The 60,948-nt window shown below is 45.6% G+C and overlaps 1 long non-coding RNA gene and 1 other non-coding gene across 2 annotated transcripts; one reads left to right on the forward strand and one right to left on the reverse strand.

Moving 5' to 3' along the window:
• Window positions 1-33,444: 33,444 nt before the first annotated feature.
• Window positions 33,445-42,209, reverse strand: LOC129526602 (uncharacterized). The gene is made up of 3 exons (XR_008671277.2): window positions 42,140-42,209; window positions 34,761-34,823; window positions 33,445-33,915 (listed from the first exon to the last, which is right to left on the reverse strand). It is a non-coding gene; the product is annotated as an uncharacterized lncRNA (long non-coding RNA).
• A 2,095-nt stretch (window positions 42,210-44,304) lies between these two features.
• On the forward strand, window positions 44,305-44,410 carry LOC115930766 (U6 spliceosomal RNA). The gene has a single exon (XR_004067363.1). It is a non-coding gene; the product is annotated as a U6 spliceosomal RNA (small nuclear RNA).
• Window positions 44,411-60,948: the final 16,538 nt, after the last annotated feature.

Consider the following 60,948-nt stretch of genomic DNA (forward strand, 5'->3'; position numbering starts at 1 on the left):
GATGGAGTCTCGTTCTGTCACCCAGGCTGGCATGCAGTGGCACAATTTCAGCTCACTGCAACCTCCGCCTCCTGGGTTCCAGCGATTCTCCTGCCTCAGCCTCCCGAGTAGCTGGGGTTACAGGCGTGCACCACCATGCCTGGCTAATTTTAGTAGAGATGGGTTTTCACCATGTTGGCCAGGTTGGTCTCGAACTCCTGACCTCAAGTGATCTGGCTGCCTTGGCCTCCCAAAGTGCTGAGATAACAGATGTGAGCCACCACGCCCAGCCACATTTTATTTTCAAACACAGTTTTTGAATAGAATGATTTCATCGGTCCATTAATGTGATAAAACCAATTTGTTTGTCTCTAAATACTTCTATGTAATTTCAATTATGTTTAGGGTCTCCTACTCCCATGGCAGAGCGGTAAGTCTGTAGAGTTTAAAATCCTGCTCAAGAAGGCTATTTGGAGGGGCCATGGGATGTCCCGGAGACTGTGTGAAGTCCGTGGGCAGCAGGAAAAAGGGGAAAATGCATTGCCCACCTCAAGACGTTTGCAACTGCAGGGCTGCAGCGGGAGTTGCCAAAGAACACGAGGCCGACGTTGGGGAAAGGTTGTCAAATTCCATCAGACTCAGAGAGCTTAGAGCCACTTTACTACAGTACCAATCAAGTGCAAATTTTCCTCCTCTTTCTCCCTGCTTTCCTTCCTCATGCTCCATCCCAGATGGGCCAGAAACCAGAAACAGAAGTGAGCAAACCAGGGAGGAAAAAGGAGGGAGAGAAGGACACTGTCTGCTGTCCCCAAGGGAGGTGATCTTCCTGCAGGTGGCTGTGGCAAGAGCAGGGGCAGAAGGCTCATCTGTGAGTCAAGACTTAAGTGTGGATTGGACTGGAGATTTGATTTTCTGAGTGGAGACCATGTTGGCAAACAAAGCTACCTTCAGGTGAGGCGCAGCGGCTCACGCCCGTATTCCCGGCACTTTGGGAGGCTGAGGTAGATCAGCCTGAGGTCAGGATTTCAAGACCAGCCTGGCCAACATGGTGAAACCCTGTCTACTGAAAATACAAAAATTACCCCAGCATGGTGGCCGGTGCCTGTAATCGCAGGTACTCGGGAGGCTGAGACAGGAGAATTGCTTGAACCCGGGAGGTGGAGGTTGCAGTGAGCCTAGATTGTGCCACTGCACTTCAGCCTGGGCGACAGAGGGAGACTCTGTCTCAAAAAAAAAAAAAAAAAGAAAAGTTACTCTAGGACTTTTTAAAACCAAAGAGTAAACCAAAATCAAAGGGCTAATTAACAGGAATGAAGTACTGATCCATGCTACAATGTGGATGGACCTTAATAATAATATTGTCCTAAGTGAAAGAGGCCAGACACAAGGCCACATAGTGTATGGGTTCATTGATATGAAACATCGGAAGAAGTTAATTCATAGGGACAGAAAGCAGACTTATGGTTGCCAGGGCCTGGGGGACGGGGTAAGGGGACCACTAGTGGGTACATGGTTTCCTTCCAGGATGATGTAAATGTCTTGGAACTAGACAGAGCTGGTGGTTGTATATCACTGGGAATGTCCTAACTGTCCCTGCATTGTACCCTTGCAATCGTCAATGTTTAATTTTATGTCATGTAAATTTTTTCCGAATTAAAAAAAACAAAACCAAAGGCTGCCCCAAATGTTCATCCAAGTATAGGAGAAGATGCTCCCTATAGGCAAGATTAAAGGACAGTGCCAGACAAAAAGTTGTAAGGAGAGTACCCCATACACTCTGCATCTAGCATACATTACTACATAGAGCTACATGCATAAAACCACATAAACTGTACTCTCTGGAGATTTAAAGAATTTCCAAGGGCAAATCTGGACTCTACTGGAATTTCACCTAATATGCTGACTTCAGAAAAGTAACTTTATATCCTCTGAGCTGCAGTGAGGCATTAGGCAGGCGGTGGCAAGACAGAAACTCCGAGAGTGTGTCTCCCTGTGAGCTAGGTCTCATTAGTAGGAGAGTTCTAGACTGGGGTAAAGTTCTGCAAAACTGTTGCTGCGGACCCTGGGCCACTTTGGACCCAGAACCAGCCAGACCTCCCTGAAGTTCCTCCTGAGGCCCAGCTCTTTGCTTTGTACTGAGTTCTCCTTCCTGTGAATCCTGGCCATAAATCCCCAAATTCCTACAGGGGTTCTGTGCCTAGCAACCAAAGTCGCTGGACGGCATAGTCTAAGAAGCCTGCTGACTTGGAAGAAAGCCCTTGCTCCAGAAGAGAAGTGACTGGCAGCTGGCAGGCATCCTGGGTATCTGCACTGGCTGTTGTATGCCCAAGAGAAGATATGCAGACTGTTTTAAAAACTGGCAGGCAGATGCTAAGTTTTAAACTTACAAATGTGCATCAAAATAGGAAAGGATTAAACCAGAGAAGCAGGGAAATAATTAGGATCCAAACTCTACTACTAACTTAGATGAAGAAATCACCTCTTCATGCCTCAGTTTTCCCTTCTGTAAAGTGGGAATCCTTTTGATTTCACCACATGGTTAGTGATGTAACATGTATAAAATGTGAAAAATGATCTATCATGTATCATTTATAAAATGATATACATATGGAATGGCATTGAAAAGTACAAAGTGTAAATATAAAATGCAAGAGTTTTACCCAGGTAGATTTATGCAGGAGCTTATTCAGAAATACACCTACCTTGGTCAGGCATGGTGGCTCATGCCTGTAATTCCAGCACTCTGGGAGGCTGAAGCAGGTGGATCACCTGAAGTCAGGAGTTCAAGACCAGCCTGGCCAACATGGTGAAAATCCCATCTCTACTAAAAATACAAAAATTAGCTGGGATGGTGGCGCATGCCTGTAATCCCAGCTACTCAGTTGGCTGAGGCCGGAGACTCACTTGAACCCGGGAGTTGGAGGTTGCAGTGAGCCAAGACTGCACACTGCACTCCAGCCTGGGTGACAGAGCGAGACTCCATGTCAAAAAAACCCCACAAAACAACAACAACACCAACAACAAAAAGCCTACCTGGTGGCAAGACAGGGCTGTCAGTGTTTTGGGATAAGGGGGCCAGCAGATGGATCTATAGTTAGGCTTGATTAATTTACACAGGACTTGCACATCTGTCTGGGATGCATACAGATCCCATGTTCTGAATTTGTCAAGACCAAATTAGCTAGAATGGTAAGCCTCAATGAGAAAAATTAATCATCAACCCCTCATTATGGTTGCTTTTGCTTTTCAGCATTAATAAACACTGGGATTACAAATAATACAACATATGCAATTTTTAAGTTGGGTATTAATTAGTGCAAAGAACAAGTCTGGGAGTATTTCTTCTTTCTTTACCAAGCTAGGAAGGTGAAGGATTTCTATGGCAGTTTGCTGATTTCGAATTGAGAGTTTGACCTTTATGTTCCATTCTGTACCACTCAAGATGACATTCAATTCAACTCAGTAGTGTTAAAGCAAACTAAATACGGCCTGAGAATGACTCAGTACTTCTATATTTGTGAATGAACTGTAACCTAGCTTAATAGTCATACATAATTGAAAACCTAACTTAATAGTATGCATCTGTAACAATAGCCAAGTGTTAGCCAATCCCAGCGGCCATACTTCAACCACTCATAGACTGCTGAGTGTTCAAACTGCCTTCATATAAGGCAAATGCTGAGCTGTAACCAGTCTTGCTGTTTCTGTACCTCACTTCCAATTCTTGTATGTCACTTTACCTTTTTTGTCTATAAATTTGTTCTGACCCCAAGGCAACCCTGGAGTCTCTGTGAATCTGCTGTGATTCTGGGGGCTGCCCGATTCATGAATGATTCATTGCTCAATTACACTCCTTTAAATTTAATTCAGCTATCAGTAGATAATGAGTTTCTATTTTGCACCCAGCCCTGGGGATCTCGCACTGGGAACAGCGAGGTGAATGAGACAGTTTACCTAAACTTCAGGTTGCATGCAGGCTCTTGGAGATAATCCCAGACTTAGCCCTGGAGTTTGAAGAAGGTGGATAATCCAGACCTGCAACAGACATACTTACCATGCTCCACCATGTATTCCGGCCAAGGATTTTCATGGAGTTAGCACTAACAGAGGTAGACACCCAAGCTGGAAACTGTTTCTTTGAGTAGCTACAAAACTCCTTGTGTCCCTTAAGGATATCCCGAATTGAGAGTCTGGTATTTAAACTGACAGTCACTCATCTCATTGAAGGGCAGACATCTGAAATTAGAATGCAGAAAGATCAGGAAAGCAGAAGATGACATTTTGCATGCTTTCAGGAGTCCAGGCGGTGCGTTTTAAGTCGCTACACTCATCTGCATGATAGTTAAAGGAGTTTTGTTTGTTTTTTAAACAACCACCCAAACTCCAAACCAATTTTCAGCCTGAGTACTCCCCATGAGTTTGCTCCAAATACTAAACAGATGGGCTCTGAGTTGAGTTTTCCTGAAGCTATGCCTTGTCCAGCTCAGAAATACAATAAGCAAGACTCACCCAAAAGTCTAAGAACATTGATTAAAAAAAATTTCCCCCAAGGACCACAAAATACCTGCCCTGATTTGCCTGCAAATTGCGGTGTTCTTCAGGGGCTTCCAGTTTCCTCTTGGCTAAATAAGAGACCAGCCAAACCCACAGATTCTCAGGTGTTTGTTTCCCAAACAGTTCTGGTCAGCACAGGCTGAAAAAGGCTGAGGATTCAATTTTGCTATTTGGTGAAGGAAACGAGGGAATATCCTCTTATGTTGTGTCAAGTACTAAGAGGGATCAAATTTTAGAGTTGGATGACACCTTAGACGCGGTCCAATGACCCCTCTTTATTTTTTATTGTGGTAAAATATACATAACATACAACTTAGCATTTTAGCCATTTTAACTGCACAGTTCAGCGGCATTAAGTACATTCACATGGTTGTGCAATCATCACCACCCTCCATCTCCAGAACTCTCTTCATCTTCCCAAACTAAAACTCTGTACCCATTAAACACTCACTCCCAACTCCTTCTGCCAGCCCCTAGTAACCACCTTTCTTTCCTTCTTTCCTTCTTTCTTTCTTTCCCTCTTTCTTTCTTTTCTCTTTCTTTCTCTTTCTTTTTCTTTCTTCTCTTTCTCTTTCTTTCTCCTTTCTTTCTTTCTCTCTTTCTTTCCTCTTTTCCTTTCTTTCGTTCCTTCCCTCCCTTTCTTTCTTTCTTTCCTCTTTCTTTTTCTTTTTCTTTCTTCTCTTTCTCTTTCTTTCTCCTCTTTCTTTCTCTCTCTTTCTTTCTTTCCTCTTTTCCTTTCTTTCTTTCCCTCCCTCCCTACCTTTTCTTTCTTTCTTTCTTTTCTCTCTCTTTCCTTCTTTCTTTCTTCAGACAGGGTCTCATTCTGTTGCCCAGTCTGGAGTGCACTGGTGCAATCATGGCTCACTGTAGCCTTGACCTCCTGGGCTAAAGCAACTCTCACACCTCAGCCTCCTGAGTAGCTGGGACTACAGGCGTGCACTACCATGCCCAGCTAATTTTTACAGTTTTTGTAGACACGAAGTCTTGCTATGTTGCCCAGGCTGGTCTCAAACTCCTGGGCTCAAGTGATCCTCTTGCCTCAGCCTCTCAAATTGCTGGTATTATAGGCATAAGCCACCAGGCCTGGCCCATTCTACTTTCTGTCTCTATGAATTAGACTACTACTCACTTATATAGGTACGTTACATAAGTGAAATCATATAGTATTTCTCCTTTTGCGACTGGCTTATTTCAGTCAGCATAATGTCCTCAAGGTTCATCCATGTTGTAGCATGTGTTAGAATTTCCTTCTTTTTTTTTTTTTTTTTTTTTTTTTTTTGACAGAGTCTCACTCTGTCACCCAGGCTGGAGTGCAATGGCACAATCTTGGCTCACTGCAACCTCTACCTCCTGGTTTCAAGCAATTCTCCTGTCTCAGCCTCCCAGGTAGAATACAGGCACACACCACCATGCCTGGCTAATTTTTGTATTTTTAGTAGAGATGGGGTTTCACCATATTGGTCAGGCTGGTCTCGACTCCTGACCTCAGGTGATCCACCCACTTTGGCACCCCAAAGTGTTGAGATTACAGGTGTGAGCCACTGCGCCCAACCAAATTTCCTTCCTTTTCTTTTTTGATTATACTTCATGTTCTAGGGTACATGTGCACAATATGCAGGTTTGTTACATATGTATACATGTGCCATGTTGAGTGTGCTGCACCCATTAACTCATCATTTACATTAGGTATATCTCCTAATGCTATCCCTCCCCCCTCCCCCTACCCCACAACAGGCCCTGGTGTGTGATGTTCCCCACCCTGTATCCAAGTGTTCTCATTGTTCAACTCCCACCTATGACTGAGAACATGTGGTGTTTTGTTTTCTGTCCTTGCGATAGTTTGCTCAGAATAATGGTTTCCAGCTTCATCCATATCCCTACAAAGGACATGAACTCATCCTTTTTTATGGCTGCATAGTATTCCATGGTATATATGTGCCATATTTTCTTAATCCAGTCTATCACTGATGGACATTTGGGTTGGTTCCAAGTCTTTGCTATTGTGAACAGTGCCGTAATATACATACATGTGCATGTGTCTTTATAGCAACATGATTTATAATCCTTTGGGTATATACCCAGCAATGGGATGGCTGGGTCAAATTGTATTTCTAGTTCTAGATCCTTGAGGAATTGCCACACTGTCTTCCAGAATGGTTGAACTAGTTTACAGTCCCACCAACAGTGTAAAAGTGTTCCTATTTCTCCACAACCTCTCCAGCACCGTTGTTTCCTGACTTTTTAATGATCGCCATTCTAACTGGTGTGAGATGGTATCTCATTGTGGTTTTGATTTGCATTTCTCTGATGGCCAGTGATGGTGAGCATTTTTTCATGTGTCTGCTGGCTGCATAAAAGTCTTCTTTTGAGAAGTGTCTATTCATATCCTTTGCCCACTTTTTGATGGGGTTGTTTGATTTTTTCTTGTACATTTGTTTAAGTTCTTTGTAGATTCTGGATATTAGCCCTTTGTCAGATGGGTAGATCATAAAAATTTTCTCCCATTCTGTATGTTGCCTGTTCACTCTAATGGTAGCTTCTTTTGCTGTGCAGAAGCTCTTTAGTTTAATTAGATCCCATCTGTCAATTTTGACTTTTGTTGCCATTGCTTTTGGTGTTTTAGTTATGAAGTCCTTGCCCATGCCTATGTCCTGAATGGTGTTGCCTAGGTTTTCTTCTAGGGTTTTTATGGATTTACCTCTAACATTTAAGTCTTTAATCCATCTTGAATTAATTTTTGTATAAGGTGTAAGGAAAGGATCCAGTTTCAGCTTTCTACATATGGCTAGCCAGTTTTCCCAGCACCATTTATTAAATAGGGAATCCTGTCCCCATTTTTTTGTTTTTGTCAGGTTTGTCAAAGATCAGATGGTTGTAGATATGTGGCATTATTTCTGGGGGCTCTGTTCTGTTCCATTGGTCTATATCTCTGTTTTGGTACCAGTACCATACTGTTTTGGTTACTGTAGCCTTGTAGTATAGTTTGAAGTCAGGTAGCGTGATGCCTCTAGCTTTGTTCTTTTTGCTTAGGATTGTCTTGGCAATGCGGGCTCTTTTTTGGTTCCATATGAACTTTAAAGTAGTTTTTTCCAATTTGGTGAAGAAACTCATTGGTAGCTTGATGGGGATGGCATTGAATCTATAAATTACCTTGGGCAGTATGGCCATTTTCACGATATTGATTCTTCCTATCCATGAGCATGGAATGTTCTTCCATTTGTTTGTGTCCTCTTTTATTTCATTGAGCAGTGGTTTATAGTTCTCCTTGAAGAGGTCCTTCACATCCCTTGTAAGTTGGATTCCTAGGTATTTTATTCTTTTTGAAGCAATTGTGAATGGGAGTTCACTCAAGATTTGGCTCTCTGTTTGTCTGTTATTGGTGTATAGGAATGCTTGTGATTTTTGCACACTGATTTTGTATCCTTAGACTTTGCTGAAGTTGCTTATCAGCTTAAGGAGATTTTGGGCTGAGATGATGGGGTTTTCTAGATATACAATCATGTAATCTGCAAACAGGGACAACTTGGCTTCCTCTTTTCCTAATTGAATACCCTTTATTTCTTTCTCCTGCCCAATTGCCCTGGCGAGAACTTCCAACATTACGTTGAATAGGAGTGGTGAGCAAGCACATCCCTGTCTTGTGCTAGTTTTCAAAGGGAATGCTTCCAGTTTTTGCCCATTCGGTATGATATTGGCTGTGGGTTTGTCATAAATACCTCTTATTATTTTGAGATATGTCCCATCAATACATAGTTTATTGACAGTTTTTAGCACGAAGGGCTGTTGAATTTTGTTGAAGGCCTTTTCTGCATCTGTTGAGATAATCATGTGGTTTTTGTCTTTGGTTCTGTTTATATGCTGGATTACGTTTATTGATTTGCATGTGTTGAACCAGCCTTGCATCCCAGGGATGAAGCCAACTTGATCATGGTGGATAAGCCTTTTGATATGCTGCTGGATTCAGTTTGCCAGTATTTTACTGAGGATTTTTGCATCGATGTTCATCAGGGATATTGGTCTAAAATTCTCTTTTTTTGTTGTGTGTCTGCCAGGCTTTGGTATCAGGATGATGCTGACCTCATAAAAAGAGTTAGGGAGGATTCCGTCTTTTTCTATTGATTGGAATAGTTTCAGAAGCAATGGTACTAGTTCCTGTTTGTACCTCTGGTAGAATTTGGCTGTGAATCTGTCTGGTCCTGGACTTTTTTTGTTGGTAGGCTATTAATTATTGCCTCAATTTCAGAGCCTGTTACTGGTCTATTCAGGGATTCAACTTCTTCCTGGTTTAGTCTTGGGCAGGTGTATGTGTCCAGGAATTTATCCATTTCTTCTAGATTTTCTAGTTTATTTGCATAGAGGTGTTTATAGTATTCTCTGATGGTCGTTTGTATCTCTGTGGGATCAGTGGTGATATCCCCTTTATCATTTTTTATTGCACCTATTTGATTCTTCTCCCTTTTCTCCTTTATTAGTCTTGCTAGTGTTCTATCAATTTTGTTTATATTTTCAAAAAGCCAGCTCCTGGATTCATTGATTTTTTGAAGGGTTTTTTTTGTGTCTCTATTTCCTTCAGTTCTGCTCTGATCTTAGTTATTTCTTGCCTTCTGCTAGCTTTTGAATGTGTTTGGTCTTGCTTCTCTAGTTCTTTTAATTGTGATGTTAGGGTGTCAATTTTAGATCTTTCCTGCTTTCTCTTGTGGGCATTTAGTGCTATAAATTTCCCTCTACACACTGATTTAAATGTGTCCCAGAGATTCTGGTATGTTGTGTCTTTGTTCTCATTGGTTTCAAAGAACATCTTTATTTCTACCTTCATTTCGCTATGTACCCAGTAGTGATTCAGGAGCAGTTTGTTCAGTTTCCATATAGTCGAGTGGTTTTGAGTGAATTTCTTAATCCTGAGTTCTAGTTTGATTGCACTGTGGTCTGAGAGACAGTTTGTTATAATTTCTGTTCTTTCACATTTGCTGAGGAGTGCTTTACTTCCAACTATATGGTCAATTTTGGAATAAGTGTGATGTGGTGCTGAGAAGAATATATATTCTGTTGATTTTGAGTGGAGAGTTCTGTAGATGTCTGTTAACGTCTGCTTGGTGCAGAACTGAGTTTAATTCCTGGATATCCTTGTTAACTTTCTGTCTCGTTGATCTGTCTAATGTTGATACTGGGGTGTTAAAGTCTCCCATAATTATTGTGTGGGAGTCTAAGTCTCTTTGTAGGTCTCTAAGGACTTGCTTTATGAATCTGGGTGCTCCTGTATTGGGTGCATATATATTTAGGATAGTTAGCTCTTCTTGTTGAATTGATCCCTTTACCATTATGTAATGGCCTTCTTTGTCTCTTCTGATCTTTGTTGGTTTAAAGTCTGTTTTATCAGAGACTAGGATTGCAACCCCTGCTTTTTTTTTGTTTTCCATTTGCTTGGTAGATCTTCCTCCATCCCTTTATTTTGAGCCTATCTGTGTCTCTGCACATGAGATGGGTATCCTGAATACAGCACACTGATGGGTCTAGACTCTTTATCCAGTTTGCCAGTCTGTGTCTTTTAATTGGAACATTTAGCCCATTTACATTTAAGGTTAATATTGTTATGTGTGAATTTGATCCTGTCATTATGATGTTAGCTGGTTATTTTGCTCATTAGTTGATGCAGTTTCTTCCTAGCATTGATGGTCTTTACAATTTGGCATGTTTTTGCAGTGGCTGGTACTGATTGTTCCTTTCCATGTTTAGTGCTTCCTTCAGGAGCTCTTGTAAGGCAGGCCTGGTGGTGACAAAATCTCTCAGCATTTGCTTGTCTGTAAAGTATTTTATTTCTCCTTCACTTATGAAGCTTAGTTTGGTTGGATATGAAATTCTGGGTTGAAAATTCTTTTCTTTAAGAGTGTCAAATATTGGCCCCCACTGTCTTCTGGCTTGTAGAATTTCTGCCAAGAGATCCACTGTTAGTCTGATGGGCTTCCCTTTGTGGGTAACCCGACCTTTCTCTCTGGCTGCCCTTAACATTTTTTCCTTCATTTAAACTTTGGTGAATCTGACAATTATGTGTCTTGGAGTGGCTCTTCTCGAGGAGTATCTTTGTGGTGTTCTCTGTATTTCCTGAATTTGAATGTTGGCCTGCCTCGCTAGGTTGGGGAAGTTCTCCTGGATAATATCCTGCAGAGTGTTTTCCAACTTGGTTCCATTCTCCCTGTCACTTTCAGGTACACCAATCAGACGTAGATTTGGTCTTTTCACATAGTCCCATATTTCTTGGAGGCTTTGTTCGTTTCTTTTTACTCTTTTTTCTCTAAACTTCTCTTCTCGCTTCATGTCATTCATTTGATCTCCAATCACTGATACCCTTTCTTCCACTTGATCAAATCAGCTACTGAAGCTTGTGTATGTGTCACGTAGTTCTTGTGCCATGGTTTTCAGCTCCATCAGGTCATTTAAGGTCTTCTCTACACTGTTTATTCTAGTTAGCCATTCGTGTAATATTTTTTCAAGGTTTTTAGCTTCTTTGCGATGGGTTCGAACATCCTCCTTTAGCTTGGAGAAGTTTGTTATTACTGATCGTCTGAAGCCTTCTTCTCTCAGCTCGTCGAAGTCATTCTCTGTCCAGCTTTATTCCATTGCTGGCAAGGAGCTGCATTCCTTTGGAGGAGAAGAGGGGCTCTGATTTTTAGAATTTTCAGCTTTTCTGGTCTGGTTTCTCCCCACCTTTGTGGTTTTATCTACCTTTGGTCTTTGTTGATGGTGATGTACAGATGGGGTTTTGGTGTGGATGTCCTTTGTGTTTGTTAGTTTTCCTTGTAACAGTCAGGACCGTCAGCTGCAGGTCTGTTGGAGTTTGCTGGAGGTCCACTCCAGTCCCTGTTTGCCTGAGTATCACCAGCGGAGGTTGCAGAACAGCAAATATTGCAGAACGGCAAATGTTGTTTCCTGATCCTTCCTCTGGAAGCTTCGTCTCAGAGGGGCACCTGGCTGTATGAGGTGTCTGTCGGTCCCTACTGGGAGGTGTCTCCCAGTTAGGCTACTCGGGGGTCAGGGACCCACTTGAGGAAGCAGTCTGTCCATTCTCAGATCTCAAACTCCGCGCTGGGAGAAACACTACTCCCTTCAAAGCTGTCATATAGGGACGTTTAAGTCTGCAGAAGTTTCTGCTGCCTTTTGTTCAGCTATGCCCTGCCCCCAGAGGTGGAGTCTACAGAGGCAGGCAGGCCTCCTTGAGCTGCGGTGGGCTGCACCCAGTTCGAGCTTCCTGGCTGCTTTGTTTACCTACTCAAGCCTCAGCAATGGTGGGCACCCCTCCTCCAGCCTCGCTGCTGCCTTGCAGTTTGATCTCAGACTGCTGTGTTAGCAGTGAGCGAGGCTCTGTGGGTGTGGGACCCTCCAAGCTGGACACGGGATATAATCTCCTGGTATGCCATTTTGCTAAGACCATTGGAAAAGCACAGTATTAGGGTGGGAGTGTCCTGATTTTCCAGGTACCATCTGTCATGGCTTCCCTTGGTTAGGAAAGGGAATTCCCCGACCCCTTGTGCTTCCTGGGTGAGGTGATGTCCCGCCGTACTTCAGCTCACACTCTGTGGGCTGCATCCACTGTCCGACAAGCCCCAGTGAGATGAACCCAGTACCTCAATTGGAAATGCAGAAATCACCCATCTTCTGCGTTGCTCATGCTGGGAGTTGTAGACTGGAGCTGTTCGAATTTGGCCATCTTGGAAACTCCCCCCAATTTCCTTCCTTTTTAAGGCTGAATAATATTCACTCTATGTATATACTACATTTTGTTTATCCATTTATTCATTAATGGACACTTAGGCTGCTTCCATCTTTTGTTTATTGTGTATGATGCTGCTGTGAACATGGGTGTATCATATCTGTTGGAGTTCCTGATTTCAATTCTTTGGGTATATTCCCAGAAGCAAAATCGCTGGATCATATGGTAATTCTATATTTAACTTTTTCAGGAACTGGCATACCATTTTTCACACTGGCTACACCATTTTCCATTCCCACTAGCCATGCACAAAGCTTCCAATTTCTCCACATCCTCCCCAACACTTGTTGTTTTCTGTTTTTTGGTAATAGCCATCCTAATGAGTGTGAAGTGGTATCTTAATATGGTTTTGATTTGCATTTCCCTAACAATTGGTAATGTTGAGCATCTTTTCACATGCCTATTGGCCATTTGTATATCTTTGGAAAAATGTCTATATTCAAGTCATTTGCCCATTGTTTAGTTGGGTTCTTTGTTTTTGTTGTTGTTGTTGAGTTGGTACCTTGTTTTATGTAGGAGAAAGATGGGTCATAGAAAGGGTACACTCAATCAACAACACTTCACTGGATGTTGTCAGAGCCAGGGCCAGAATCTAGGGGTCCCAGCATCCCAACAGGGCTCTTTGTCACCCTTTGTTCATTACAGGGGAGGAAACAAGTCCAGAGGGTGAGGAGACTTTCTTAGGGCTGTAGCCTTTAGGGCACAATCCACCGCATAACAAACTCCAGTTGCTGTATTTTGCCAAGTGATTGCAGCCTGGTTTCTCATCCCTAGTGTTATGGACTGAATTGTTTCCCCTCAAAATTCATCTGTTGAAGCCCTAACCCTCAATGTTACTGTATTTGGAGATGGGGCCTTTAAGGAGGTAATTAAGGTTAAATGAGGTCATAAGGATGGGGCCCTAATCAAATCAGACTGGTATCCTTATAAGAAGAGGAAGAAACACCAGGAGTGCGCATGCACAGAGGAAAGGTCATGTGAGGACACAGCAAGAAGGCAGCCATCTGCAAGCCAGGAAGACGGGCCTCCCTGAAAACCAACCTGCTGGCACCTTGATCATGGACTTCCAGCTTCCACAATTGTGAGAAAAGAAATTGTTGTTCAAGTCAAACTGTGATATTCTGTTATGGCAGCCCTAGCAAACTAAGATGCCTGGATTAGAAAAGCTACAGATGGAGGAGAACTCAGAGATAAACACCAGGGTGCATGGATGGTCGTTTTGGCCAAGAGGATCCCATATAGGCCAGGGCCATGTTAAATTTTTCTGGAAGCTTATAGGCTTCGATCTGATGTGCAAATAATCCTCTTCTGGCAGAACACAACTTCCTGATGTTGAAAATAAAGAGCTTAACAAAGCCTACTAAAATAATTCCAAAGGCTTCCTGGGTATCAAATGGCCCTCACTGAAAAGCACTTTGATGATTTAAACATCCCAGACATGTGCATATTAGATATTTCCCTCAAAGTGCAGATGGTTTTGCCACTGGTATTGAACTCTTCCTCTTCTGTTCTCTTCTCCTCATTCTCCTCATACTCCTCATACTCAATTTGGGTGGTTTATCTTGGCAATTTCTGATGTCTGTATGTCAATCTTTCCCTCCTTGTCCTCCAGATTAGCTGCTTTTCTTTCTCGCTTTCCTCCTAAGATTGCTTATTTCTGTAAGGTCTAGTTAGTCTTCAGATGGTCCGGGCTGCAGGCAAATAGAATCTAGCAAGCAAGGGTCAATGGAAGGAGGAAGTTAAGAGCAACTACCAAGGGCACATGGGTGGGGCAAACTGGGCATTGGCTGGCTCTTAAGGATGGGCCTAGGGTGGGACCTGGCATTCCCAGTGGGACACTGAGGCAGAACCCTAATCAAGGAGTAGGAATGGGTTCAATACCATGGAGGTTTCCCAGCATGGTGCAGTAGCCCATGTCTGCAGACTCCATTTTCTAAGCTACTGACTTCATCCCTCACCCTTTGCTCTATTTTCCCAGGTTCTAGCCCCTGGCCTTGCTGCCAGCCTTCCTGCTCACCTCACTCACCCGTCCGGTTTCTTTGAGTTTCATGCTAGGTAGTCTTTCATCTCTTTCTTGGCTTTCTCTTCTCACTGGAGACTCTCAAGGCAATTTCACCATCCCAAGACTTCTCTCAGGGTCAAGAGTAGGATCCCAATAGGAGGCAGGGGATGGCAGAGACTCACCTGTCTAAGCTTGTTAGAGTAAGCTCTGGCACATGCCACATGAGCTCATGGTGATGTTCCACACCCAAGGGTCTCTGAAGGTTTTACCTGCTGAGTTAGTAACTGGGTGGGATGGGAAGACCTAAGGAGGTAGAAAACTTGGAATTTGTACTCAGGAATGAGGACTCCAAATTTAGGGCTCACTCTACTATAGCACTTCTCAACTCTTCAAGGTGCACCGGAATCTTCTTAACACACAGATTCTGATGTAGTAGGTCTGGGGAGGGGTCCTAAGCTCTGCATTTCTAACAAATCCCCAGGTCTTGCCGAAAAATCCCCAGCTGCTAAGAACAGCTCAAAGGTAGTTCATGCACTTTCGGGCCCCACTGCATCATGTTAAGGGATGGGTACCCATGCTGGAATTTCAGGTACCATGAAAGGCTGGAATATTTTTGAGTACCGTGGGCCTCTAGTCAGACGTGGTGGGTATCTGGTACTCCTTCCCTGCATCTCATCAGGCTTGGATCTGTAGATAGAGGTTTGCAAGCTCCAGCTGCATTAGAATCGCCTGGAGGGCTTGTAAAACACAGCTGGCTGGATCCCCCTCCCAGACGTTTGAATTCAGTAGTTCTGGCGTGGGGCCCAAGATTTTGCATTTCTAATAACTTTCTAACCACTGCTGTAGAATAACTGAACCAGGGCACCACGTGGGCCCTACAATAGAGGACCCGACAGTGCTGAACTTGAATCTGACTCTGCCCTTTACGAACAGCATGATCTCGACCAAGTCACTCCTGTTCTCTGAGAACACTTTTTCCATCTACACAAGGGTGATAATGCACCTCACTCTGCAGGGTTGCTGAGCAGATGAGAGTTAATGTTTGTGAGGGCTTTCCCAAATGTTTGTCCTTAAGGCTGATTTCCCAGTCTGCACTCAAGGGTCCAGCTGCAGCTGTCACACCAATTAAAAAGCTGCTTTCAGTCCATCAGTTGTTTTACTTGCTTGACTTACCCTGTTCATGGAATCAAGTGGGTTCACCAAATGAATTGAAATTTCTTTTTTCAAGACACTGTTTGGGAACGTGGGGTCTAGAAGATCCACATCCTAATCATCTGGGGCAGGGCTTCTCAAACTTTAGTGTGCACACATTGCCTGGGATCTTGTTTAAATGTAGATTTCTACACAGTATATCTGGGATGGGGCTTGGGAATTTGCACTTCTATTGATTGATTGAAACAGGGTCTCGTTCTGTTTCCCAGTCTGAGGTGCGGTGGCACGATAGCTCACTGCAACCTTGACCTGTGGGGCTCAAGCGATCCTCCCACCTCAGCCTGCTGAATAGCTGGGATTACAGACATGAGCCACTGTGTCTGGCCAAGAATGTACATTTCTAACACACTCCTAGGCGGTGCTGATGCTGCTGGTCCCAGGACCACACTTAGAGTAGTAAGAATTCTAGAACAATATCAACACAAAAATTTCCTTTCTTTCTTTTTGAGACACAGTCTCTGTTGCCCAGGCTGGAGTGCAGTGGCATGATCTCAACTCACTGCAATCTCTGCCTCCCAGGTTCAAGTGTTTCTCCTGCCTCAGCCTCCCAAGTAGCTGGGATTACAAGTGCATACCACCATGCCCAACTAATTTTTGTATTTTTAGTAGAGATGGAGTTTCTCCATGTTGGCCAGGCTGGTCTCGAACTCCTGATTTCAAGTGGTCTGCCTGCCTCAGCCTCCCAAAGTGCTGGGATTATAGGCGTGAGCCACCACGCTTGGCCCAATATTAACATAAAAATTTACTGGCCCTGCCTGGACCTATCCTATAATCTCCTCAGGTAATCCTTTGGTGAACTAAAGTAGGAAAGCCATTCTCTCAGTGGTCACCTTACTCTTTTGCTTTTTAAATTTAAGCTACAGCCCAAACAATGGGAGACTTCAACATCACACAGCAATTCTACACCATTTCAGGAAGCACAGGTGGCTCCGAGTCTCACTTCTATCATGTACCAGCTGTGTGATGAAGCTGGCAAATCATTTCACTTTCATTTAATTCTTCTGAAATAATCTGCTCCTCTGCAGAGTGGGAAAAATACCTGTCCTTATAATGGGTCATTGTGAGTCTGGATGACCCACTGTCCAAAAGTACTTTGGAAATTGTTAATTTGCAAATGCGAAGGATTATCTTAAAAAATGGAAAAACTTAGGCAAAACTTCCTGTCTCAGCTTATGAAAAACTCATTTTATGCGGGCCCTTTGCCTACAGTGAATGAATGCAGAGAACAAGGAAAACAGTAAAACATTTGGGTGTTGGTCCTAACTTGATCCAGCCATAAAGTTATAAGACTTTTGAATTTTGACCACCTTTAAAAACAGACAGTTGGGTGTGAATATATCTCACTTAAAGGTTGTTTAAATCGTTAGCGGTACATTACGTTAATACGGTACATTACGTTAACACGTGCAACAGCTAGAGAGTAACTGGTAACAGCAGAGGCCTTCTCCAGCTTAAGAGTTAGTAAGGTTTCAAAAGCAAGTCTCAAACCCCTGACCTAAAGTGATTCACCTGCCTCGGCCTCCCAAACTGCTGGGATTACAGGTGTGAGCCACTGTGTCCAGCCCAAAAGCAAGTGAGTTGTTTGAAGCTTCAGAACTAATTTCACAACACAATTCATGTTGTAAATGTTGTTTGAATTCCTAAGCTAGCTCACAAGCCAATTTGCCTATTACCATTGCTAAATTCAGCAATAAAAAAGTAATATTAATAGTAACAATGTGTAAAGAGCATTATGGTTTACAAAGCATTAAATTTTTTTTAGAGATGAGGTCTCGCTATGTTGCCAAGTCTGGTCTCAAACTCCTGGCCTCAAGCGATCCTCCTCCCACCTCAGCTTCCACTGTAGCTGGGATTACAGGCATGGGCCACCATGCCTGGCTACAAAGCATTTCTATGTCCAGTAACTTGAAACCCTCAGCTATATTCTATGATAGGATCTTACTTTCTTTCCATTTCAAAGATGAGAAAACTGAGGCATAGAGAGGCCAAGACCTTGTGCCTCACCTGCTGATTTCAAGATGTACATCTTTACTATCTTCTAGAACCAGTCCCAATCAGCATCATTCTAAGTGTTCCACCCTGGATCCCCACGGGCACACTTGTGCCTGCATGTGCAGGATCTGGGGATTCCCCTATCACCTGCACAGACTCCCACCTGGGTCAGTGGGAGATTCAGCAGCACAGGGCCAAGGGCAGAAGTATTAGGAGAGAGAGAGGCAACCGTAGTATTATAGTTTTTGAGGGATGCCTGTTGCCCCTTGGGCTCCTAGTTACACTTCCTTTAATTCCAAGGAAACGGACTCATCTGTAATTAGAAGCAAAGTTACTGATTCTAATCGAAGCAAAAGAATGGGTGTATTGCTTAGGATTCATTCTGGCTGCTAATGACTGAGACCCGTAATCATATTAGCCTATGTAAGATGGAAGACTTTTTTTTTTTTCGTCTCTCCTAAAGCCAGAAGGCAGGCGGTGCAGGGCTGGTGGCTGGTATGGCAGTTTCATAAACTCCTTAGGAACCAGGCTCCATCTACCTTTCTCTCCACCATCTTCAGGGCTGGTTTCCATCCTCAAGTTCACTTTACAGCTGCAATACAATCACTGTAGATCCAACCGTCACATCAGTATTCCAGGTAAAAAAAGGAAAGAGAATAGACAAAGTGCATCTCCCAGAGGAGTTAGTGCCTTTAAAGCTGGGGGTACATTTACACACACAGTAAACTCCATCTTTTTTCTCTAAGGAAAAAGGGAGACTAGGTACTGGCATCTCTGCCTTGTTGGGATTCTGGTGTCTCCTGGAACTGAAGGATAGGACCAGGGCGAATCTGAACATCTCAGGAACCCACGGAATGTCTCTATAGGGGGCTGCTGTGGGATAACTCTGCCTTCACTCCCGGAGAATATTCACTCAAGACTCAAATTCCCAGGAGAAGGAGAGCCTAAATTTAAGTTTAGCCTAGCTGCCCATTGGATGGTCAGGGAAATGAGGCTTCACAGTTGACACGCCTCCAATTCTATGGACTGGGGCAGGATCCTTCCCCAAAGAAAGGGATTTGGGAAGGAAAAAGTCACAAGTGTCTTTCTAGCTTCATCTATTGTTCCATTTCATCCTCCCTGTTCCAGCTCTAGACTCTTCTGAGCAGAGAGAAGGCTTGTAGGGGTGTGGCGCAAAAAGAACAGGGCTCTTGAGGTCTACATATCGGGTTAATCACGGTTCGGCCACTGACCAGCTCTGTGATGTTCCCATCACTTTGCTGGGCCTCAGTTTCCTCAGCTATTAGAATGAGAATAATACTTGCCACCAGGCAGTGGGTTGTGAGGATTAATGTAGGAGTCATGGCGTTTTCCCAGTCTCTTTAGTTTTGAGTATGAACGGGTCGCTTTGACAGTGGCAACCTAAGTCTTGCAGATTGTCCATGACATGTGATCCCTCCTTCCCCTGCTTCAAGGACTAATGAGGGCATCTGGGGATGTCTTGCACATGTGCTTACTCCGGGCATCGGTGCCGCCTTGCCAGGCACCTGGACCATGGTCCTTCACTGGGCCCGGGAGTCCTCAGAATATCAAAACGGAGCTATGGTCTGAGGACATTGTAGGTAAAAAGCTCTTCTACCCTCTTTTTATGTTACTCTCAGTAGGAGGAACCCCAACTTAGCACTCAGGCCTACAACTTTTAGAGTTTTCTTATAGCCTCTTATCTCCCCGAGACTCAGACATGTATCCATGGGGCAGGGTGTGGGGCAGAGCTGAGCTTAGGTTTCTTGGCTGGGTCACCATGGCTAAAGTTGTTCGTTGCCTAACCAAAAATCTGCGCTCTCAGTTCTCCTTAAGAAGTGAATCTTGATTCCCAGTTGGGCCTCTTGCCGCCTGGGGCAAAAGAGAAGATTTCTCAGCCTCCCATGGAGCTTGGTATGTCCATGTGATCAAGTTCTGGCCGACAGGATGTAAGCAAAACTGCTGTGTGTAAGGAAGTCTGTTTAAAGAACCGACTCACCTCGAAGCATGTCCCTTTTTGCACTCTTCCCTCTTTCTTTCAGCCAGCAGCCTGAGATGCAATGGCTGGATTTCCAACAGCCATCTTGGACCATGAGGAAAGCTTGTGGATGGAAGCTATGTTCTCAAACAGTGAAGCAGAAATATTGAAACCTATGTTCTTAATGACATGGTGGGATCAGACCAGTACTGGGCCATTGGTTCTGGACCTTATTTGCCTGAAAGAAAAATAAATTTCTTTTTCTTTCTTTCTTTTTTTTTTTTTTTTTTGAGACAGGGTCTCATTCTGTTGCCAAGGCTGGAGTGCAGAGGGGCAATCTCAGCTCACTGCAACCTCGACCCGACCTCCCAGGCTCAAGCAATCCTTCCACCTCAGCCTCCTGAGTAGCTGGGACTACAGGTGTATGCCACCACACCCAGCTAATTTTTGTGTTATTTGTAGAGATGACTTTTTGCCATGTTGCCTAGGCTTGTCTTGAACGCCTAAGTTCAAGTGATCCTCCCATCTCGGCCTCCCAAAGTGCTGGAATTATAGATGTGAGCCACCATACCTGGCCAGAAAATAAGTTTCAATTTTGTTTTGTTTAAGCTATAGTTAATTTTAGGGATTTTTGCCCCCTGCTATATTCAGCTGAAATGAATCCTAATGGATAGTACCACACTTATGCCATGTAATTCCTTTTTTCACTTTGGATGGATTCTCTCCCAGGAGACCTCTTAGTCCATGTGCAAATAGATTTCTAATGGGTTCCTATCCCATGGTATTCCAGAGACGTCCAGGTCCACCTGAATCAAACTGGGACCCTCACATCAGAGTGGCATATCGAATGTACCCATCACATTTTAGCTAGTATTATAATACATGGTCAGGCACCATTCCTAGCACAAAAGGCTCAAAAAAATTAGTCAGCTCTTTCTCCTTCCTTTATATGTGTAGGGAGTCACCTCCTTCTACCTGTTAGGTCTGGGCTGTAACCTAGGGGGGCTGAGCTAGGGGGTAGAGAAAATTCTAGATAAGCAGCTATGAACTGATTTGTTCCCTAAAAGTCAGTTTCTACTTTTGCTTCCCCTTTAGGATGCCGCTGGGCCAGATCTCAAGCTCATCAACACTTCCTGTGTAGCTGTGGGAGTGGGAGTCCCAAAGGAAGATGATAAAGCCTCTATCCTCAGTGGTACTTTGCCAAACAGGGACTAGTAACACCAAATGATTTGTGTTGGGACTGGGAGAGTCCCAGGAACACCATGTCAGCTCGAACCATCACTCCAACAATTCATTATGACCCTTTGAGGTCTGACTTGTCCCAAATAGCCCATAGGTTTCCTGGGTTACCTACCCTGGACCTCAGGACTCAGAGAAACTCTCCACTTCCATCCCCCACCCGCTGCTGACCTGAATCTAGGCAACTGCTGAAGCAGAGGTGCCTCATTGCTATTAGGCTCATGGGTGGTTAGAGTGACTTTTGTTGTTTCAATGTATTATTTTTTTAAAGCAGGAAATCAGATCTCAGCCAGTTGTAGAAATTCAGCTTGTTAAATGAACTTGAACTAAGGAAAAGGGGAATAAAAAACCATCCCAAACAAATGGAATGAACGGGGCCAAGTCAAGAGATGGCTTCCTTCCATGTCTCAGCTAAATGCAGGAAGTATGCTTCTCCCGGCCCTGGATCCTGAGGCTGGGGAGTCGTTATTCCCCCCTACCCTAGTCCCCATATCCCTCTCACTCCTCACCCCAGGCCTGGCTGAGGAGTCTGGCCTTTATCTTCCACCAAAGTCACCTGAGGAATCTGGGGACCAGGCTCAATCAGGGGACCCCAGTGAGTGGCTATCCTGAGGCCCTGCAGCCCTCCTTCCTTCCTGGAGTCTTAAGAGTTAAGGCCTAGGAAGGTCTTTGCTTTGCAGAGACTCTCAGACAACAGAAGGGGAGGCTGAGGTGTGGAGATCCAGAGGAGGCTCAGGCAAGGGGTCCCAAACCAGTGTTCCTAAGGAAAATGCTCCTAGAAGCATTCTTTGTTGTTCCCTTCACAAGGTGCTGGCTTAACTGTGGAGTCCCTTCACCAGTTCCACTGAAATAGACATAGTTCCCCTTACTCATTCCTCCAAGGGAACAAGATTTCCTGGTAGCCACCCAGCTGTATTTCCTAAAGCTGGCCCTGGAAAACTTTATGGACTAAGTGTTAGAAAGTCTTGGAAAATTCTAGCATGCTATCATATTCTGCGCTATGCACACACACTCTATAAAAGTAAAAATTAGCTGGTACCTTGGGAGACAGCGCCTTGGGATGTCTAGCACCACAGCCCAAGAGAGCTCACAGGTTTTCTTCATTATACATAGGACTCATCAGGCAAGATTTGTTTTTATGGCATCTAACTCTCCATTTGAAAGGTTAATGCAAATCCAGTGACAAATTAAAATATCTCTTTAAAACTGTGATGGTGAGAGGATCTTGAGAATGTCTAATAGGTAAGGGATGGTAAATGGAATCTAAAGGTATTCTTTATTACCAATTTATAATATGCAAACTATCACTGTCAGTCTATTTAATTTGTGTATTATTTATTGCTGCATAACAAATTATCTCCAAACACAGTGGCTTAAAACAGCATTGATTAGCTCATAGTTTTTGTGGGCCAGAATTTAGGAGTGTCTGGCTCAGAGCTTCTGGCACAAGGTCTCTCATGAGTTGCAGTCAAGCCGTCAGTTGGGGTTGCCATCTCAGATGAAAGCTCAACCAAGGTTGGGATCTGCTTCCAAACTTACTTCCATGCTTACTGGAAGTCCTTGTTCCCTCACTCACCATGTGAACCTCTCCACAGCTGCCTCACAACATGACATTTGGCCTCCCCCAGACTAAGTAACCCAAGAGAGACAGAGGCCCCAAACAGAAGCCACAGTCTTTTAATAACCTAATATTGAAAGAAATATCCCTATTAGTTTCACCATATTCTATTTGTTAAAAATGATCATTTGATCCAGGCCACACTCAAGGGAAGAAGATTAAATAAGGACATTGTCTTTGTGTGTTTTGTAATGCTATAAAGGAATACTGGAGACTAGGTAATTTATAAAGAAAAGAGATTTATTTGGCTCAGGATTTTGCAGGCTGTACAAGAAACACTGTGAGAGCATCTACTTCTGGTGAGGCTTCAGGCTGCTTGCACTCATGGTGGAAGGTGAGGGGAGCCAGCATGTGCAGAGATCACATGGTGAGAGAGGAAGCAAGTGAGAGTGGAGGGAGACACCAGGCTGTTTTTAACAACCAGCTCTCATGGGAAAGAATAGAGTGAGAACTCAACCCAGCCCACCCAACCCCCAGAAGGGGATTAATCTATTCCTGAGGGATCTGCCCCCATGACCCAAACGCCTCCCATTAGTCCCCACTCCAACACTGAGGATCAAATTTCAACATGAGGTTTTGGGGACAAACATCCAAACTATAGCATCCCACCCCTGGCCCCCAAAACTTATGTCCATCTCACATTACAAAATACAATTATTCCTTCTCAATAGTCCCCCAAAATCTTAACTTATTTCAGCATTAACTAAAAAGTTCAAAGTCTCTCCTGAGACTCAAGGCAATTTCCTTCTAGCTATGAGCACATAAAATAAAAAAGTTATTTATTTCCAGGATACAATGATTGTACCAGCATTGGGTAAATATTTCCATTCCAAAAGGGAGAACTCTGCCAAAAGAAAGGGGTAAGAGGCCCCACACAAGTCCAAAACTCAATAGGGCAGACAAAATATCGTATAGCTCCAAAATCTCCTGGGACTCCATGCCATGTTTCCTGACACACTGGTGTGAGGGATGGGTTCCTAAAGCCTTGGGAAGGCCTACCCCCATGGCTGCTCTCATGAGTTGGAGTCTGGTGCCTGTAGCTTTTCCAGGCTGAGAGTGCATGCTGCTAGTGGTTCTGTAATTCTGGGGTCCCCAAGGCAGCCCCATTCCCTAGGGTCTCAGGCTTTTTGATACATCCTCTGAAATCAAGGTGGAAGCTGTCACACCTCCATGGTTCTTGCATTCAAGGTGCCTGCAGACTTATCATGTTAAAGCTGCCAAGGCTTACCACTTGTGCCCTTTGGAGTGGCCGCCCAAGCAGTACTTGGGGTGGTTTGGACCTTGGCTAAAGCTGGAGTGGCCAGTATTGTGGAGCAGCCTCTTGAAGTGGTGCAGGGCAACAGTGTGTGCTGGGATGTCCCACAGAACCATTCTGTCCTCCTAGGCCTCTGGGCCTGTGATGGGAGGGGTAGCCTCAAAGACCTCTGAAATGCCTTTGAGGTCTTCCCTCCATTGTCTTGGCTATTAGCATCTGGCTCTCTTTTATTCATGCTAATCTCCTCTATGGTTGTTCCATAGTACTCTTGGATTCCTCTCCTGAAAATGCTCTTTCTTTCTATAACACAGGGTCAGGCTGCAAATTTTCCACAATTTTATTATTAATTCTTAATTATAAATTCCACCTTTAGGTCATTCCTTTGCTGCTGTATCTGATTGTAAGGTGTTAAAAGTAGCCACACCATTTCTTGAATGCTTTGCTGCTTAGAAATTTCTTCTGCCAGACCCTAGGTCATCAATTTTAAGCTCAGTCTTCCACAAAGCCCTAGGGCATGGACACAGTGTAGTCAAGTTATTTGCTACAGTGTAACAAGGGTGACCTTTGCTCCAGTTCCCAATAAATTCCTCATTTCCATCTGAGCCCTCATCCCGATGGCCTTTACTGTCTATATTTCTATTAGCATTTTGGTCACAACCACATAACTAATCTCTAAGAAGTTCCAAACTTTCCCTTATCTTCTACATTTTTTTTTTTTTTTTGAGACAGAGTTCACACTGTCACCCAGGTGGAGTGCAGTGGTGCAATCTTGGCTCATTGCAACCTCTGCCTCCCAAGTTCAAATAATTCTCATGCCTCAGCCTCCCAAGTAGTTGGATTACAGGCATGTGCCACCACACCTGGCTAATTTTTGTATTTTAGTAGAGACAAGATTTCACCATGTTAGCCAGGCTGGTCTTGAACTCCTGGTCTCAGGTGTTCTGCCCACCTCAGCCTCCCAAAGTGCTAGGATTACAGGTGTGAGCCACCGTGCCTGGCCTTCATGTATCTTTATAGCAATGTCCCACTTCTCAGTACCAATTTTCTTATTCCATTTAGTATTGCTATAAAGGAATACCTGAAGCTGGGTAATTTATAAGGAAAAGAGGTTTATTTGGATTACATGTTTGCAGGCTCTGCAAGGAGCATGGCACCAACATCTGCTTCTAATAAGGCCTCAGGCTGCTTCCACTCATGGCAGATGGTGATGGGAGCCAGTGTGTGCAGAGACCACATGGTGAAACAGGAAGCAAGACAGAGAGAGGAAGGAGGTACCAGATTCTCTTTAACAACCAACTCCCATGTGAACTAATAGAGCAAGAACTCACCCCCACCCAGGGAAGGGATTGATCTATTCATGAGGGATCCACCCTCACGACCCAAACACCCCTCAAGAGGCCACCCCACCAACATTGGAGATCAAATTTCAACACGAGACTTTGGGAGACAAATATCCAAACTACAGCAGGCATGAAAACCAGGAGGCAGGAATCACTGGGGGACACCTCAGAAGCTGCCTTCCACCCTTCCACCATTTCTATCTTTTCTTTCCTTCTTTTTTTGTAAACATTTCAAATACAGGATTTCTTTGGCTTAATCATCACCTTGGTGTGCCTACTGTTTTTCTGAGGTTCTCAGGAACCTAAGTCTTGAGGTTAGAGAGAGAACTCTATCCTGCAGTTAATAGGGTCTTTAAAATTCCCCTGCTTTTGGGATAAATGTTCCACAGGTTGAATTTTCCAGACAACTGAAGGTTTTTCCTTTTATGCATCCAAATTCTTCCCATACTGTACAGGAGACCCAGGTTATTCTGGAATACAATTCCCCAAACCATGGAGATTCCCCAAACCATGGAGATCTCCCAAACCATGGAGATCTCGACCTCAGTTGAGCTTTCATCTGAGACAGCAACCCCAACCAACAGCTTGACTGCAGCTCATGAGAGACCTTGTGCCAGAGCTCTGATTATGGAAGGAAAGGTATGTACCTGTGACTCAGCAGTTGTAATCCCACAGTGCCCATTTCCTGTCAACATCCTCACACATTAAGCTAAATGTAAGTTTTGCTAACATATTCTCTCTTACTTGATTAATAATATTTGTGCTGGTTGGAACAATTGCTGAAAGAGCTTCAAGAATCAATTTTTCTTGTTTCTAAAGGACTTGGTTATGTTCTAGCTATGAGCCAACATTGAATTAAGCATTTTTTTCTTTAAATTCCTCCAAGCATTTATTTCCTGTGAAAGAACCATCAATTTCTTAGTCATCCTCACTTTGTCTTCACTTCTATGATAGCTTTAGAAGTCAGCTTTCTTGGCTGGGTGTGGTAGCTCACGCATGTAATCTCAGCACTTTGGGAGGCCAAGGCAGGAGGATCACTTGAGGTCAGGAGTTCGAGACCAGCCTGGCCAACATGATGAAACCCCACCTCTAGTAAAAATACAAAAATTAGCCCGGCCTTGTGGCGCATACCTGTAATCCCAGCTATTCGGGAGGCTGAGGTAGAAGAATCACTCAAACCTGGGAGGTGGAGGTTGCAGTGACCTGAGATCATGCCATTGCACTCCAGCCTGGGTGGCAAAAGTGAAACTCTGTCTCAAAAAAAAAAAAAAAAAGTCAGCTTTCTTTGTTCACTTTTCCATTTCACAACATCCTCTATGAGGCAGTACCATGGTTACGAGGGGAGGTTCTGGAGATACACAGTTTTGGCTCTGTCACTTGCTGTGTCACTGCAGGCAAGTCTCTTAACTTCTCTGGGTTCAGTTTCCTTATCTGTAGAATGGGGCTTGTTGTGGTTTCTACTCATAGGGCTGTCGTGAGGAATAAATGGAAGGATCTGCATACCTGGAACACAGCGGATGCTCAAAAATGTTAGATGCCATGATCAACAGTCGTGGGAATAACAGAAATCAACAATGCCACACTAAAGGGCAGGTCTGGTCGTTGACAGGTATACTCAAGGGCATCCTGGCATCCAAATTCTTGCCCCAACTAATGGGCAAATCACTGCATGCTCAATCTTCAGGGTTGCTCGTGAGTAGAGACGACAGCAAGGATAGACTCTACTGGGTACTTCCTGCTGCAGAGGGAGAGTGCCAGGAGCCCCAAGGGACCTTTCTCTAATGACTCAGGGTCCTCCTCAGAAATCGCCCAGGTGCCACTGCCCAGGACTGGGATACAGGGGAGCCCTCGCAGGTCTCCAAGGCATGCGTTCAGAATGGGTGGGGCACTCGCATGTGATGAGTTCCTGTGCTGGCTTTCACAGCTTTCTGCCTTCTCTGTCCCCGCCAGATGTTGCTTGTTACTGTCAGTGTGCCTGCTTCCGGCCGCTGGCTTCCATGGGCTGGGAGACTGGAGAGCGGAGCTGCTTAGAGTTTTCTGTAAAAGACAAGCCTTAGAGGGAGGGCCTGAGGGCTATGCCATGAGCAAAGCCTTGAGCTGTTTTAGGCTGTGTACTGGGGTGGAGACTGCTGTGGGCAAGGAGCTGACCTGGTCTCCAATCATTATTTAAAAATATTTTAAATATTGACTGGATGCAGTGGCTCACACCTGTAATCCCAGCACTTTGGGAGGCAGAGGTGAGTGGATCACTTGAGGCCAGGGGTTTGAGACCAATCTGGCCAACTTGGCAAAACCCCATCTCTTCTAAAAATACCAAAAATTAGCCGGATGTGGTGGCACGTGCCTGTAGTCACAACTACTCGGAAGGCTGAGGCATGAGAATAGCTTGAACCCAGGAGGCAGAGGGTGCAGTGAGCCAAGATCACGCCACTGCACTCCAGCCTGGGCAACACAGCGAGACTCCGTCTCAAAGAAATTTAAAAAAAATATATATTGTATAGTAAAAATTGGCTTTTTTTCTTCCTTTGGTGTACAGTTCTATAAATTTTAACACACGTATAAATTTGTGGAACTACCACCACAATTAGGATACAGAACAGTTCCATCACCCCAGAAGGTTCCCCTTACAGACACACTCTCCCTCCACCCGTAAGTCCTGGCTGCCACTGAGCTGCTCTCACTACTACAGTTTTGTCTTTTTGAGGGTGTTACATAAATGAAATCATATGTTATGTAAGTTTTTGAGATCGGCTTCTCTTCCTCGGCTTAAAGCCTTTGAGATTCATCCAAACTATTAGGTATTAATAGCTCATTCCTTTTTACTACTGAGTTGTATCCCTTTCTGTTGTTTAACCATTCACCAGGTGAAGAATATTTGCTTTTTTTTTTTGAGCTATTATTTGATCACAGATAAAGCTGCTATCAACATTTGTGTGTGAGTTTTTGTGTGAATATAAGTGTTCATTTTTCTAGGGTAAATATCCAGGAGTGGGATTGTTTGATCCCATAGAAAATTCATGTTTAGGCTGGGCAAAGTGGTTCATGCCTGTTATCCCAGCACTTTGGGAGGCTGAGGCTGGCAGATCGCTTGAGCTTAGGATTTCAAAATTAGCCAGGCGTGGTGGTATGCACCTGTAGTCCCAGCTACTCTGGAGGCTGAGGCATGAGAATTGCTTGAGCCCAGGAGGCAAAGGTTGCAGTGAACTGAGATCATGCCACTGCACTCCAGTTTGGGTGACAGAGCAAGACCCTGTACCCTGTGCTGGGATTATAGACATGAGCCACTTCGCCCAGCGCAAACATATTTTCTATAGGCTCAAATAATCCCACTCCTGGATATTTACCCTAGAAAAATGAACACTTATGTTCATACAAAAACTTGCACCCAAATGTTGATAGCAGCTTTATTTGTGATCAAATGATAGCTCAAAAAATCCAAATATTCTTCACCTGGTGAATGGTTAAACAATACGGAGGGATACAACTCAGTAATTAAAAGGAATGGGCATTAATACCTAAAAAAAAAAAAAGAAAAAGAAAAGAAAATGTATGTTTAACTTCATAAGAAACTACCAAACCATTTTCCATTCCCACCAGGAATGAGGGTTCTAGTTGCCCTGCATCCTTGGTCAGCACTTGGTTTTGTCTGTCTTTTTAATTATAACCATCACAGTGGATTTGAATTGTTATTCCATTGTGGTTTTGATTTGCATTTCCCAAATAGCTAATGATGTTAGATACCTTATTTTGCCATTCTTATATCCTCTTTGATGAAGTATCTAAGTCCCTTGTATTTTAAAAAATTGAATTGTTGATTTTCTTATTGTTGAATTTTCAGAGCTCTATGTATTTTGGATACAAGTCCTTTGTTGGATATGAAATTCAGCAATGCTCAAGCAAATTATTTAAGCACTTATGCCTCCCACCTTATTAAATGGGGGACAGTGCTATTTTCCTTACCCGTCTCGCTATGTTGCCGTAAGGATCAAATGGTAAAAGGAATGTGAAATTAGAAATTGGCAAGCGATTATCATTGCTGTTTGGATTACTCGGGAGTGGGATTACATTTCACTAGCTTATTTGTTCTTAGCTATGTTTTTGATATAGGTTCTTATGATGAATGGTCTGTGGCTAATGGTGTTTTTTAAATTTGCATAATATTATGCCCCATCCAAGCAGGTACTTGACACATTTGAAAGGTTCATGATAAAGGGGAATTGTACAGAGAAATGGCCTTGGCTGACAGTTGTGCTCTGGAGCACAATTTCCTCATAAAGAGCCCTTGAAGACTTGGCCAGGAAGGTGGTAGAGGTCGGAGGGTTGAACAGTTGGCATGAAGTGCTCCTCTTCACGCGTTCGGCCCAGACTTTAGAAAGCAGCTCCTGGCTGGGCGCGGTGGCTCATGCCTGTAATCCCGGCACTTTGGGAGGCCGAGGTGGGTGGATCACCTGAGGTCAGGAGTTTGAGACCAGCCTGGCCAACATGGTGACACCCCATCTCTACTAAAAATACAAAAATTAGTTGGGCTTGGTGGCAGACGCCTGTAATCCCAGCTACTCAGGAGGCTGAGGCAGCAGAATTGCTTGAACCGGGAGGTGGAGGTTGCAGTGAGCCAAGATCATGGCACTGCACTCCAGCCTGGGCAACAAGAGTGAAACTCCGTCTCAGAATAGAAAGGAAGGAAGGAAGGAAGGAAAGAAAGAAGGAAGGAAGGAAAGGAAAGAAAGAAAGAAAGAAAGAAAGAAAGAAAGAAAGAAAGAAAGAAAGAAAGAAAGAAAGAAAGAAAGAAAGAAAGAAAAGAAAGAAAGAGAAAGAAAGAAAGAAGCTCCTGCCACTGCCCAGGGGCAGAGCCCAGTGCTCCTGCCCAGAGAGGCTCACCCGTCATCCCTGAGAATTAAAGAGCCGTGTTAAAGAGTGGATTTGCCACTTCCCCACGCGAAAGGAGGATCACTGGACTCCGTCCTCTGAAGCTCCCACTGCTTTGTGGGCTCCCTTGTCAGTGAGCCCAAGCTTGAGCCTGACTAGCTGGAGGCAAGAGTGGTAGAATATATGTGCTCATGTGGTGAATACAGCAGTGGCCTCTCCAATGCCCAGTCCGCCCCTGGCACAGGGGACAGTAGGACTTTAGTTTGAACAATCACCTTCAGTTCAAGGAGTGCTCCGGTGCTGGGGAGAATAATCCCATCTTCCTTGCTACTGACTAGTTCTGGAATGGGCATGTGTGACCTGATTCTGCCAATGAGATGCAGGAAGTGGTTAGCTGAAAGTCTATGGGAAAATGTTTTTCCTTTTGTGGAGGGATGAGAAGCCAGATCCCTTCTCTCTCTGGCTCTCCTTATCTCTCTGTTTCTGTCCCTCTCCCTCTGTCTCTGTTTCTCTCTCCTCCTTTGCTGGGATGCTAGTAGTGGTGCTCATAGGGGCCCAGTCTTCTGCCATCAGTACTGAGAATGGAAGAACAGAGACCTGGAAAACAGCCAAGCCCTTAGTTACAGCCTCGAACTGTGCGGTCCACTAGCCCGAAGCCCCCATCTGGATGTCCTTCTAAGCAGCCAACACTCTTCTTTCCTGGTTAGCTCATTTGAGTTGGTATCTGTATCGTTTGCACCCCAAAGTGTAATAATGGTCATAAGCTCTTCACCTCCCCAATTTCAGGAGCCCTCCTTCATTGAGTAGTTAGGCTTCAGAGATGCATCAGAGAAGTTACAGGGGTGGAGGACCAAGGCAGACAACAATGATCTTTTTTCTGTTCAATGTCCTGACATCAAGATAGTTTTATGGATCAAGTCTTAGCTTTTTTTTTTTTCCTATTTTAGCATGGAGGCATTAAAAAATCACCTAAACCTTATTAACTTGGGTTACATGGTGGGGAGATTCTGCAATACAGCACCTAGTCAAAAGAGTGCAGTTTTCTTCTATTTTAAAGTGCACAGAAACTGGACCAACCCCGGGTGGTGGTCCTGCTGGGCCTGCTTTAGGAAAGACACAATTAACATATTGTTGCTATGCCAACACTAATAATTTCTTTGGGGATTTTTTTCTTCACATATATAGGCATCGTGGCTGAGTCAGTGGTGTAAACGAGGTAGCAGTGGCGGTGGAGGGGCGTTTAACCTATTTCAGGGAACAGACTGTTTTCAAGGACTTAAGCGCTGGCCATTGGCAGAAGCCCACAGTGTTAATTATGCACTCATTAAAGCAGGCTCTGCAACGCCAGCCCTGGCACTGCCCAAATGTTCACAACTTTTCCATCTGAGGAATCCTGACGAACAATGCTCCGAGGCATACGCACGGGAAGGCGGTGGTGCAGGCGGCTGGACTCATGTTCACTGGCGACTGCACAGCAACGCATATGAGATGCTTTGGAAGAAACTTGTCGTGCCCGTGTATTAGCAGAGGATTTCTCATTTGACGGAGTGTGGCTGTGGCTGAATTTGGGCTTTTTTTGTAACCACTAGTTACCAAGGCTGTGTGTGTGTGTGTGTGTGTGTGTGTGTGTGTGTGTGTCTGTGTGTGTGTGTGTGTGTGTGAGAGAGAGAGAGAGAGAAAACAGAAGAAGGAGGGCAAGAGGTACAAAGAGAGAAGTGGAGGGGAAGAGGGAGTAGGAGAGAGAGAGAGAGAGAGAGAGAGAGAGAAAGAGAGAGAGAGAGAGGGCATGATCATCAGCCAGCCAGCCAGCAAGAGCCTGCTGGGTTTGTGGGGTTTCTCCCAAGCCCCCAAGCCCCTGAAGGAGACTATAAGTCCTTGGTCCTCTACCCTACTCCAGTTTTCCTCGCTGACCTCTGAGATTGTTACCAGAAATCTTGAGGACAGGAGCAAATCAGGCTATTGTTTTCCTTAGCAGGAAAGACTCTCATTTTGAGAAAAGCAGCCACCTAATATTTAAGGTGCTGCATGGAGCAGGAGACGGGGTAGGTCCCTTTTAATAAATAGGAAATGACAGGCGGGAGCGGGGATCCCTCAGCTCGTGCCAGGTGATGGAAGCATTTCCCTGAGCCACCTGAGATCCAGGTTTCCCTCTTTCTTCCTTCATCAAGTATGTCTTGGGCACCTGCTGTGTGTCAGGCACTGTGCAGTGTGGATGCAAATGAATGAAGCGCAGAACCTGCCCTTGCGTGTGTGCCCTGAGGGACACACACACACACAGCTCTAATGTGTGTGGAGATGCACAAGGAGTCAGGAGCACAGAGGAGGCGGAGGACTCAGGCTGGAATTTGAAGGTCAAGTAGGCGTTCCAAGCACAGCAGGGGAGAGCCAACAGCGTGGGCAAAGGCTTGGCAGTGTATGCGTAGGCGGCTCATCTGGGGACCAGGACGGCCCTCACCTGGCCATGTGGTGCGGTGGTTCAGAGCATGGGCTCTGCGGGTGGATTGGCCAGGTTTGGAGACTGCAGGACCTTAGGCACTTTAACCTGTAAGTCTTTCCTGTAAAGCAGGCATAATGATCCTCCTGGCAGGGGGCCGTGATGATTAAGTAACATAATGCAGATGAAGTTCTCAGAGCGGTGCCTGGCAGGTAATGAGCGTGTCATTCATTCCTGGGGTTTCATCTGCATCACTTTGCAGAGGACTCTGCCTGTGCTTTTGTACTTCCTGAAGCCGATACTACCCTTGATTCTTCCTCAAGCCGCCTTGGTCCTGTTGGGGAACCAAAAGTCTTGATCATGGAAACGATCACCTATGTATTTTTTTAAAGTGAAGTTCAGCGAGGCATTATGCTGAATTGGAACTATCTATATAAATTCATAATCTCAAAAAGAAATGCTCCAGCTTTGTCACTACCAGGAGTAAGTCCCAGTGCAGCCGGATTTTGATTTTTTTTTTTTTGAGATGGAGTCTTGCTCTTGATGCCCAGGCTGGAGTGCACTGACGCGATCTTGGCCCACTGCAACCTCCACCTCCCGGGTTCAAGCGATTCTCCTGGCTCAGCCTCCCGAGTAGCTGGGATTACAGGCTCCCACCACCATGCCCATCTAATTTTTGTATTTTTAGTAGAGACAGGGTTTCATCATGTTGGCTAGGCTTGTCTCGAACTCCTGACCTCAGGTGACCTGCCCATGTCGGCCTCCCAAAGTCCTGGGATTACAGGCGTGAGCCACCGCACCCAGCCCGGATTTGATCTTTAACACTTGTTCTCTATTAATGGAATCAGGACTCCACAGATTTCTTGTGTTGAGGCAAGAGGAAATCAGGACAGAAAGTTCTGGAACATCTTTACAGTCGCCAGAAAGGAAGAATGCTTTCAAGAATGCCAGGGGCATCCTAAAGGTGTTCACACGACAAGTCTGACAATTTGACCATCTAATAATGTGACTCATTAGAGCAAATACATGAAAGACCCTGAGCTCATGACAATCTGCAAACGAGAAAAATGACTGTACCATTGTACAAAAGGATTATTTGAGGGGAATGACAAGGAGGATTTTTTTTTAGTTTAACAGGTAAGGGAGCGTTCACAGGTATGAGAATGTGGTCCCTTCTGTAAAGCGCATGACGGTTCGTAATGAGTGGGGATGTGCGTGAGCCTCAGCTTCACCCCTGGCCTTTTTCCTCCGCGGTTCTGGCTCCTACACGCTGCAGTCCTCAGGCCTCTGGCTGGGCGTGGCCAAGTGGGAGGGAGGCTGGAGGGGAAGGAAAGGAAAAGCCAGGCTGAGTCTCTCCATCTGCTGGCTCCATCCCCAGCGGAGTCCCGGGGAACTGGCTGCATTCTGTCCTGGCATCCGTTCCATAGCTACGGCTGCTGTCCTGTGGGAGCCACCACCGCACCAGCTTATTCTGGGGGACCCCGGCACAGGGGCTGCAGCAGCACTCCTTCCAAGGGTGTTAGCGGCTTCCTGCTGTTGCTAAAATCTGGGCCGCTTCACCGTCCCGATTGGTTTTTCCGCTATGTAACCAACTCCCTTCGATACATTCTCTCCGTGTAAATTATTGAAATGACCTCTATCTTCCTGTTTAGTATCTGATAGAATATGTCATCGTTTCTTCCTGCATAAGCGGGAAAGAATAAACGCCAGGGACTGTGAGTAAACCAAATAACCCCAGAATAAATAAACACAATAGCAAGGGCAGGAAGGGTCAGTGAGCACGGGGTGGGGGGTGGGGTCCAACATAAAATCCAGGCAGAGAGGGACCTCAAGCTGAACCGCACAGGCAGGCACGCAAAAAACAAGCAGAAAGAGGCTTCCACAGGACCCTCCCAGCGACAAATCAGCCAAACGTCCTGAGTAGGAGAGCTCACTTTGCAGATTTGATCCTTCCTCCAGGAGGAGATGGCATTTTTACATGATCTTATATTAATTATCATGAAATTCTAATAAAGAATATGGAAGTATTAAATAATATTGTTGGACGAGGCCAATCTATCATAGTGATAGGATAATGGGCTCAATGCTATCAGCCAAGACGCATTAGCAGGCGGGCTCAGTTCTGGGAATGATGTGGAGAGCGGTGGCACTGTCATGTCCCGTTCATCTCTCCTTGGCCCACATCATCCCCCTAGTCTGTTGTGCTGGACAGCTTCCAGCTGCAAGCCCTGCAGCTCCACCTGCGGCTGTCGCTGGCCACTGGAGCTTGCTTGGCCCATGTGAGGTAGGTGGGACGTGTACTAGTCCCGGAGCAGCCTTCACCCACTATCTCATGGGAATGGCAGATAACATTCCAACAACTTTGTCTCTCCTTGGGATAACTCGGAGATGTTATTTCCTATATTTCCATGCAGGCCTGAGCCCGGGTTACCCACAGCGGTCATCTGCTTGCCAGTCCACCCTCTGGCGATTCCTCCCTTTCCTGTCTCACATCGCCACTCCCTGCCAGGTGAATCCTAGAGTCACCTCTCAAAGGAACGACTTCCACTCATATCCTCGTCTCAGTGTCAGCCTCTGGGGGAGTCCAGCCTAAGAAACCATTGAAAAAAATAAACTCAATTTGGAATAATTTCAGATTTATAGAAAAGTTGCAAAGATAACAGAGTTCTAGTACACCCCTCTCCCAGCTTCTTCTAATGTTGACTTCTTACATTACCTTGGTATATCTGTCAAAACTGAGAGATTAACCTTCTCTTATGTTAACTATGAATTAAACTCCAGATGTTATTCAGGTTTTATCAGCTTTGTCTATGGACTTCTTTTTCCGCTTCCAGAATCCTATCCCGCATACCACGTTGTATTTAATCAGTATGCCTCCTTAGTCTCTTCCGGTCTGTGATGGTTTCTCAGTCTTTCCTTGCTTTGCATGACTTTGACGGCTTGGAGGAGGACTGCTCAGCTATTCTGCAGAATGTCCCTCAGTGTGGATCTGTCTGATGTTTTCCTTAGACTAGAGGGATGAATTTGGGGGAAGAAGACCTTGCGGCAAAGTGCCCTTCTTTTTACGTCATATCAGAAAAGACACAGAATTCTAAAACTTAAAAAAAAAATTCACAGAAAAAGATGGATGCTTAAAATTCCCAAGCCATCACAAGAAAAACTTTTATAAGAAGTGATCCAGCCTGGAGACCCAGGACTCGTGTTTGAATCACCTAACATTTTTTTTTTTTAAATTTAGATTTAGGGGTACATGTACAGGTTTGTTACATGGGTATATCATGTGATGATGAGGTTTGGGCTGCTGATGATCTCATTGCCCAGGTAGTGAACATCGTACTCCATAGGTAGTTTTTCAGCTCTTGGTCCCCCCACTGCCGCCCTTCCTCACCCTTTTTGGAGCCCCCAGTGTTTATTGTTTCCATCTTTGTGTCCATTTATACCCAATGTTTAGCTTCTGCTTATAAGTGAGAATATGTGGCATTTGGTTTTCTGTTTCTGTGTTAATTTGCTTAGGATAATGGCCTCCAGCTGTATCCACATGGCTTCAGAGGACGTGATTTCATTTTTTTTAATGGGTGCATAGTATTCCATGGTGTATATGTACCATATTTTAAAAAATCCAATCCACTGTTGACCGGCACCTGGGTTATGAATCACCTTACGTTTTGTATTCAGGGCCCATGCCCTAGTCAAGAATAAATTGGCCAATAACCCAATTCTAGGTCCTCAGCTTGTCTGAGAAAGTGTCCTCTGTCTTTGGGTCTGGTAAGACTAATGACCCTCTCCAGTTCCCTTGCACCCTGGAGGGACTAAAAGTGTTATTGAAACCCTAGGATGATATAAAAATAATGTAATAAATAATAATGTAATAAACAATGTATATTATTTGTTACATTGTCTCAGTGTCTGCCTCTGGGGGAGCCCAGCAGTCCTCCTCCAAGCTGTCAAGGTCATGCAAAGCAAGGAAAGACTGAGAATGTAATAAATAATTATAATAAATAATAAGTGTAGCAAGAATCCTGGGAAGGCAATATATCAAGTGCAGAATAATGCACTTGATATTATGGCTATGGTGTGGATGCTTTAGAGTGAGCATAAGCATGAGTTTATGTGTAGCTATGATGTTTCTGAGTGTTTTGTCTGCTGTTTGAGGTATGGAAGTATTCAAAAAAATCAAATGCACTATCTGTAATTGCATTTTAACTTGTTTAGAATATTTAGGCCAGGCATTGTGGCTCATGCCTGTAATCCCAGCACTTTAGGAGGCCGAAGGGGGCAGATCCTTTGAGCCCAGAAGTTTGAGACCAGCCTGGACAACTAGGGAGACCCTGTCTCTACTAAAAATACAAAAAATTAGCCAGGCGTGGTGGCACATGCCTGCAGTCCCACACTCAGGAGGCAAAGGTGGGAGAATCACCTGAGCCTGGGAAGTTGAGGCTGCAGTGAGCCGTGATCATGCCACTGCACTCCAGCCTGGGTGACAGGAGTGAGACTGTGTCTCACACACACACAAAAAAGAACATTTAATTCATCAAATTTATAATTGCGAAAAATTGGTTTTCTGAGTTGTTAGATACAAGTATAACAAATTAAGCAATAAGGAAAGTTCAGGCCAGGTGCAGTGGCTCACGCCTGTAATCCCAGCACTTTGGGAGGCTGAGGAGGGTGGATCACCTGAGATCAGGAGTTTGAGACTAGCATGGCTAACATGGTGAAACCCTGTCGTCTCTACTAAAAATACAAAAAAAATTAGCCGGGTGTGGTGGCACATGCTTGTAATCCCAGCTACTTGGGAGGTTGAGGCATGAGAATCGCTTGAACCCAGAAGGCAGAGGTTGCAGTGAGCCAAGATCGCCCCACTGCACTCCAGCCTGGGTGACAGAGTGAGACTCTGTCTCAAAACAAAAACAAAAAAAAAAAAGAAAAGAAAAAAAAAAAAAAAAAAGGAAAGTTCACACAATTATGGGAGCTTCTTTCCCCAGTAAGAAAGCCCCTTGAGTATTGAGTTGAGTCATCATCTATCAGCGGGTTACAATGGGACTGATGGCCTCCCCACAACACTTCCTCATCCTTAAAGCTGTCAGTTTTCAGGCTGCTGCAGTAATAAGGCACTGTCATGGATGCTTTAGCATCTGCAAATCTTTCATCTCATTTTATCCACACAAGATCCTGGTGGTATTATCCTCACTGAACAAATGAGAAAGCTAAATATAATTTAGAATGCATTTGGCTGCAAGAAAGAGAATAATGAACCCAGAGTGACTTAAACAGCAAGGAATTGATCTCCTTGAAAAGTAGTCCGGCTAGCTGCAGGGCTGGTTAACTCAGGAGCTCCACCACACCCAGCCCCAGCTCCTCATGGTCATAAGGTGGCTGCAGCGGTTCTGGGCATCCAAGTGTCTTCCTGGAAGGCAGGTTCTCCTGTGGGGCTGTGGTATCAAGGGAAGAAAGCCTTTCTCAGCGTCCCAGTGGTGTCTTCCCTTCATTGGCCAGGATTGAGGCCTATACTCAGGTCTCAGCCAATCACTGACAGAGGGGCGGAGTTACCATGGCTGACTTGGACTAGTCCTTCTCCATCCCCTGGGGCTGGGAAGGTGAACCTCCAGCCATATCAGCAAGGAGGACAGGCACAGCAGCACTGACTATGAGGAGGTGGCCCAAGTGTCTGCATAGGGAGGCCCAGAGAGGGACAAGGTTTGCCTAAGCTCACCCTGCCAAGCCTGGACTGGAATATTAGGTTCTGCCTCCCTGTTGATGTTTTCCAAAGACCCCCGCTGAGTCCTTAGAATGGGGTCATGCCTTTATATGGCCGTCAACTTGGAAGGAGCCTCCAGGGACTTCTGAGCCAGCCTCCCTCTGACTGGAAGGTGAAGTGGGTTGAAATTGCTCCCTACAAAGAATTGCCTCGCTTCTTCCCGAAGACTATCACAGCTCCCAATGCCCTGAGGTCCAACTAGTCCATTCCTTTTATTGCACAGATGGGAATACTGGGGTGGGGCAGGAGCAAGGGCTCAAGGTCACAAAGTGAGGTGACAATAAATTGCCCTCTCTACTATTCCTGGTTGTTTTGTGGGTGGACACAAACAAAAGTTAGCAGGAATGGGAGGCACTTTAGCATTTGAAAGTGTCAAGTATAGAGCTGGACTCAGGGCTCAGCCACCCACCGGGTAGGTGACCTTGGGCAAGTTACATAACTTTTCTGTTCCTCAGTTTTGTCATCTGAAAAATAGGCATAACAGTAGGACTGCTTCCTTGGCATGTTGTAAAGAATAAGCGAGTCCATGTAAAGGGCTTGGCACGCTTAGTGAGCTCTGTAATTACTGCTTTCCTACTGGGCACCCAGCATCACGTTATATGCACTGCAATCCATCTAATCTCTATGCCTCCTCTGTTATTAGCAGACTTGTTTTACAGATGAGAAAATGAAACCACAGAAATGTCAAGTGACTTACATGAGTCCCTTGGCTGAGGCCACACTGAGTTTCAAACCCACATCTGGCTGCCTCCAGAAGCCCAAGCCCCTAACTGCCTTGCCATTCTGTCCCCACCACATGGTGTTCTGCTTCTTGGTTCCTCTATGGCAAAGAAACCTAGGCCCAGGGAGGTCAACCCATTGTTCACAGTCACCCAGCTAGTAAATGAAACAGGAATTAGGATGCATGAGTCCTTCCATGACCCCACACTTCCTCTACAGGGACAGAAGCTCTGTAGCATCCTGCAGCAAGATTGGTCTCAGCCACCCTATCAGGCAGTTCCTCCTTGTGTCAAACCAAGATCTGTCCTGCTTTAGTTTATGCTTATTTTCTTTTGCTGCATTCTTGAAGGAGGCCTTTCTCTGGTCTATTTGAATCTTTAGCTTGTGACCTACCTGCCTACTGCCCAGCTCTGACCTGTCTGTCCCCACATGTCCACTTTGGCACCTCTCCTTGAGATGAGGCTAAGGCTTCATGAGCCACCTTCAGGGACAAGTGGACCAAGGGTCTCTAGGGAGTGTCACTCCTCCCGCAGTCTCTGCTGAGCCTCAGTGGGATCTGGTTTTTTTCTCAGGCCTGGCAGTGAAGTGCCTCCTTCCTGATGTCTTTCGTCCATACTTCTCCGGACTGCCACCTTCCCACCTTGCTGGAGATTCGTGTGCTCTTTCTGATATGTGATCTGGGGGTGGGCGAGAGTGTCCTCTAGACCTGCTCTGTCCAATGAGGTAGCCACTAGTCATGTGTGGCTATTTAAATTTAAATTAATCAAAAGTAAATAAAATTTGAAATTCAGTTCTGTAGCCATACTAGCCACATTCAAGTGCTTGGCAGGCCTCCGAGACCAGGGGGCTATGGTATTAGACCCGGCAGATATTCAACATTTCCATCATTGCAGAAAGCTCTAGAGGACAGCCCTACCAGAGCTTCTCAAACTCAAAATCATTGAGTTTGCCCAAGGTCACCTACTGGTGGGTGGCTGAGCCCTGATTCTAGCTCTATAGTTAGTGCTTTCAAACTCTAAATTGCCTCCCATACATACTAACTTTCGTTTGTATCCACATACAAAACCTCCAGGAATGGCAGAGAAGACTTGTTAAAACACTTCATGCTGTGGGCCTCACCCTAGAGTTTGCGCCTCAGTAGGTCTTGGCAGAGTTGGAGGATTATTTCTAACAATTTCCTAGGTGAGGCTGCAGCGGCCGGGCTGGGCACCCTGCTCTGAGAACAGCTGCTGTTCACCCAGCACGGGGAGAGTCTGCTGAAAAGACTCCGTGTGGTGATCTTGATCTGAGGGTGGTGAAGAGTCACTGGGGACACAACTTTTTCAGCTGAGGTTAGAAAAGGAGACTGAGACCAGCTTTCCAAAAAGCGAGCATTGGCTGGGCAGTGGGGTACTTGGACGTGCCGGAAAAACCCCAAAACCCAAACAAACCCAAAAGAATAATCCTGGACCCCCAGGGATTGTCTGGGCTTCGTTTCCACTCGTCTGTAATTTCTGAGAGAAAATGACTTCAGTGTCAACCCTGATCGCTGTCCTTCTCCAGTGACAAATACCAAGCAAGGACCACACCCCAGTGTCATCTCAGACATTAGTCCTTTGTTCCAGTTTTCCTTCCACCTTGAACTTTCTCACACCTGCTGATACTCAGCACCTTCTTTCTTGGAGAGACTGTGTTGGGGACAGGAGGCAGAGCACTGGATTTGGAGTTATAAGATTTGAATTAAAGTTGCTGTGTGAGCTTGGGCATTGCCCTTCTGAATTTCATTTCTATAGAGGCAATAATCTTATTTACTTTATAAAACCACATTATGTTATGCTCACATGATATCATATATGAATTCTTGTTTGTAAATCACAGAGTACTTTCTAAACCTCAGGTCCCATAGGTTGGAATGTAACTTTTATAGCACGGGCTAAACACACACACACACACACACACACACATATATTTTTGAGACAAAGTCTTGCTCCTTTGCCCAAGCTGGAATGCAGTGGTTCAATCATAGCTCACAGCAGCCTCAACCTCCCAAGCTCAAGTGATCCTCCTACCTTACCCTTTACCCTCCTGACTAGCTGGGACTACAGGCACATGCCACCATACCCAGCTAATTGTTTTTGATGTTTTTATTTTTGTAGAGATGGGGTCTCACTATGTTGCCCAGGCTGGTCTTGAACTCCTGGGCTCAAGCAATCCTCCCACCTTGACCTCCCAAAGTGAACACAGGTTATATTTGATCAGAATTAATTGTTTCTATGCACATCTCTCGACAGCCTGGGAGCTTCTTAAGGCAGGGCTCTATTAATCTTTTTTTTTTTTTCTTTTTTTTTGAGATGGAGTCTCGCTCTGTTGCCCAGGCTGGAATGCAGTGGCATAATCTTGGCTCACTACAAGCTCTGCCTCCCGGGTTCACACCACTCTCCTGCCTCAGCCTCCCAAGTAGCTGGGACTAAAGGTGCCCACCACCATGCCTGGCTAATTTTTTATATTTTTAGTAGAGATGGGGTTTCACCACATTAGCTAGGATGGTCTTGATCTCCTGACCTCATGATCTGCCTGCCTCGGCCTCCCAAAGTGCTGGGATTACAGGCATGAGCCATGGCGCCTGGCTGGCTCTATTAATCTTTGTGCCCCCTAGTGCTTGATTTCAGGCCCCAGCAAATATTTATAAAAATAATGATTATCATACTAAAACATCCTGCACTTATTGTATGTCCAGCACTGTTCTAATGTATTGATTCATTTAATTCTTACACCACCCCCAGAAGATATTGCTATTATGAAATTACATATAATAGGTGCCCAGTAGACATCTATTAAATGGTGGAGGGCAGCGCTTCTCCAACTTTAGCATGCACAGGAACCATCTGGGAATCTTGATCTTGTTAAAATACACATCCTGGCTGGGAGTCTGTATCCCAGCACTTTGGGAGGCTGAGGCAGGAGGATTGCCTGAGCCCAGGAGACGGAAACCAGCCTGGGTAACATAGTGAGACCCTGTCTGTACAGAAAGGATGGCTAATTTTAAATTTTTTGTGAAGACAGGATCTCACTATGTTACCCAGGCTGATCTACTAGCTAGATGTAGTGGCACGCACCTGTAGTCCCAGCTACTCTGGAGGCTTAGGTGGGAGGATTGCCTAAGCCTAGGAGGTAGAGGCTGCAGTGAGCTGTGATTGCACCACTGCACTCCAGCCTGGATGACAGAGCAAGACCCTGTTTCCAAAAAAACCCCAAGCCCCCCAAAACAACACGCCATGACACTGCAGGCCCCGAGTGGAGTCCTGTATTTTCAACAAGCTCTCAGGTGATGCTGTGGTCAGCAGACACTATCAAAGATCTAGATCATTTAACATTTTCTCAAATAGAAAAACCTCCAGTCCCCTGTGGGACAGAGGAAGGGGTGGGAAGCACACTGGGAAAAATAACTCACCTCTTACTTTGGGAGTGAGAGGATTACAGACCCTCAGGACTGACACTCTTTGAGGGGACTGGGAAGTCAGTCCACCAAAGGCAGCTTTTCAAGTCTCGTTGGAACAGCCTGTTCTCACGGTCTGCAGGAAAGAAACAGGGCAAACATTTTCCAACGTTAAGAACAGAGCTTCGGACTGGGGCCACGTGTCTGGGCTTAACACGGTGCCTGGAAACAGCTGCTAAATTGCCTGGCGTCTCCCATCCAGAGGGGGCTAGGAGCCCTTCCTAAGGCAGCACCGGTACAGGTGGAACTGAGGCCAGCTCCCCTAGAGGGTGGATGGCTGCCCAAGGGCAGTGGAAGGGGGTGTGCAGATGAAACGTGGCCTTCGAGTCAGACAGAGCTGGCTTCAAATGCAGCTTTGCCACTTACTAGCGGTATAACCAGAGGCAAGTTACTTCTCCTTGCAGTTTTGTTTTCTCATTGCAGCCCGGAAATAATACCAACCACACGGGTTTGGCTAGGGAATGGAAACCCCTGGAGAACTTCAAACAGAGCTACTTTAATACAGGGAATTGGTTACACAAGTGAGGGCAGAGCTTGGAGGCCAAGTGGGGGAGGGCGAGGCAATCCAGAGATCAGCAGGAACACAACTGTGAGCTGAGGGGCTGCGGGGAGGAGGTGGTGTTACTGAAGCCCAGGGGTCAGGTCATCAGGTGGGGGCTTGACCCACAGGGGGCTGGTCCAGTGGCCACACACAGCTCTTGCCGGGGTGCTATCTGAGGCAGAGAGGGAGGAGGAGAAATAGCTCAGCTTCTCCCTGTCTCTCACCCTCCAATCTCCCACAACTGCCTCCATTGGCTGGACCCACCCAGCAGGAAGCTGGGAAATGCGCCTGGCAGGGGAAGTGGCTGAGGGCCAGTAGGCTCAGGACCTGCACAGGATGCCTTGTGTAAGGCATCGGCAGCACGTTGTTTGGCTCATCGACAAAGCAGGTGCCCTTTCCTGTGCCCTGGAAACAGCCAGCCTCCCTGGGTTAACCGTGTCTTCTGTGATGACTCTTTGGCCATCTGCAGTTTCTTTCTCAACATCCCTGTGTGTTGGGAACTCCAGGCTCTGTAACTCAACTGACTTCTTTTCCTCTGGCCTTTTGGGATCCTGGGATGTGTAGGGGAGGATTCTGCCAACCAAAAGACCACCAGGGGCCAGGGGAAGTGACTGAGGCTGAATGCAGGGACGCTGGCAAAGGGTGAGGGCCTGGACAGGCCTGACTGTGTTGTTTGTCCCTTCATTGGTTCATTCATTCATTCATTCATTCATTCAACTCTTAACAATCAGCTATTGATCTAGAACCACACTAGATGCTAGGACTGCAGATGGTGTTCCAGTCTGGTGGGTAAGACATGCTTGTAAATTTCAGTCAGGGCTATTTTGGTTGTAATAAATAGAAGCCCATTCAAAAAATGCAAGTGAGAAGGAGTTTTCTTGAAAGGGATTAGGGAATCTGATGGAGTTAATTGAGGAAGTGCAGGTGGGCCTCCCGTGAACTGTCCTCATCTTCTCTGCCTCTCTGAGCTCCACCCACCTCTGCAAACCAAATCACATGTTGTTTCTGCTCCCCTAATTCTGGGTGACTTTTGACTCCAAAGGGTGTCAACTGGGTCAGACCACGACTCCTTGAGACCATGTAAGTCCAGTGCATTCTTACCAATTCACTAAAATTGGTGGCCCCTTAGGTTAAATTATTGAGAGAACTTAACCTGATCAGCTCACTTGAGTCAGACTTCCTGTCCCATCAGGGTGGCCGGGACAGGCCAGGTAGTGGGGACAGGGGAAGGGTCTTACAGCTTGCCCTTTGGAGAAGCAGGATCTGAGAAGAGAGTTATGAGCAGGGCAGGCAATGAAACACGTTTCCTGCTGGAAATAATTGTAAATCTGGCCTAAGGGGAAAATGGATTCAAAAAAGCATTTAAAATAATAATAGTGACCATTTATCAAGACTTTATGTGTCAGACACTGGAAAGTGCTTTTTATACATTTACCTCTTTTAACCGTCAGAAGTCATTATTATTATTATTATTATTATCATCCCCATTTGCCGATTTTACAGATGAGGAAGCTGAGATGTAGGAGGTTAGATAAGGTTGCCTGGAGTCAGATGGTGGAGGTAGCAGCAGCAGGCACAAAACTGTCACTTTGGCAATTTTGTTCCAAACTTGGAACAATACAGAAAAGCTTAGCATGGCCCTGCGCAAAGATGACACACAAATTTGTGAAGCATTCCATATATTTTAAAAATTTTCTTTAAAAAATTTCTTGGCTGGGCGTGGTGGTTTATACCTGTAAGCCCAGCACTTTGGGAGGCCGAGGCAGGTGGATCACGAGGTCAGGAGTTCAAGACCAGCCTGGCCAACACGATGAAACCCCATCTCTACAAAAAATACAAAATTCAGCCGGGCATGGGTGCGCCTGTAATCCCAGCTACTCCGGAAGCTGAGGCAGGAGAACTGCTTGAATCTGGGAGGCCGAGGTTGCAGTGAGCCAAGATCACACCACTGCACTCCAGCTTGGGTGACAGAGCAACACTTCTATCTCGAAAAAAAAAAAAAAATTCTTGTCTCTGAGCCATGTGCCCTAGACCTGTGCTTGGCAGCTTCCGCGGAGAGCAGAAGCCGGCAATCAGGCCGTTTTCTCCCCTACGACCTCCAGAAACGCTCTCCAGACAGACATTTTCCTTTCCTGTGGCTGCAGAGATCACTAGCCACCTTTGGCAGGACCTCTCTCTCCCTTTCCCTCCTTTTATTAAAGGATTTCAGGCGCACGGACTTGGGGGGCTGATGTCCCCCATTTGATGGCTCGCTGTCACCACCCATCTGGACTCGAATCCTCTTTTGAGATTATCGTGGTTGTGTCTTTCTCCTTTCTCCAGGTCTAATCCTAGTCCCTTCCCCCATAGGCATCCGCTCCAGGGTAAACAACACAGGTTTCTTCCAATTTCCTTTGTGTGTTGTTCATTCGTATATGTCATGTTTGGAAAGTGTATGTGTTACGGGTTTATTTTTCAGGGGGGATGTTATTTTTAATTTTTTAAGGTCATAAATAACACTTTCTTTTCTTTTTTTTAACTTTTAAATAAACTTTTTATTTTAGAATAGAATTGGAATTACAGAGATGTTGTAAAGATACTGCAGGAAGTTCCTAGATGCCTCGTTCTCACTTCTGCCTATTAACATATCATAGGGTACATTTGTCAAAATTGATGAACCAATATTGATATATTATTAGTAACTCATCTATACTTTTTCAGATTTCCTTAGTTTTTTGTTGTTGTTGTCGTTGTTTTCTTTTCTGAGACAGGGTCTCACTCTGTCACCCAGGCTGGAGTGCGGTGGCACAGTCATGGCTCACTGCAGCCTCCACCTCCCCGGACTCAGGCGATCCCCACCACCTCAGCCTCCCGAGTAGATGGGACTGCAGGTTTGAGCCACCACGAATGGCTTTTTTTTTTTTTTTTTTGGTAGAGATGGGGTTTTGCCATGTTGGCCAGGCTAGCCTGGAACTCCTGGGCTCAGGAGATCCCCCGCCTGCCTCAACCTCCCACAGTGCTGGGATTACAGGTGTTGAGCCAGCACACCTGGCCTTATTTCCTTCGTTTTTACCTGGCGTCCTTGTTCTGTTCTAGGATCTCATCTAGGAGACATTACATTTACTCCCGAGGCTCCTCTGCTGGGACAGTTCCTCAGGCTTTCCTTGTTTTTTGATGATCTTGACAGTGTTGAGGAGTACTGGTCAGGTGTTTTGTAGAATGTTTCTCAGCTGGGATTGGTCTGGTGATTCGCTCATGGTTAGACTGGGATTATGGGTTTGTGAAAGGGAGACCACAGAGGTGCAGCACTATTTTCATTACATCATATTGAGGCCCCCCTTGGCTGGCAGTTACATCACTCCTGTCTCTGCCTCTGTGGTCACACCCCTCCTCCTCTTCTCTCGGTCAGATCACCCTATATCGCTCTTCTAAGGATACTTGCATTGGATTTAGGGCCTACCCAGGTAATTCAGGATGATCTCATCTCAAGGGCTTTAACTCAACCTTCTACAAAGACCCTTTTTTCCAAATAAGATCACATTGACAGATTCCAGGAATTTGGATGTGGACTTCCTTCTTTTTTGAGACAATGTCTCACTCTGTTGCCCATGCTGGAGTGCAGTGGTGCCATCTCGGCTTACTGTAGCCTCTGCCTCTGGGTTCAAATGATTCTCATGCCTCAGCCTCCGGAACAGCTGGGATTACAGGTGTGTGCCACTACGCCTGGCTAATTTTTGTATTTTTAGTAGAGACGGGGTTTTGCCATGTTGGCCTGGATGGTGTCAAACCCTTGGCCTCCAGCGATCTGCCCGCCTTGGCCTCCCAAAGTGCTGAGATTACAGGCATGAGCCACCGTGCCTGGCCTGGACTTACCTTTTTGAGGGCTACCATTCAACCCGCTACTCCCACATGTCAATTTTATCTTTCATGAATTGTGCTTTTGGTGTATATTAAAACTCATTGCTAAACCTAAGGTCATGCATATTTTCTCCTAAAAGTTTCATAGTTTTGCACTTTACATTTAGATTTGTGATTCATTTTGAGTATATTTTGTGTAAGGTGTAAGGTCTGTGGCTAGGTTCATTTTTTTTTCATATGAATATCTCTTTGATCCAGCTCTTTTTGTTGGAAAGACAATTCTCTCTTCATTGAATTGCCTTTGTGCCTTTGTAAAAAATCAGTTGAATACAGTTGTCTATTATTTGTGTTCTCTTCTGTTCCATGGATCTATGTTTCTATTCTTTCACCAATTTCAGCAATCTCGATTGTTGTAATCTTATAGTAAGTCTTAAATTGGGTAATGTGAGTCCTTTGTTGTTCTTCAGTATTGTGTTGGCTATTCTAGGTTCTTTGCCTTTCTATATAGATTTGAGTCAGTTTGTTGATACCTATAAAATAGCTTGCTGAGCTTTTGATTGGGAATCTGTATCAAGTTGGGAAGAATTGACATTTTACCAATATTAAGTCACCAAATCTATGAACATTCCAATCCAATCTTCATTTATTTTTTATTTCTATTTTTTGAGACAGAGTCCCACTCTGTTGCCCAGGCTGGAATGCAGTGGCGTTATCTCACTGCAACCTCTGCCTCCCGGGTTCAAATGATTCTCCTGCCTCAGTCACCGCGCCCAGCCGCTTTTACTTTCTTTACATAAATCTAAGTTTCTGATTGATATCATCTTCCTTCTGCCTGAATAATTTCTTCTTCCTTTTTTTTTTTTTTTTTCAGATGAAGTCTCACTCTATCACCCAGGCTGGAGTACAGTGGCACAATCTTGACTCACTGCAACCTTCACTTCCCAGGTTCAAGCGATTTTCCTGCCTCAGCCTCCCCAGTAGCTGGGACTACAGGTGCATGCCACCATGCCTGGCTAATTTTTGTATTTTTAGTAGAGACGGGGTTTCCCCATGTTGGCCAGGCTGGTCTGGAACTCCTGGCCTCAAGTGATCTGCCTGCCTCAGCCTCCCGAAGTGCTGGGATTACAGGCGTGAGCCACCATGGCTGGCTAATAATGTCTTTTAACGTTTCTTGCAGGACAGATTATGGGCAACAGAGTCTGTCAATTTTTGTTTCAGAAAAATCTTTATTTCTCCTTAATTTTTAAGGATAAATCTGCTGGATATATATAGAATCTAGGTGGGTGGGTTTTGTTTTCAATCTCGCACTTTCAACTTCTGTGACACTGCTGGCATTCATTCACTTTAAGTGTTTCTCCTCCTCTTTGCATAGTTTTATGTCAAAAAGTCAGCTGTAACTCTTAACTTTGTTCTTCTGTGAGTTTGGTATTTCCTACATCCATCCTTCTCCAGCTTCTTTTAAGATTTTGTCTTTGTCTTTGGTTTTCTGTAGTTTGTTTATTTATTTTTTGAGGGGCATGGCTTGGAGAGAGACAGATAGCAGTTCTTTTTTACAGATTTTTATTTTATTTCAGTAGTTTTTGGGGAACAGGTGGTTTTTGGTTACATGGACAAGTAACCAAAATCTCAATTCAAATCTCTACCCAGTGTGTAGTCTTTTATCCCTTACCCCCTCCCAGCCTTCCCCCGAGTCCCCAAAGTTCATTATATCATTCTTATGCCTTTGCATCTTCATAGCTTGGCTTAATTTATGAGCGAGAACATATGATGTTTGGTTTCCCATTCCTGAGTTACTTCACTTAGAATAATGGTTTCCAATTCCATCCAGGTTACTGTGAATGCCATTATTTTGTCCTTTTTTATGGCTGACTAGTATTCCATTACACACACACACACACACACACACACACACACACACACACACACACGCGTATCTCCCATGGAATATATGGAATGTATATCCTACCCAGTAATGGGATTTCTGAATCAAATGGTAGTTCTACTTTCAGTTTTTTCTGTAGTTTAAATATGATGTATCTAGGTGTTTTTTGTTTTGTGTTTGTTTGTTTGTGTACTTATTCTGCTCAGTGTTTTCTAAGCTTCCTGGATCTGCAATTTGGAAAATAGTAGTAGCCATTATTAGCTTAAATACTTCTGCTCCATTTTCTCTTTCTTGTCCTTCTGCATTTCAGTTATGCATATACTACACTTTTTGATATTGTCTCACAATTCTCTGATTCTCTGTTCTGTTTTTGTCATTCTTTTTCTTTCTCTTTGCATTTCAGTTTAGGAAGCTTCTACTGAGTGATGTTCAAGGTCCTTGTTTCTTTCTTTGACCATGTTTACTCTGTCGATGACCCCATCAGAGGCATTCTTCATTTCTGTTACAGTGTTCTTAACTTCTAGGATTTCTTTTTGATACTTAGAATTTCAACTCTGCTTACATTATCCATGTGTTCTTGTATATTGTCTACTTTTTTCACTAGGGATATCACATATTAATCATAATTATTTTAAATTATCTGTCTGATATCCAACACTTGTGTCATATCTGAGTCTGGTTCTGATGATTGATTTGCCTCTTCAGATTGTATTTTTTTTCTTACCTGTTTGTATGCCTTGTAATTTTCTGTTGAAAGCTGGATGTGTTGTATTGGGTAATAGGAACTGAGGTAAAGAGGTTTTTAGTGTGGAGATTTGTGTTAATTCGTCTAGGAGTTGGGTTGTGTTTAATGTTTAATCTTGATGTGTGATCCAGAGTCTTTAAATTCCTCTAGTGTCCTTGTTTTCATCTCCTCTTGATATTGGGCGTCCCTAAGTACTCCTCCTCAGAAAAAGTCTGTGTCTTGCAGCTCTTTCTGTTGTTATATTGGACTCTTCGTGTGGTGGCTTTGCTATTCATTAGGTTTGTGACTTTGAGCATATTTCTTCACTAAGTCTCTTTCCTCGCAGGTAAAATAAGAACAATATTCTCTTACAGAACTGTGCTGAGGATGAAGTGGAATACTAAATTAAAACACTGAGCACTGTGCCTGATATAGACTAGATTCGTGATTGAATCAATGGGCCTGTTTGGCTCAAAGTCACTAATTGCTACTTGTTTCGTTGGCTAGTGACACAGAGTATTGCTTATCCACCCTCAACCACGTAGTTAGAATCAGAACTCATTTCTCTTCATCCCAGTGGCTCAGCAGTGTGGATGTTGCAATAGGCAAGTTGTTAATAATAAATGAACGGTGCCTCCCAGGTACCCCAGCTGCTTTAAGCAGCACCTAATTACATATTTAAGTGTAGGACCTGCCGGAACCATCTCCCTCTCTTGAGAAAATAACGACCTCTCTAATTGCACACTGACCCAAGATACATTCTCCCAAGTAAATAATACACTGTTCAGAAGCATCCTAATTAGGTATTTACTGCAGAGATGGCAATGGCTTCATCTTGCTCCCCAGGGAAGTATTAAGCATCATATCAGGGCTGATAGAACTGAAAAACAAACTGGCCTCAAGAAAAACTGTATCAATGATTTTCCATGAGAAGATAGAGAGCTGGGGCTCCAGGAAGGAGAAACAATTGGCCAGCGCTAGGGTTAGGCGGCCTCTCTACGTGGATGGAGGCAGCTTCTCTCAAAGACAGCCACGAGTCAGATGGACAGGCAGGCCCCCTTGCTCCACCCTCCTAAATTAGGAGTTGAGGCTGTGTAGCGGATGCCTATTGCCCAGGCTCAGATTGCTGAAACAACAGCTGACCTAGGAGCTGGGGCTCTAACCATTAGGAATCACTTGCTTGCTGGAGGTGGTGGTGGGGTGAAGGGTTCTCTCTGTGTCCTTCTTCCAGTTCTCACTGTCCCTTGGTCACCAGCAACTCCTAGAGGGAAATGGAGCTTCAGACAGCCTTGGCTGATGAAGAGAAAGTGACCTGGTGGCCTCCTCCTCTTTCTTTCTTCTCTCTCCCTCCGTCTCTTCTCTTTTGCTTCTCACCATCCCATTTCCCATTCTTCCTTCCTCTTCCCTTCTTCTCTCACTTATCTCTTTCCTCTCCCACCTCAGTTCTCACCTCTCTTCTTCTGTCTTTCCCTGTGTCCTCCTTCTGCCTCCCTTCCTCCTCCAGAGGAAGAGCGAAAATCCACTCCATCTTCTCACTAGAAGCTTGCAGGAGAGCTCAGTCCTGGAGCTTTGCTCTTTCACGTTTGGGCATCATCCACTGAGCCTCAGGGTTGAAGTCATAGAGCCCTCCCAGTCAAAGACCTCTGTGGATACACTGTGAAGTACATGGGCTGCCCTTGGGATCTTCTTGCAGATTACACACTCAGATGGGGAGGACTCTTCTCAGTACAGAGGGGCAGCAGCAGATACAGTCAATGAAGGGAGCCGAGGAGCACCTGGATCTCCTTCTCATCTTTGCTAGTTCTGCAGTGGCCCAAAGAATATGCCCTTTTATCTTCATCCACAAAGCCCTTCTTGTCTAGCACAGAAAGGTGCTATCTGCATGGACAGAGTCAAAGGGACCTCAAAGGTTGCCTAGTCCTAGAATTTTTAACGTGGGTTCTATGGACTGGGGAGTTGTATTAGTCTACTGGGGCTGCCATCACAAAACCCCACAAGCTGGGGGGCTTAAACAACAGAAATGTATTTTCTCACGGTTCTGAAGACTGGAAGTCCAAGATCAAGGTGTCAGCAGGATTGGTTCCTTCTGAAGCCTCTCTCTTCGGCTTGCAGGTGGCTGCCTTTTCTCTGTGTCTTCACATGGTCTTCCCTCTGTGCCTGTGTCCTAATCTCCTTTTCTTATAAGGACACCAGTCATATTGGATTAGAGCCCACTATGTGCCTCATTTTACCTGAATCATCTCTTTGAAGGCCCTAACTCCAAATACAGTCACATTCAGAGGTACTGAGGGTTAGAGCTTCAACACGTGAATTTTGGGGAGAACATAGTTCATGGATAAAATTGGGGGGTAATAGGCCAGGCACAGTGGCTCACACCTGTAATCCCAGTGCTTTGGGAGGCCAGGGAGGGCAGATCACCTGAAATCAGGAGTTCGAGACCAGCCTGACCAATGTGGTGAAACCCTGTCTCTACTAAAAATGCAAAATTAGCCGGGCATGGTGGTGGGCGCCTGTAATCCCAGCTACTTGGGAGGCTGAGGCAGGAGAATTGCTTGAGCCCAGGAGGCAGAGGTTGCAGTGAGCTGAGATTGTGCTATTGCATTCCAGCCTGGGTGACAAGAGGGAAACTCTGTCTCAAAAAAAAAAAAAAAAAAAAAAAAAAGCAAAAGAAAAGAAATTGGGGGAAAATGGAAAGGGAACAATTATATTTTTATTTTCACTAACTTTCAGCTGAAGTGTAGCATTTCCTTCCTACATTACGAATGTAGCCAGCAAGCCATAGCAGCGTCAGGAGCTCCTGTGACATTACTGTTAAGAGAAACCACCAACATTTCATATCAATTATGGTTGTCACAGACATCTTGAAATATTGTTTACTCTCACAACTACTTTAAAATTACAGTTATTACACCTATCGCTCAGGCTTGTTTTTAATTGCATTTATTAAGAAGTACATATATTGCCACATAAAAATTTGTTTTTACACTATGTTTATAATTGTATTATGATTGGTTTCCCTTGTAAATCCTATTTCATCTCATGCATTTCAAAACACTGTTCAGAGAAGAAATTCGTAAGCCTCATCAAACTGTCAAAGGGAGCCAACAGCACACAAAAGAATGCTAGACCTAGTTTCAACTTTTTTTTTTTTTTTTTTTTTTAACAATGGAGGAGAATGGGGTCCAGAGAGGGCAACTTAGTTGTCTGTGGTCACACAGCTAGTTATGAAAGGTTTGGGACTACAGTTTAGGTCTTAGGATTCCTTGTTCACAGCTTTGCCCACTGTATCACATTTGCTAGTTGTTCTTCTACAACAAAGACTGATATATAAAACTATTAGCCAGGATATGAATTTTCTAAATACCTTCAGATTCCTAGATACGCTTTATGTTCCCCAAAAGTCCACCCTTCTGGGTTAGCCTTCCATTTAACAGCCATCTAGCCCAGTCCTCCTGAGAGATGGAAGGAAGGCCAGCTTTTACCTCCACTCCTGACCTACTAGTGGATATCTCGGAGGAAGGCTTACAGGGCCCAAAAGTGGGTCCTGGCTTTCCTTCATCAGCCCATCCAGTGCAGCAACCAACCCACCCTGGTTTGCCCGGGACTCTCCCCAGTGTTGGCCCTGAAAGTCCCATGTCCTGGGAAACCCCTTGGTTCTGGACACACAGGTGGCTGGCCCCCTCCCGCTCAGCCTCTTGCTGACAGCTGCTCTACTCAGGGGTACCTGTCACCATCTCATCCTGGCCTGTCTGGGCTGCTCCCTCCTGGCCCACCCTGCAGGGGTTCTCACAGCCCGGCTGAAACCAGGCTGCCTCTTGCTTCGCAATCTCTCTGAAGACTTGGGAATTAGATCGTGAGAAAGAGAACAAGGTTGTGTCTGAGAGTGGATGTCCAGGCTCCTGGCTGCCCGGGACCCTCATCCACAGGCTGGCTCTCTCTCCTCAGCTCCCACCTGCTACTTTTGGGTGTGGGTCAACCTCTGGGGTGGGGCTGGCAATCTGTGCGCTAACAAGCCCCCCATAGGGGTTTCAGAGGGGCTGTCTGTGTCCCTCCTCAGTGCCCTTTACAGATCACTGCAAGCACCCCCAGCCGCTACAAGTGCCAGCTGTTCATCCCTCACAGCTACCCGCTTCTCTGGAGAATCTCCCTGTCCCAGGAACCTGGCTCACCTGGGAGAGTACGTCCTACCAGCACCTCCATAGCTCTTGGCCAACGGCTGGCATTGATGCCAAGAGTCCCCCACTTTGCCCCTGGGCACGGGGCTGGCTCTGGGGCACAGTGCAGGAGCCCGAGCTCCTGGGGGCTTAGCCTGACACTCATCCCTAGCTGAGTCCATGCTTTCACTTAGGCTGTCCCTCCCCTCTCCTGCCCGCCTCACCTTCCTTCTCCTGACACCGCCTCCATAAATTGCTTGAACAAGAAACGCTGTTTCTGGCTCTGCTTCTAGTCACTAAAGTCAGAGGCTTCTCCAAGGAAGGAAAGCTTGAACGGGACTGCTGCCATTTCCTCCTAAATGGTCTCCCTGCCTCCTCTCTCTCCACTCCCCACTGTCCAGAGTAATTTGTCCAAAATGAAAATCGAATCATGCTCCATCCTACCTTCATCTCTACGAGGCATCCAACTCAACCCTGCCCATGGCATACAAGACCCCTTTTATGGCTTGTAAAGTTTTTGGGCTCTGACCCCACCAGATTTTCCAGTCCCAGCTCCCCACACTTTCCCCAGGAACCCCACATCCCAGATGTGCAAGACCACCAGTGTCCAACCCGACCGTGCTGGCACACACCCCCATGCCTGTACACATTTGATTTCCTCTGCCTTTTCTGACTGTGGGCTTGTATTGATCCCCATACCCAACTGTAGCAGGTGGGGGCTGAGGAGAGAGAGCCAGCCCGTGGATGAGGGTCCCGGGCAGCCAGCAGCCTGGACATCCACTCTCAGACATGACCTTGTTCTCTTTCCTACAATCTAACTCCCAAGTCTTCAGAGAGATTGTGAAGCAAGAGACAGCCTGGTTTCAGCCGGGCTGTGAGAACCCCGCAGGGTGGGCCAGGAGGGAGCAGTCTGGACCGGCCAGGATGAGGAAAGGCAGAGGAAATCCCACTGGGTGTGTTATCAGTGGCTGGAGTCACTTTTCAGTGGCATGGGGAGTGAAATATGGGGACACTAAACTGGCTGAGGAGTGAATGAAGGTGGTGGTGCTGTAGAAGGGAACATAGAAGCGATTCCATGAAGCTGGGCTATAGAAGACAGCCAGGCACTCCTCAGGTCCCCCACCCCACCGCTCAAGGTCTTCACTGGGACTAGGAACATGTTGTTGTCAGGCAGGACATCTGGCCACAGCTGGCTCCAGGCAGGTGCATCAGCTGAAGCAGAACTACCTGGACCTAGGGAGACTCTAACAGTCACCTCCACCTCACATGCCCCCAGCTTTAACCGCCTGAGCTACCTGTCAGCACAGACGGTGATGACATAGAGAAATCTACACACAGACGCGTGGATACAACACATTCCTAACATTCTCGGCCTCACACCTCAGTGGAGTATCAGTAGATCAATTTTTATACATACCTGGACAGAGGGTGATCATTTAATATGGCTGACATTATTTGAACATGCATTTTTCACTTGCGGAGAGGCAAGTATGCTCACCGCAGCAGTTTTTTGCAACACTCTGAAGAGATGGCCCAATCAATCACTTCTGATTCCTTGGCTGTTTATTGGAGCCATCAATCACGATGAACACTCTTGGCGTTAATGGGAATGTCATCAGCACTTCTGTAGGATTCTCCCTGCAACTCAGCTTTTGACAAGATTATTATTTTTGACATGTTATTCAAGCTGGGATTTTTTTCCCCTCTATTGCTTCATATGTGGGAGACCCTTGCCTTGAAAGCACTTGTCCTTCTGGTCCAAGACAGGAGGGGCAGTCGGCCTCAGATTTGGGAGGTGGAACTAGGCCAAGATGACTACCCAGACTAATTAGGGGTTGGGCTTAATTACAGGGGTTCTAAAATTTTTGCAGAGGCTGCAGAACACCTCTCCCGATGTGGAATAATGATCTTGTTCCCCAGGCCAGGGGTAGCTGTGGGCTTGGGCTTCCTTGGGGATCTGACAAGTTGCGGGGTCTTCCGAGGAACTATGTGGGTGTAGTACTGGTAATCTTTGCGATCTGTGAACTGGGCCTTTTTAAATAATAAAAAGGATGTAAAAATATCACCCAGCATTTAGGACGTTTACCTCCCAGGGGTTATTCTCGTTGATCAGGAAAATCTATGAATCAAAAGAGCAAGTGTATGTGTCCCAGCCCCAATCCCTGAATGAGCGTTCCAACAGACAGGGCAGGAATGAATGAGTCGATGGCTGAGGGGTGGGCGGCTTTAGGAGTGGGTTGGGGTGGGCAGCACGGAACAGGAGAGCACATGGGACCCTGGGCTGGGGTGTGGGACAGGGACCCTCAGTGTGGCAGAGTCTGGTTTCAGCCTCCAGCACCATAATTTTGTCAAGTCAGCCTTGACTTTGACCTTTGGTTCAAGAACTCTTCCGAGACAGCCGTCCCTGTCAGCCCTCCACCATTGCAGGCCTGTCTGGCCAGTTCCAGGATTCCTGCATCGCTGTTATGTTTCTCCTTTGGCTCATTCCCCTGGGAACCATTGGGTGAAGTGCATCTGTGCTGTGGGGAGGGCAGTTGGGCAAGGAGAATGACGACCAGGATTCCAGCTGACATCTTGTGGTCTCAGCTACAAGATCCAGAGAGGACGGGAGCCATGGTGTTGACGGTGTGGTTGGGATGACAGCATCTGCTGGGTCTCCCTCATTTGCGCCATCTCCCATCCTCATTGCCACTTCCAGGGAAGCCTTCTGGAACCACCTTCTCTAGCGCCTTGGTTCCTGAAGCCCTTCGTTTCTACCCGCAGCAGCACCGCCTCCATGAAGCCTTCCTGCTCCCCCGACTGTGTCCTCTGGCCTCCTCCCCATTTTGTCTGGGCCTCTCTTTAGCCCAAATCACAGTGAGCAGAATTTCTCAAAACAAGGTCTGTGGACAGCAACAGAACCACCTGAGTTGGTTGCTGGAAATGCAGATTCCCAGGACCCAGCTCATACCTATCTAAATCTCAGGGGTGGGGCTCAGGGATCACCCAAGACAGGCGATTCTTATCTTTCTTAGGCTTACTCAAGTGTGCGGATTGCAGCACCAGGCTTAAGGCTACAATCAATTGTTGGCATAACCATCTCTTGCCCCAATTTCCCCCACCCCTGGAACAAATCAATCTAACAACTGTCTCTCCAGTGCCCACTGTGTGCCAGGAGCTGTGGTAGATTCTGGAAGACAGCCTGGGGGCAGGGAGACCAGGATGGACTCGGGAAACCAGAGGCAGATGAGAGGTGAGGAGGCTGGGGAGGGCGGGGTCGGATCTGAAAGTGCTTGGATTTGAGGTCAAAGCCAAGCACCGCCCCCAAAGTGTCTGGGGAAGGGCTCCACAGAGCCTGGGGGTGGGGAGGGGCAGGGCCGAGGGCTATTTCTTGGCTGGCAGCCCCAATGTGCAACAGCACTTCCCTCTCCCAAGCGTCTGGGCTCCTCCACTCCAGGGCCAGAGAACATTAGTGCCAGGCTAGAAAAGGGTGGTGGCCTGACCAGAGGAGGTGGTCAGGGACCCCCTACCCCAAGCCCGGTCAGGTCAAGAAGGCTGGTCTCCAGTCAGGGAAAGAGAGGGGACAGGACAGGAGAGTTCAGATTCCTGAGAGCTGTCACAGGAGAGAACGTCACATTTCATCCACAAAGCAGCACATTCTAGATTGTTATTCCAGGTTACAAGGGAGATAGCCTTCCATTCTGTCTAAGAATTAATTTAAAAAATTATTTTATTTTATTTTTTAGATGGAGTCTTGCTCTGTTGCCCAGGCTGGAGTGCAGTGGCATGATCTCGGCTCACTGCAACCTCTGCCTCCTGGGTTCAAGTGATTCTCTTGCCTTAGCCTCCTGAGTAGATGGGATTACAGGCACCCACCACCATGCCTGGCTAATTTTTATATTTTTAGTAGAGATGGGGTTGCACCATGTTGGCCAGGCTGGTCTCAAACTCCTGGCCTCAGGTGATCCACCTGCCTCAGCTTCCCAAAGTGTTGGGATTACAGGTGTGAGCCACTGCATTCAGCCAAGAAATAATTTTTAAATAAGAGTTACGTAAAGATGGAACCAGAAATGTGGAACAGTTGTATGTTTTTGCATTTTATCCAACAAACATATAACACTTACTCTGTGGTTGGCACTATTCCAAGCACTTTACAAATATTTATTCATTTAACCCTCATAAAAACCCTGTGAGGTAGCAACTCTTGTTATCCCCACAGCATGGAGGAAACGCATGAATCCTGAAGGCCTTTGATGAACATATTCATTCGTCCCCTCACTTGTTCCCTCACGTGTGGTTTATTCATTCATTCACATAAATTCCACGCAGTCACTGGGATGTAAGGAGCATCATTAAGGTACTTGGGCAGAGCCTGCAGTTCAGGGCATGATGATCACATGATGGGGACATTTGAGAGGGGACTTTGGCATTTGGTGAGGTGTTGGACTGGAAGATGCACGGGGTGGCATCTCAACCTGAGGTTGTGCTCCTGATAATCTGAGGTGCATGGTGGGACACCCCAGGGGACAGAGAGGGCTTGAGGAGAGCCTGGACCCTCTGCAGAGCAAGCTCCTGGTGTGGTGGGTGATAAGCTCTTCTTTTTCCCATGGCCCCCACTGACACCACCTGCCTCTTCCATGATGGCTAAAACCAGGGTTCAGGCCTGGCTCCTCCCCTTCTTCCTGAGCAAAGCACCCTGAGTAAAGCCTAGGGTTGGCTGGTGCCTTTTTAACCAAAAGCGTAAGAAGATGACGTAGCTAACTTGCTGTGTGCTTTTTGGCATGCGCTTTGCCTTCTCTAACTCCAGTTACCTCATCTGGAAATAAGAAGAGTAGACCAGAAGTCCCTTCAGCTCCAACAGTCGGGGCTGTGTGGAACTGTAGGCTGCTAAGGGTTTGCGGGGGCACACTGGGATCACCCAGGTGAGGGGTCTGGGGTCATAGGCTTACTCTAGGCTCTCCCCAGAGTCTCCTTCTTCTCCTTCCTGCTGTCTGATGCCAGATCAATGCTCCTATAGGGTGGACTCCCTCCCATCCCAAATTCTCTACTGGTCCTGAGGTCATTCATGGCTCTATTAACTTGCCTACACATTTGTGGGCCACCTGCTGTGGTCTCCTTTGTTCTCTGTCTGTATTAGTCAGGGTTCTCCAGAGAAACAGAACAAATTGGGTATATGTATATACAGAAGAGGAGATTTATGGGGAATTGGTTTACGTGATTATGGAGGCCAAGAAGTCTCACGATCTGCAGGTGGCAAGCTGAGAAACCAGGAAAGTAAACGGTATCATTCAGTTCAAGTCCAAAAGCCTGAGAACTTGGGGCTATAACTTGATGGTGTAACTTCCAGCTTGAGGCTGTAGAGGTAAGAAATGGAGTGCGGGGAGGACCACTTTGGGACTTTATCAGTCCCAAAGCCCAAAGTCCCAAGAATGAGAAGCTCCAATATTTAGGACCAGAGAAAATAGATGTCCCAGCCCAAGGAGAGAGAGTGAATTGATCCTTCCTGCACCTTTGTGTTCTACTTAGGCCCTCAATGGATTGGATGATGCCTCCCACATTGGTGAGGGAGAATCTTCTTTACTCAGTCTACTGATTCAAATAATAATCTCTTCTGGAAACACCCTCACAGATACACCCAGAAAGAACGTTTTACCAGCTATCTGGGCATCCCTTAGACCAGTCAGGTTGACACATGAAATTAACCATCATACAGTCCCAGGCCTGGTATACAGCAGGTGTTCAATGAGTGTTGGTTGAGTGAGTGAGTAAATGAATGAATGAATGAACGTAGTCTAACTACTTATTGCTTATTTTCCCTGTTTGACCTTCATTCTTCTCTCTGGCTTGGAATGGCCTCCACCTACCCTGTTTTCTGGTCCCTACTTCACCATCTTTTGAGATTCAACTCAAATGTTGCTGTGTGTGTCTCGTTTTTGAACTTTCCGAGAGCCAAGCATCACCCTGTCACTCTGTTTTAAAACCTTTAAATGCCCTTCCACGGTTACCAGCCCATTCAACAACTACTTACAGAACTCCTTCCTGTGCAAAGGCTGTAGTGTGTCTCCCAGTGTCTGGGACTGATCCTGACATGGAGCTTACATTCTAGTGGGGGAGAGAGGCACTGCCCAAGTCAAAATAAAGCAGAACATTTCAGATGGTAGCCCTTGGAGCATATGGTCTTGGATTGGCCAAGAGAGGGCCCACAGCAAGTATTTCTTCTAGCCTGTAAATTCTCATCCCATCCACCTCTGCTGCCTCTGTTTCTTTCTCTGAACCTCTTTCTCTCCCTTTGATGTACATGGCTGTAGTTTTCTCAGAAGGTCACAGGAAGCTAGAAGCAGCATCGGAGTCAGTAGTTTACACCAACTTGAGGAGAGCTCCCAAGGGCATGAAAGAGGTACTGGTTTTGTGGTTAGTAAAGGCCTTGATCCAGTGTTCTCAGGCAGGCAATGCTTGACCAGAGCCTGATAGAGAAAGGCAACTGGGCTCCTGGGACCCCTCTCAAGGGCTGCCTACCCTGCTCTCCAGCCTCTGTCTTTTCTACTTCTTTCAGATCAGGATCTGTGGTGAGCCCTAGGGGAATATTTTTTTTTTAAGTCCTAGGATCCAGGAGAGCTGGGTTCTAGTCCTATCCCTGTCCAGGCAGACTCAGGAAAACCTCTTTGTGGGCTCCAGTTTCCTTATCCCTGAGATGTTAGGGTTATATGAGATGACCTCTGAGGCCCCTTCCAGCTCCAAGATTACACCAGGCATCTAAATGTCCCTGAAGTTTGGGGAGTCATTGTTCTTCAGCATCTCCTCAGGGGCAGCCTGGGCTGAACAATAGTTTCGTGACTTGAAAAGTATTGGAAGTGGAGGTTATCTATTCAATCAAGACTTTTTAGATGATCTGTTGTATCTTGCAACACCTGCCCTCTTGATCCATTTTCTGCTACTGGTCATCAAGAGGAGGGTGGAATTCCCAGATAAGAAGAAGAAAGGCAGAACAAAGCTGCAGGTCCCTACTGTGGTGGTCACTGGTGTGGATGCCAGATACATCCAACTCTCTGCCTTCTGTGTAGGTAGTAGTGTTGCATTTTTTGATCCCTATGTGTTTGGATTGGGCTGTGTTAATTGACAGTGGAAATTCTTCAGATCTCTTGACAATGTTTGAGAAGGACTCTGCTCGTCAGTCTGGGTCTGTGAGTAACAACACTAAGCAGAGCATCCAACTGACCCCAGACAGACATGGAACATGAGAGAAATGCCCTTTGTTTATTTTGGGTCACTAAGTTTAGGGGCTCTTTGTTATTGCAACATACCCTAGCATGTCCTGACTGTTACACAAACCTAGATTCTGACTAGGTCAGTGGAGAACAAGGTTACTTTTCCCTGAGCAACTTTCATTAATCCTTCATTGGCAAGAGCAGTAAACAAAAGATGGCTACTAGAAAGCCTAAATGGGTGTTTCCTTCCCATCTTCTAGCATGCAGAGCCAAGGATAAAGAGGCCTGGGAAGTACACTCTGAATGTGCAGATCTTTGCAAATTCCTACTGCACAGTTCAGACTCTTTAAGATGTAGGCCCTGTGTGTACTCCATCTCACCTCCCTCCAGCCTACTCCACACCTAGCACAAGGAGCTTCCTTCCCCTAGTAAGATTTTTCTG

This window comes from Gorilla gorilla, chromosome 15 (assembly GCF_029281585.2).
Source record: "Gorilla gorilla gorilla isolate KB3781 chromosome 15, NHGRI_mGorGor1-v2.1_pri, whole genome shotgun sequence".
In the NCBI taxonomy this organism is placed as follows: domain Eukaryota; kingdom Metazoa; phylum Chordata; class Mammalia; order Primates; family Hominidae; genus Gorilla; species Gorilla gorilla.